Source organism: Homarus americanus, unplaced genomic scaffold (genome assembly GCF_018991925.1).
Source record: "Homarus americanus isolate GMGI-L3 unplaced genomic scaffold, GMGI_Hamer_2.0 scaffold33468, whole genome shotgun sequence".
In the NCBI taxonomy this organism is placed as follows: Eukaryota; Metazoa; Arthropoda; class Malacostraca; order Decapoda; family Nephropidae; genus Homarus; species Homarus americanus.
Genome location: NW_024714177.1, coordinates 4,943,399 through 5,005,575, shown reverse-complemented (window position 1 = coordinate 5,005,575; position 62,177 = coordinate 4,943,399). Strand labels below are relative to the sequence as shown.

The 62,177-nt window shown below is 40.0% G+C and overlaps 4 protein-coding genes across 5 annotated transcripts in view; 3 read left to right on the top strand and 1 right to left on the bottom strand.

The window, feature by feature from the left end:
• Window positions 1-18,353: 18,353 nt before the first annotated feature.
• LOC121877382 (MATH and LRR domain-containing protein PFE0570w-like) lies at window positions 18,354-33,919 on the bottom strand. Of its 2 annotated transcripts, XM_042383133.1 has the most exons (3): window positions 33,802-33,919; window positions 23,867-25,474; window positions 18,354-21,116 (listed from the first exon to the last, which is right to left on the bottom strand). In XM_042383133.1, exons 2-3 carry the CDS (start codon window positions 25,433-25,435, stop codon window positions 21,060-21,062), a joined length of 1,626 nt encoding a protein of 541 aa, XP_042239067.1. In that variant the 5' UTR covers window positions 25,436-25,474; window positions 33,802-33,919; the 3' UTR covers window positions 18,354-21,059. The 2 variants fall into 2 exon arrangements, with proteins under 2 accessions (XP_042239067.1, XP_042239060.1); XM_042383126.1 differs by lacking the exon at window positions 33,802-33,919 and having other exon boundaries at window positions 23,867-27,749.
• Window positions 33,920-38,990: 5,071 nt separating this feature from the next.
• On the top strand, window positions 38,991-43,748 carry LOC121876051. The gene is made up of 6 exons (XM_042380935.1): window positions 38,991-39,116; window positions 40,957-41,310; window positions 41,806-41,898; window positions 42,050-42,202; window positions 42,985-43,098; window positions 43,737-43,748. The coding sequence occupies exons 1-6, from the start codon at window positions 39,069-39,071 to the stop codon at window positions 43,746-43,748; spliced, it is 774 nt and encodes a 257-aa protein (XP_042236869.1). The 5' UTR covers window positions 38,991-39,068.
• A 791-nt stretch (window positions 43,749-44,539) lies between these two features.
• LOC121876044 lies at window positions 44,540-53,708 on the top strand. The gene is made up of 7 exons (XM_042380925.1): window positions 44,540-44,557; window positions 44,692-44,826; window positions 45,398-45,596; window positions 45,922-46,079; window positions 46,450-46,620; window positions 47,300-47,453; window positions 52,047-53,708. The coding sequence occupies exons 1-7, from the start codon at window positions 44,540-44,542 to the stop codon at window positions 52,385-52,387; spliced, it is 1,176 nt and encodes a 391-aa protein (XP_042236859.1). The 3' UTR covers window positions 52,388-53,708.
• A 5,245-nt stretch (window positions 53,709-58,953) lies between these two features.
• The window catches only part of LOC121877375 (protein FRA10AC1 homolog), a 16,794-nt gene continuing 13,570 nt past the window's right edge, over window positions 58,954-62,177 (top strand). The window contains exon 1 of the mRNA XM_042383114.1: window positions 58,954-59,031. Within this exon, the coding sequence (XP_042239048.1) occupies window positions 59,020-59,031 (12 nt within the window). The 5' untranslated portion in view covers window positions 58,954-59,019. The remainder of the gene's footprint in view (window positions 59,032-62,177) is intronic.

The window sequence follows — 62,177 nt, the reverse complement described above, 5'->3', positions numbered from 1 at the left end:
TTTTTTTAGTTTTTTTGATTTTTTCATTTTAGTTTTGATTTTTCATTTTTTTTTTTAGTTTTTCGGGTAGTTGAATTGTTGGGTTTGAGGAGGCTGTAGGTAGTGATTTTTAAAAGTGGTTGTGAGTGAGGTTAGGTTGGTTCACTTTTCCTTTGGAGGATTGTTAGGTTAAGGTTAGGTTAAGGTTAGGTTAGGTTAGGTTAAGTTGGGTTAGGTTAGGTTAGGTTAGGTTAGGTTAAGGTTAGGTTAGGTTAGGTTAAGTTAGGTTAGGTTAGGTTAAATTTTTGTCATTTGGTTTAACTTTTTTATCATTTTTTTAGTTTTGATTTTTCATTTTAGTTTTTATTTTTTCATTTTAGTTTTTGATTTTTTCATTTTTAGTTTTCAGGTTAGTTGGATTGTTGGGTTTGGGAGGGCTTGTAGGTAGTGATTTTAAAAGTGGTTGTGAGTGAGGTTGGGTTGGTTCACTTTTCCTTTGGAGGATTGTTGGGTTAAGTTAGGATTAGGTTAGGTTAGGTTAGGTTAAGGTTAAGGTTAGGTTAGGTTAAGGTTAGATAGGTTAGGTTAGGTTAGTTGATTAAATTTTGTCATTTGGTTTAACTTTTTTATCATTTTTAGTTTTTGATTTTTCATTTTAGTTTTTGATTTTTCTTTTGGTTTTCGGGTAGTTGGTTGTTGGGTTTGGGAGGCTTGTAGGTGATGATTTTTAAAAGTGGTTGTGAGTGAGGTTGGGTTGGTTCACTTTTCCTTTGGGAGGATTGTTGGGTTAAGGATTAGGTTGGGATTAGATGAGTTAGGTTAGGTTAAGTTAGGTTAGGTTAAGGTTAGGTTAAGTTAGGTTAGGATTAGGTTAAGTTAGGTTAGATTATAATTTTGTCATTTGGTTTACTTTTTATCATTTTTTAGTTTTTATTTTCATTTTTAGTTTTTATTTTTCATTTTAGTTTTCGGATGTAGTTGGATTGTTGGGTTTGGAGGAAGCTTGTAGGTAGTGATTTTTAAAAGTGGTTAGGTGAGGTTGGGTTGGTTCACTTTTCCTTTGGGAGGTGTTAGGTTAGGTTAGGTTAGGTTAGATTAGGTTAGGTTAAGTTAAGTTAGGTTAGTTAGGTTAAGTTAGGTTGAGTTAAATTTTTTTTGTCATTGGTTTAACTTTTTATCATTTTTTTAGTTTTATTTTTTTCATTTTAGTTTTGATTTTTTTCATTTTTAGTTTTTATTTTTTTCGTTTTTTTAGTTTTGTTTTCATTTTGGTTTTTGATTTCATTTTTTGTTTTATTTTTCATTTTTTTTTTTTGATTTTTTCTTTTTAGTTTTCAGGTTAGTTGGATTGTTGGGTTTGGGAGGCTTGTAGGTAGTGATTTTTAAAAGTGGTTGTGAGTGAGGTTGGGTTGGTTCACTTTTCCCTTTGGGAGGATTGTTGAGTTAGGTTAGGTTGGGATTGGGTTGGGTTAGTTTTTTTAGTTTTTCGGGTAGTTGAACTTGTTGGGTTTGGGAGTGAGGCTTCTAGGTAGTGATTTTAAAAGCATGTATGAGGTTGGGCTGGTTCACTTTTCCTGGGGAGGATTGTTGGCTAGGTTGCTAGATTGTGTTGTGTTAGGTTAGGTTAGTTAGGTTAGGTTGTGGGTTGTAAGGTTAGTTAGGTTAGGTTAGAACTTTTTTTTTGCGAATTATTTAACTTTTTTTTATCATTTTTTTTAGTTTTTTATTTTTTTTCATTTTTTTTTTAGTTTTTTGATTTTTTTTTTCATTTTTTTTTTAGTTTTTACTTTTTTTTCATTTTTTTTTTTAGCTTTTTGATTTTTTTTTTCATTTTTTTTGGTTTTTTATTTTTTTTTTTCATTTTTTTTAGTTTTTTTATTTTTTTTTTCATTTTTTTTTGTTTTTTGATTTTTTTTTTTCATTTTTTTTTTTAGTTTTCGGGTAGTTGAACTGTTGGTAGAGGATAGTTTCAGGTAGTGATTTTAAAAGTGGGTTGTAGAGTGAGGTTGTAGTTGGTTCAATTTTTCCCTGGGGAGATCATTGTTGCTGTTAGTTAGGTTTTTGTAATAGTTTGGGGTTAGGTTGTGTTGTGTTTGTAGTTAGGTTGTGTTGTGTTGTAAGTAGAAGAAATAGGCTAGGCTAGTTAGGTTGAGAATTTTTTTTTTTTTTTTTTGTCATTTATTTAATCCTTTTATTTTTTTTTTAGTTTTTGATTTTTTTCATTTTTTTTTTTAGTTTTTTGATTTTTTTCATTTTTTTTTTTTAGTTTTTACTTTTTTTTTCATTTTTTATTTTTCGGGTAGTTAAATTTGTTGGTATTTAGATGGCTTGTAGGTAGTGATTTTGTTGTGAGTGAGGTTGGTTGGTTCACTTCTTCCTTGTAGATAGATTGTTGTTAGGTTAGGTTGTGTTAGGTTGTGTTGTGTTGTAGTTGTGTTGTGTTGTGTTGTGTTTATACAGTTGTGTTGTGTTGTGTTGTGTTTGTAACTTTTTTTTTTTTTTGTCATTCTTGGTTTTAACTTTTTTTCATCATTTTTTTTTTTTTAGTTTTTGATTTTTTTTCATTTTTTTTTTAGTTTTTGATTTTTTTTCATTTTTTTTTTTTATTTTTTGATCTTTTTTTTTTCTTGTTTTTTTGGGCTTTTTCATTTTTTTTCTTTTTTTTTTTTTTCTTTTTATTTTTTTTTTTCATTTTTTTAGTTTCAAGAAGTTGAACTGTTGGCTCTGGGGAGTGATAGCTTGCGCAGATTTCAAAGTGGCTGTGGAGTGAGGTTGGGTTGGTCTACCTTTTCCTTGGGAGTACTATATGGGCTAAAGAAGAAATAGGCGAAGGTTAGGGTTAGCAAGCAGGCTAGGCCAGTTGCTAGGGCTAGGCCAGGCTAGGTTGCCAGGTTAGAATTTTTTTTTTTTTGTTTTAGATCAGAGACTCCCGCACACCCATGCCGCCGCGCACACCCACACTAGTAGTAGTAGTAGTAGTACCAAACCGTAACATAAAAAACATAATAACAACATTTTTATCTTCCTCGCCTTCCTCTTACGCAACACCATAACATCTTGAGCCCTTGTTAAACTCGCCATATACTGAGGGACAGTTTCTTTCACGACCAGAGAGGCGCCAAGGTAAGGTGGGGCGGAGCGGGTGGCTCTAGGCGGGTGGGTTTGGGTGGCTTTATGGGTAGGTGGCTCTGGGTGGGCGGGTGGATTCCATTAACATCCCCCCCCCCCACCCCCAGACCTGATCCACACACCGAGAGAATCTGAGTGACTGTGGGCGGACGGGTTTGGGTGGGTGTCTGTGAACGGGTGAGAGTGGGTGGGTAGCTCAGGAGGGTGGGTGGCTCTGATTGGTTGTCTGTGAGCGGGTGGGAGTGGGGCGAGTGGCTCTGGGTGGCTGATTGTAGACGGGTGGGATTGGGGCGGGTGGCTCTGAGTGGTTGTCTGTGAGGGAGTGGGAGTGGGGCGGGTGGCTCAGTGTGGGCGTGTGGCTCTTGAGTGGTTGTCTGTGAGCGAGTAGGAGTGGGGCGGGTGGCTCTGTATGGGTGGGTGGTTTCCATTAATTTGCCCCGACACCTGATCCCCGCTCAGAGAGAATCTGGGAACTAGAAACACGACCCCTATGTCAATTTACACAAGCTGAACTCATTTTACAGTTTAAGTGTTGTCCGTCTAGCCCTCAAAGCTCTATATATATAGACCCTTACTTTATTTTACTCTATATTCTGAAACCTTACTTTACTTAAAGATCTATAGTTAGAAATCTTAATTTACTTAAAGTTCTCTACATAAACTCTTATATTACTTAAAGCTCCACACTTAAAATTCTTATTTTACTTAAAGCTCAATACTTAGAACCTTAACTTTATTAAAAGTTAACTCTCAAATTCTCTACTTAGAACCTTTATTCAAAACTCTATACTTAGAACCATTAATTTACTCAAACTCTTACTTTACTTGAAACTCTGTATACTTAAAATAGTTAGTTTCTTAAGGTTCTATACGTGGAACACTTACTTACTTAGACCTATCACTTAAATCTCTGTACTTAGAACCCTTATTTTACTGAAGGCTATCACTTAATTCTCTGTACTTAGAACCCTTATTTTACTGAAGGCTATCACTTAATTCTCTGTACTTAGAACCCTTATTTTACTTAAGGCTATCACTTAAAACTCTGTACTTAGAACCCTTATTTTACTGAAGGCTATCACTTAATTCTCTGTACTTAGAACCCTTATTTTACTTAAGGCTATCACTTAAAACTCTGTACTTAGAACCCTTATTTTACTGAAGGCTATCACTTAATTCTCTGTACTTAGAACCCTTATTTTACTTAAGGCTATCACTTAAAACTCTGTACTTAAAGCTATTACTAAAAGTTCTAAACATAAAACCTTTATTTTGCTTCAACCTTTGTACTGTGAGAGCCGACGGAGAGTGGCAGTAGACCCCCTTACGCTGACGTCATACACGCCATAGCAACTGTTGCTACCCGTCATCTTGGGTCAAGACAGTGTCGTTGTTTGTGGGCGAGGATTGTTGTCAAGTCTTGCAATAAAAGTATGGGAAGGGTAAAAAGGGTCTTGTTAGGCAGGTATTATGAGACCCTAACAGAGTCGAGGATTTAAGAAAAGATATACAGTAAGGAGAAGTTAAGGCATTTGGACTCCCGTAACGAGTAGCATCCAAAAATGCCCGTCAATCTGGTAGATCCACTTTGGCATGTACTTGATATTTTCACCAAGTTCTTACACTAGGGAGCAGCTAATGAATTACAGAAGTCTTGAATGTTGTGAGAAGTTTGCCAGTGGATGGGTAGGGGAGGTCCTGGTGAAAGAGTTCGTTGAAACACGGTTCATGGTCACAAAGGTTGATTCAATAATTGTGAATCATTACAGCAATTACACCTTACATGACCGTGACCTTCTAAGACTGGGGGACAATCTTCAGATGATCCAAAACTCTAGCAAGTAACCAGAGAGAGCCCACACTAACAAACAACTCAGAAAATCAGCCGACCAAAACTCGAGGCAACATGACGACTAACAATGCTACTAAGGAGGCTAATAATGACGAAACCCTCATACCAACCCTATTCTAACAACGTTAATAATGTGCGGGGCAACACCGTGTTACACATCCCTCAACACAAAAATCAGCTAGGTGTCCAGATTCCAATTAGCAAAGATTGTGTGTATTAATCTGGCCGTGATGGATATTTTCACCCGACAGTGCAGATAAGTGCACGTGTTATTTACACCCGAAACCTAACCTAACCCATATTGTTTAGAGTAAACTGGGTAGACTGCTGGTAATTATCAACCTATATATGTCAAAGTCCAGCGGTCAAATATCCACAAATATAAAATCAGTGACCAATAACGCGCCAAGTACATTCATGGTCGGATGCAAATAACGCATGCGGTTTATCTAAAGCTACTATTAATCTTACTTCCTAACCAGTGCTAAACAAGTATATCCAGCAAAGATACAATGACAGCGTAAAGTTTATACCATTTATGGATTTTAATTTACTGTATATCTTGCATCAGTCAATTAGGTACTTCATACACCTTCAAGTTCTGCACCAGGAATATTCACCATGCAAACCTTTAAGACTCAAGGCCAGAGCGCACGTTATTTTCTCTCCACGTAGATGGACAAGGGAGAACATCCACGTACAATAGTTTCAATGCAATTTCGGTGATATTTGAGGGTCGTCTTTGTAATTTTATTTTACTGAGCCCTTTTGGTTGTGTTCTTGAGATACGGGGAAAAAATAAAAACTGTTCAAATAACGAACCTTTGGAAACCTGTCTTCATATCAAAGCTTAATTGGGTCGGTTAGATACACCAGCAAGTGTCCATTTAGGGGGAAATTTGGTGCACGAACATTTGAGAATTATCTTTGTGTTATGGTTTACGTGGACCAATTAGATATCGTGTTTATAGTTGCAGTTAGTGGAAACTTTAAAGGGTTAACGTTATATAACACCTCTTTGTACTGCAACTTATCTGAACCGACGTGATACGTTCCTGAATCACCAGTTAAAGAGAAAAATTCGAACCTTTGTCTTTCAGAACCTAAATGGTTATAGATGAACCTCCACCAGCACAACGGCCCCCTCCTCCACCCCCCACACACACACGTGAGTCGTCAGCTCTCGTAATCAGCTAGGAAGCTCTACACGTCTCGCTGTTGCACAAGTTTACTTGGATAGGAATGGAAGCAACTTGCAACATGTAAGCCGAAATCGCCTTGATTCTCTGCAACACATGTACAGGGGAATCATTACGAACACTTTACACTCACAAGCGTCTGCAACATAACCAGAAGATACGCTGATCCCTTTAACATTCTTTGCAACAAGTTATAAGACCAGCCCTTGCAACACGACATGCCCTAATTTCCTATAGCTTTGCAAAATGCTACCTGCACACTCCAGAACACATCCTGACCCATTGCAACTTTCACACCAACTCATCACTGGCAACATTAATTCTATACCTTCATTTGCAACACATTAACAGAACAATGATCCGCCATCGGCAGTATATGAACACTGATTCCGCCCAAGCATCACAGCAACACACACTGATATCTACCATTGTGTTCAGCGTTTGTATCGGTTGACATCTGTTTAGGCTTTAAGTGTAATAATATCTGGCAATATCTGGGGTTCAAAAGTGTAACATGATACTTTTGAGAATCTTGTGTGTGTGTGTGTGTGTGTGTGTGTGTGTGTGTGTGTGTGTGTGTGTGTGTGTGTGTGTGTGTGTGTGTGTGTGTGTGTGTGTGTGTGTGTTGGGAGGAAACACATCTCTCAAACATCTAAATATACTTACAGGAACAGTTCATCACAAAGGTTTACCACATGGTACTAGAAGGATTAAATTATTGTACTCAAGAATTTAACTCATCATACTCAAGGGGTTAAGGCACTTAACCCATCTTAACTAATCTAACCAACTAAACTTAATCCATCGAAGCTAATCTATCCTTTTAAACTTAACCCATCTCAGCTAATCTTGCACTTTATGTCAATATACCACCATAAGAGGAAAACATGAACAATTTGTAAAGCGAATCATATTCAGAGTAAACTGACAATTAAATGATTTACATTATCTCAGGCACTTTAATAGTTCAGGTTAGTTTGTCCTCAAGAAAACCGTTTTCCTTTATGGCCTCTGATAAGTTTTAGGTTTCACCTGTGATCGAAAGACAGCCTCGTTTGATCGACCCATCAGTTCTTACACTACTATAGGCCCCAAAACGGCGAAGGCAGCAAGCCTCAAGAAGAAATTTTAATATTAAGCGTCTGGAGGATCCGGCGGTAGCACATGCTTTCAGAGAACAACTCGAACAGGCCTGATAAACAACCCGACAACAAACAACCCAAATCCCAGTGTCGAATGGGATATACTCGACACTGTCATGACAAAAACCTACAAAGAGACCCTTGGCCAGATCAAAAGAATACACCAGGATTGGTTTCATGAAAATGACCCGGAAATCAATGTACTCGTCGATAATAAACGTGCTGCTTTAACTGACTGGCAGACCAACCCTCAGTCTCGGACCAAAGCTGATACTTTCAGCAAGAAGAAAGCGGCGGCCCAGCGCGAACTTCGCAATCAAAAAAACGACTGATTTAAAACTAAAGCAAGTGAAACACAAAAACTTGCAGATCAGCACAGGATGCGTGAATTTTTCAATTCCACTAAAATATTTTATGGTACAGCCCCCTCCGCTCATCCGACGGTAACTCCCTAATTAAAGACAAAGAAGGCATCCTTCAGCGCTGGAAAGAGCACTACCATTCACTGCTCAACCGAAACACGAAAGTGGATGTCCTGACTACCCAGCAGGTCCCTCAGGATCCTGAGCTGGCCCACCTCAGCTATCCTACATCCTTGGATGAGGTAGCTACTGCCATCAAACAGATGAAAAATTAAAAAGCCTCAGGGCCTGATGGAATCCCAGCCTAGATGTATAAAGCAGGAGGACCTCTGCTTAGCAGCCGTCTCCACTCTCTCCTGGAGAATATATGGGAAAAGGAGGAAATCCCCAAGCTCTTAAAGATGCCTCCATCGTCAATATTTATAAGAACAGGGGAGACTGGTCAGCCTGTGGCAATCAATGCGGGATCTCGCTGCTGTCCATAGCTGGCAAGATTATCGCCCGAGTCCTCCTAGACAGATTTCTTCCTGAGGCGGAAAACTTCCTCCCAGAATCTCAATGTGGCTTTAGACCACCACGTGGCACCACTGACATGGTCTTTGCTGCCCGCCAGATACAGGAAAAGTGCAGAGAACAGTGTCATGACCTGTACATGGCCTTCATCGACCTAACCAATGCCTTCGACTTGGTCAACAGGGAAGCCCACTAAAATTCATCGCCATTGTGGGGCAACTCCACGATGGCATGACGGCAGTGTCCTGCACAATGGCACTCAGTCTGAGTTCTTCCCCATCCAAACAGGGGTTAAACAAGGGTGTGTACTGGCACCAACTCTCTTTTCCATTTTCTTGGCTGCCTTCCTTACTTGTGCCAGTGCCAATTTAGCCGGCGGGGTGGACATTGAGTACCGGTATAAAGGGTCTTTTCAACATAAGACGACTTCAGACAGGAACAAAGGTGTCGGCAGCTTCCATTACTGAACTTCAGTATGCAGACGACCTCACCCTTGTCGCTCACACCGAACGCGACCTACACGAGATCCTGAACACCTACGCAGATGCGTATGCACACTTCGGCCTTGAGGTGAATGTACATAAGACTCAGATTCTATTTCATCCTACCCTTGGTTCAGCCACACCTCCACCATCCATCCAGCTTAACGGTACTACCCTCTCTAATGTTACCCACTTTTGGTATCTCTGCTCCCACCTGTCCACCAATGCAGACATCGATGAAGAGACTGAACATCGGATCAGATGTGCATCTCAAGCCTTTGGCAGACTCCGTACCCGTGTTTTCAGCTGTAGGGAGCTGAAATTATCTACAAAGTTGGGTCATATACAGGAGGCACCTCAAGACACTTGAAAACTGTCACCTACATAGTCTACGTTCCATCCTCCGAGTTCGCTGGGTAGACAAGAGAACAAATGCCAGTATTCTCGCTGACACCAACTGTAGGAGCATCGAGGCTACCATGATCCGTGAACAACTACGCTGGACTGGCCATGTTACCCGCATGGACGACAGTAGACTGCCAAAACAGCTACTTTACAGTCACCTAACGAATAGTAAACGTAATGCTGGCGGGTAACTGAAAAGGTATAAGGATAGTCTTAAGGCAAACCTGAAAAAAGTGCCAAATCGACCCCCCTCACCTGGGAAACGATTACTCCACACCGTAACGCTTGGAGGAGCACCACACAAGAAGGTGTCAGTACTTTTGAGTTAACCCGACTGCGTACCGAGGCAGACAAGCGCCTACGCCGGAAAGGCGCGGCCGCCGCCCCTCCCGCACTGTGTAGATGTAGCCCTTCACACGTACAACATCTGTGAACGACCGTGCCGGTCCCGTATCGGCCTCTTTAGTCACCTCAAAACTCATCAACGTCGGTGACATCCTTAATAACTCATATCATTGTATCATACTCGATTCCGAGTGACAGCAAAGTAGTAGTAGTGTTAGAACCACGAACATGACAGCTGAGCCACATTACTTGCAGTCAACGAGTTCACCGTTTTTTTTCTCCCCCTTCCTCACTCATGGTTGCATTTTTTTCACCACCTATTGATCCCCCCCCTTCCCTAACCACACGATTATTCCCATTAAAAGAAATAACTAATAAAACTTTTGCCATATCCTGTTAACGTTCTCAAAATACTTGACCCCAGTCATCCAGTCTCAAGTGATTCATGCTCCACCACTCCTTGGCGTCATAATATTATTACTGCACTTCAACAGCTAAGGTCTTTAAACACGTAACATAGTTAGTTTACACTAGTCTATCAACAATTAAAAATTAGGAACGATTAGGACACTTCCGCTCTTAGAACCTAATTTTAGTACGGCATGTAAGAAACCTAGTGATACCTAGTATTGTATAGCAATAATCAGTTCAAATGTATGACTCATGTTGTTTGATGGACTGAAACAATAATAATAATAATAATAATAATAATAATAATAATAATAATAATAATAATAATAATAATAATAATAATAATAATAATAATAATAATAATAAAGATCAATAGTAAGAAACAATATATGTCAAAGTGAGATAAACAATTGAGACCCTGCAATTGTGTGTAAATGAGGCAGAAACTCAGATCACCAACCTGGGACTTAGTTACAATTGTTGTGATGCCATATGGCAGCAGGGCCTACCATTAGACGACACATTATGCTTCCAATATCTTCCCAGGCGGTAGTACCTCCCTGTTTGATAGCTGCTGTACTATTCCAAGCGTATAGTCATTGGAGTGTGTGTACTAGTATATGTGTGAGATGGTGTAGCCTATGTGTGTTAATTTCAGGTACATTTCAGGTATTGGTGCCTTCTGTATTGAGACAATAAACACCAACAAAATCAAACAGTATATTACTGACCGACGGTGCATACAGTAAAGCTGCCTACTACCTACTACCTGTACCTGCAAACCTGTTGGTACTCTTAAGTTATTTTATCACCAGTTAGGTCTACGCGTTTTCGGCTCTTAACACAAACCAAGTTTATTGTTTTATTACTTTCTACTTCCATGGGTAAAAATAAGTAATAATACTATACCTTTTAGAATCAAAGGAAATACGAAAATTAAAGAGGGGGGTTTCTTGCTGAACGTAAACCAGACTGTAGGAGAAATTACATTAATACGTCCAAATTTCAGCCATCATAAGAGGAAGAATTAACACGATATTTTACTACTACTACTACTACTACTACTACTAATAATAATAATAATAATAATAATAATAATAATTATTATTATTATTATTTGTTGTTGTAATAGTTGTATTTACTATTTTATATTATCGTTACTTGCCTCGCTATGCTGTTGTACTAGTGAAATCACAAAAAAAAACAGACCCCGACAGCAGAAGCAACTACAGTATATGTAATACAAGTTATCAACAAAAATATGACGTTTCTCCTTCCTCAACCGTTTGAAAGTAGTTTGTTATAAGGCAGAACATGGTAAAGGCGGAACAGACGGCTAACACCATAAGTTGTTCGATTTCGTTAAATTTTTCCATAGATTTTCTTTGGATGAGAGTAAGTATTAAAAATACGACAATGCGCAGAACCTGACGTAACTAGCCTAACGTAACCTCGTAACTAAAGACCCCGGAATATTAAACAGAAAGAACTTACTCTGATATCTGGTACCAATGAAAGCAATTTTCTTGAAGGTGCATGGTGTAATTTTACGTTTTTTTGTAGACGTGAGAATGCACAGACCGAGCAGCTCGGTTATTGCTATTGCGATTGCGCTGAAACAAAGCAGGCTGCGGCCCACTTGCGGGACAACAGGCGCCGACACCGCGTACAAAGTACAAAATAGACCGTATATCTTTATACAAATTATTCCTTGGTAGAGACATCATTAATTTTGTGTCCTATGATAAGCTGTACGCCGTGTTTTATCCCGCAATTTCCTTCATCCTACAAACCCTGCCTACTACAGGTGATTTATGAATGTAAATAGAGAAAAAAATACTTATAATTAAAATAAAAAGTTGTATCGTTTTATTACTATTTTCCCCTTCACCACTGAACGGCTCGTTACCCGCTTGGACGGTCGGTCACGACTCTTGGTTTTTTTTTCCTTTTTCTTTTTTTTTCTTTTTTTTTGCGGGGATTAGCCCACCCGGGCACAGGTCACTGAACCACATCGGGGCCTGGGGGGCGAAAAAATATTATAATTGTCGTTACTATTATTATTATTATCATTGTTATTATAATAATAATAATAATAATAATAATAATAATAATAATAATAATAATAATAATAATAATAATAATGATGATAATAAAGAACCATAAATAAATAAAAAAAATAAAAAAAGATCACGAGTGAGAAACTTTATACATGTACAGTATACTGTATGTTGTGTTGTCAAAGAGTAAAATAAACAATTGAGGCAGAAAGTCCGATCAGCAACATAGGACTTGGTCGCAGTTTTTGTGATGCTATATGACAGCAAGGTCTATTCTACCATTAGACAACACAGGCTAATTTTATTTGCTAGTGTACCTATCGTCTTTTCTTTATCCATTTATATTTTACGTCTTAAACATAAAAACACAGTTGTACATTCCATATATTGAGTTAATGGTTAGCAATTTACTGACAGAAGCGCTTTCAGGCAGTAAGGGAATATTACATGATGCGGGAAAATTACTCGGTGGTGAGTGAGATAATGGTGCACTGAATCACTCTGGAATGTCATAAACTTGACGTGGATTATGCTATAACTCAATGGTCCCAACATGAGCCTTATTTTTACATTGGTTCTTCAGAAGAAAGTGTACAAATAGTAATGTATTTAATCTCTTAGTACATTTTGATAGCACAGTATATGCTTTTCAACATTTTTCGAGTTGTCATTTATTACAGCAGTCATTTATTAAAAAAAAAAAACTCGAATTGTTTTTCTGAAAACCACCACCTGCATGTCTACTTGCGTCATTTTTAGGCAATATTCCTCAATTTTGGAAGGTGTCACAACACGACTACCGCCCACTCGCTTTCTTCAACGTCACAATAACACCTTCACTTATGTCACTAAATTTGGGGAGAAAAACGAATCTATTTCCGTCCTATGGAGATAAAGATCTCGTTGTTGTCAAGATACTGTGAGAAGATTCATTATTTTTACAAATTCGGTGAGTACACCACGCACTTAAATTCTGGTGCCATCTCAATAATTACAGCTAGAATTACTAACTCTCAAATCAATAACGACTTAAATCTGTTATAAATCCTTTCTATTACAGCTCATTGGCGGTGATAACTGTGACTTATTAACGCCTGTATTATTTATAGTAAACTGTCAGAGAAAAATGTATAATTAATCTAGTGACCAAACTTCTACTCTCTCTCTCTCTCTCTCTCTCTCTCTCTCTCTCTCTCTCTCTCTCTATATATATATATATATATATATATATATATATATATATATATATAGAGAGAGAGAGAGAGAGAGAGAGAGAGAGAGAGAGAGAGAGAGAGTAGAAGTTTGGTCACTAGATTAATTATACATTTTTTCTGACAGTTTATATAAAAAATATATATATATATATATATATATATATATATATATATATATATATATATATATATATATATAACACTGATCGGCTTGTTAGCCGCTTGGGCGGTCGGTCACATCTCTGTTAGGCACTGTTGGCAAGTCTGGTCCGAATGGGCTAACACTCGGTGCTGTCACAATACTCTCTGGCAGATTGTTCCAAGAGTTCACAATTCTCACTCCGAAAAAGTTTGTCCTCACTGTTTTCTGGGCTTGTGGCTTCTTTAACCTTGAGCTGTGACCCCTTGTGGGGCGGGCATCCGCCAATTCCAGGCAAGTACATTCGACCGAGTAGTGCCCTCTAAAATGTTTATAAGCCTCAATTAGCTCGCCCCTTGCCTGCCTGTAGTATAAGCTAGGCAGTTGCAGGCATTCTAATCTCTCTGGTTAACCGAGGTTCCGTCGAGCAGGAACCAGTCTGGTGGCCCTCCTTTGGCATTTTCAATCAATTGACAGTCTCTAGCATACTTCGGGGACCAGACGGGGTGACAGTACTCCAGGCGAGGAACCTCTTCACTCTTGAAGATCGTCACGTGACGAAGGACGGACCATCTTGATATCTGAACGTTGCTTGATTCACATTCTCACAATGGCCCGAGAACTTAAGTTCCTTGTCGACATACACACCTAGGTTCTTTTCACATTCAATCTCAATTAATGTAGTTTCTTCGTCCTGTTGGGACCTGTGATACGATTCTAAACCTAATACAGTACATACAGTACATTAATTGAAGTTGCACTTGTTATTACAACATACGATTCATGTTTTGAAACACACGATTAGCTCAACTGCAAAAGGTGCCAACTCCGCTACTATGAATCGGTAAACCTGTTGTGTTCATATTTACCTAATAGCCACCTTCCGGAAGGTCATGGCGAGGAAAAGGGGGCAGTGGCCTGTGGAAGATCCCTCCATTTTTTTTTATAATTTTGCCAAGGGCTATTTTGAAGCCCAGTACTGTTTGGGATTCCACAGTTTGGGTTGGCAGACCATTTCATAGTTCTACCACCCCTGTGTGAAGAAGTGTTTCCTTTTGTTCGTTCTGCATAACATGGCAAGCTTGTAGTTATGTCCCCTCATGTTGGTGGTGTGTAACATCACAAAGAAATGGCCTGGATTCACTTTTTCTATCCATTTTTAGGATTTTGAACGTTTCAACATCTGCCTTGTTGTGCCTTGTCTGAATGGTTGTTAGTTCTAAAGCCCTGTCTATTTGATTAATCGAGATGACATAGTCTTGGAATCATCGTAGTCGCTCTGTATTGTACCTTTTCTTGGGATGTTATGTCTTTCTGGGATTAGGGTTTCCATGACTGCACAAATAATCCAGACTGGGACGTACATGAGGTTTGTTTGAAAGAGCACTTTACTATCTTTGTATTCGAAGGTATGTTTTATAATTCCCAAATCTCAATTTGCTTTTCTCACTTGTTGCACTGCCTTCAATGAATGATTATCACAACACCTACATCTTCCTCCTTATCAAGAGTATCCAGAAACTTGTTATTAATTTAAATAATAATTGAGATTAGGGTCGCTGTATCATTTTTTTTAATCCTCTTCACCACGGATCGGCTCATTAGCCGCTTGGGCGATCAGTCACGTCTCTGATTACTTTTCCTTTTCATTCATTTTCTTCACCAAAAGATCGGCTCGCTAGCCGCCCGGGCGATAGGTCACGTCTGTCACGCACTGTTGGCAAATACTGGGCATGCACCGGCTCCTGAATGTACCTGAACCCGCTCCAGTGTTGGTCAAGTCTTGTCTTGAAAGAGCTCACACTCGGTGCCGTCACAACACACTCTGGTAGATTGTTCCAAGAGTTTACAACCCTCACTCTGAAAAAGTTTGCCCTCAGTTTTCTGGACTTGCGGCTTCTTCAACCTTGAGCTGTGACCTCTTGTGGGGCGAGCGTCCGCCAGCTCCAAGTAAGGACACTCAACTGAGTAGTGAGTAGTGCCCCCTGAGATGCTTATACACCTCAACTAGGTCCCCCCTTGCCCGTCTGTAGTATAAGCTGGGCAAGTTCAGGCGCTCCAATCTCTCAGGGTAGCTAAGGTGCCGAAGTGCAGGCACCAGTCTGGTGGCCCTACTTTGAACATTTTCAACCAACTGACAATCCCTAGCATATCTCGGGGACCAGATGGGGTGACAGTACTCCAGATGGGGAAGCACTTCACTCCTGAAGATCGTTACGAGGGACGGACCGTCTAGATATCTGAACGACCTTCTTATAAGGCCCAATAATTTATTTGCCTGATTTAGGAACTTCCATTTCATAATGCTAGAGCATTTGCTAGAATCGAAACCATTTGAACAGCTCATGCAGATCTTTGTGCATTATTGCAACCTCGTCTTGACTTGCTACCTACCCAAATATCTTCGTATCGTCTGCAAACATAACAATGTGACTCAGTATGTTTTCATCTACTGTATGTCATTTATGTTGATCACAAACTGGGTGGGTCCAAAGATAGACTTGTGGTACTCCATTGAGAACCTTTTCCATTCAGAATGTACTCCATTTATTACCACTGTCTGTTGCCTGTGATGCCATGTGCCTGAATCTTTAGAGGCTAGTTGTGCATGTGGGACTTTGTCGCATGCCTTGGAGAAACCCATGTACACAGTACATACATCCATTGGCAAGCCTTGGTCCACATAGTCTATTACTGTTTCAAGGAATGCGAGAAGTTTGTCATGCAGGCTTTCCTTTCCGTGAAAACGTGTTGCAATGCATGTGATGGCATCCCACAGAATTTTCTGAAGGAGCTTGCATATATGGGATGTTTTCTACTGAACTTTTTCTACCCTTCTTGCATACAGTACTAAGATGACACTGGCTGATCTCCAGTTCCTAGGCACTTTATCTTGATCCAAGGACTTCCTGAACAACTCTTAGTGGAGTGCAAATCTGCTTTGCCACCTTGGTCTGTGCTCCACAACTCCAGGGGCTTTGAATTCTTTCCAGGTAACTATTTTCCTTTTGATGATATCTTCTGTAATTGCTATGTTGGAAAGGTCACTTTTTATTGATTACAACAAAGTGGTTTTTTGTTTTGTTTTTAATTATTTCCACATATGGAACACCAGCCGAGTCGATAATGTAAATGCCCGCCACGCAATCATTATCACTATTCTCAGTGGATAACTGAAGTGGAACTGAAACTGTAAAAACCATCTGGAATAAGTTAGTAACTGATTTAAGAGGAAAGTCGCATGATAAGCCAACAGGAAGTGAGTAGATGTGGTGCCAACAACATATGGAAGAAGACATACAAGGTGTGTTGACAAGACGAACAGTCAACAACAACATTTCTGCACCTTTATGGTGTCATACAATATGACACACCGGACCAAAAATTCTGAACAACACTCAGTTACGTGGGTGAATTCTGTTAATTTCTCTGTATTAGCTATACTGTATGTGATATAAAAAATACATCATACTGGTTATACAATGCATCACACAACCAGAAATACCAACCTTACCAAATTAACATGGTCTCAGTCAGTGATAGTTGAAAAGGCCATCAGACCTAGAGGTGCAAAACTTTTTTTTTTTTTTTGCTGACTGTTCATGGTGCGGTACTGAATTCAAAAGAAAAACGTGCAATGTGAATAGAAAATCAGTACAAGGTGGTACTGACATCAGGAGAAAGTAAAAGTCGACGATGAGGCGGATCATCTGAAGGATCAACCTACCACCGCTGCTATACAGCAGCCCATAGTATCCATTACAATGGTGTCAGAGGAACTCAATGCAATAGTGCCAGAAGCAGTCATGTGTCAGCAACTGCTTACCTTATACAGACGGCTAGGGGTGGCCTAATTAAGGTGTATAAACATCTCAAAGGGCAGTACTCAGTCGAGTGTCCATACCTGGAGCTGGCAAACACCCACTCCACAAGGAGTCACAGCTCAAGGTTGAATTGTGAACTCTTGGAACAACCTGCCAGAGAGTGTTGTGACAGCACCGAGTGTGAGCTCTTTCAAAACCATACTTGACCAACATTTTAGCAGGTTCAGATACATTCAGGAGCCGGTGCATGCCCAGTACTTGCAACAATGTGTAACAGAGACGTGACCGACCGCCCAAGCGGCTAATGAGCCGATCAGTGGCAAAGAGGATAAAGGTAAAAGTAATGCCTGGCAAGTTTATGAGATTAAAGTAATTATACTTATACGCTATACAAATAGGGATATAAAAATGAGTCACTGGCATATCCATATTTCCCCACATAAGGGGGAATTAGGGTACCAACATAGCACACGATCGTGAATCTTTGTTTAGAATATTTTGTAAGTTGTCATATTGTATGACACTACATGTATACAGTAAATGTAAAGCTGCCTTTTGTGCTGTATGTACACTCCATAAAAAAGTATCTATTAGGAGGGTTTTAATGAATTTGGAACTGAACAATCCTCTTGTCTCGCTAGGGTTGGTAGGCATGATTGTGAGACATTTCCTACCTATTATGGTAGGCCTAATTTAATTATTTCATTCAAGATATAAAATTAGTTCGTTGCATTATGATTTGTGAATAACATTATGCCTCACGAGCCTTTATCAAAAATCATTCGTGGTGTCATTTTGTTTCACACAAGAATTATATATATATATATATATATATATAGGTTGTACCTCTCTAGTCCAGCATTCTGTGGTCCGGAACGATTTTAGTTTGTCCAATATATATATATATATATATATATATATATATATATATATATATATATATATATATATATATATATATATATATATATATATATATATATATATATATATATATATATATATATATATATATATATATATATATATATATATATATATATATATATATATATATATATATATATATATATATATATATATATATATATATATATATATATATATATATATATATATATATATATATATATATATATATATATATATATATATATATATATATATATATATATATATATATATATATATATATATATATATATATATATATATATATATATGAAAAAGATGACAATGATCATCCAATAACCACTTGAATTATACACTGAATCTTAAGGAGATACAATATCAAGTCAACAATGCAATCCTTTATTTGCTACTTATTACACAAAGTCTTAAAAAGATGAGCAAAATAAAATCTTTACAGATACAGCACATCATAACAGATCATTCTAAACGTGAATCCTTACTGTACTTGCTGCTAGTTGATACACTCAATTAGATTCTCACTTTTACCACAATCACACACATTCAATAATAATAATGATGATATTATAGCATATTAAGTAGTTTCTACGTGACACTGGGTTTCATGACATATCTTAAGGTGCTATTGAACAGGAACAAAATTACCAAATATTTTACACCAACTAAAATAAATGAAAGTAAATGAAGAAGAATCTACACAGCATGGTGTTAGCAAGAAAGAAAGGGGAAACTAATTAGGTTTTCAAAATATGTTCTACTGCATTTATACTGAACTTAAAAACAATATAAAATGAAACATTTAATATGTACAGTGTATTCTGAATATTGTATTTAAAATGTATAACATTCAAAAGAAAATATTTTTAAGCTTCATTTTTTCACACTATACTGTACATAGTTAAGGAAGGTAACCTATCTACCTATATATTATCTCAATAAAACATACAGCTTGTTGCACCTCTCCACATAGACTAATGTTGGACAACCAATTAACAAAAATATATACTGCATGTAAGTTTGTATCACTGTCACCTAAAAAGGAATTTGTTATAATCTTTCAAACACTACAGCACAGTAATATATAGTAAGAAGTGTGGATAAAATATGCAACAAAAAAATGTCCCAAGATTTATCACATATATAATTTTTTTAAATCACCATACCTTAAAAGTTACATGTACAGTATTATGCCCATAGTATTATGCTCAAGCACATAATACCTACCAACATATCCAGAGAAAATTTGAGCTTTGATCTCAAATGCAACAGGCAACTATTTATTAATAAGATAGGTATAATGTGTTTAGCATTTAGTTATCTGGCATGTGAAAACCAAATTTGGAATAAAGAGCAAGCACCATATAACTGTGCGTTAAACCTCATGAACATGAGATTTTTTTGGACCGGTATTAGCAAGAGAAAAACTTTACAAACATGGAAAGAAAAGAAAGAATACCAGTATACGGTGAAAGCAATGCCCCTGAGAATCACATACAAGACAGTGAATCAAGAAAAATAATAATAATAATAATAATAATAATAATAAAAGGTCAGTCTAATCACCTTTTCTTTTTTTAGATACAGTAATTTAAATTGTATTCATACAAAGATGTAAAATGCCTATTATATTATTTGGAAATGATCCTTACACCATCTAGTATTATAAATGAGAAAAAAGATAAAAAGATCTAGAAGCCAACCTAGTAAAACTAGACATATAAACACTATACTAAAAAAACAGTACTAGCCTAAATCCTTATAATGAAACATTCCCTTCTGTAGTGCCATAGTCTCATATCTCAATAACTAGTGCCAAGATATTGAATCACATACATTTCCATGATATAGTCATCTCAAATTTATACTAAAACAGCAACAGCCAGAACTGTAAATCATAAAAAATTTGTTTTGCTAATTAAAAAATACTGTAACACATGATGATAGAATATAAAAATCTAATATAAATTTATCCAGATAATAAAATGCTACTTAATATAATAACTTTTTCAAGAATGACTTCATCTTACAGTACTTTGCTGTAGTGATAGTAATAAAGATTGTGCCCTTAAAACGAATGCTAAAGTTATTGACTAGACCACATTGTTCCAGCACTAAATAAAAATCTAATAACATAACTTATACAAGAAATCCTCCATTAACTCAGTTAAATTTCGCGCCATTTTCGAGATTCCCGTGAGGTGCGGCAAACAGACGCCACCCTTTCCCACCTCAAGACACCCGCTGCCCCGAGAAGCATCAGTCCACACGTGCCTACTGTACTGTGATCGCTACTGTGACTGCGAGAGGGCGGGCGGACGCCAGGACAGCAGAGAGAGGCTGGCAGTGCAGGTGTTGCCGACCTCAGCGAAATATAAAAAAATTTATTGACTTGTAAATAATTTTTTTTTTATTGTAACTGTATTTACGTTTTTCCATCATTATACTACAATATGATTAGTTTCAAATAATGATGTTGGTAAATGCCGGTACAGTGCATCAGTGATCAGTGTGACCACTGGGCCGTTAGTGGAGAGTATGGTGTGGTTAAGTGCATGACCTACCTGAGCTGTTTGGTGGCCACAGGTACAGTGATTCCTAAAAGAGTATTCGTGGTTTTGGCTTTTCGCAGGGGTTTCAGGAATGTAATTCCAGCGAAAAACACGGGATTGCTGGACATGTGTGTGTGTGTGTGTGTGTGTGTGTGTGTGTGTGTGTGTGTGTGTGTGTGTGTGTGTATATATATATATATATATTATATTACAAAGAAAGTACAAAGACGGATATTTCTTCCATTCCCCTTAAAATACAAAAGAACTTTTAAACCAAATACACATATCAATATAATATACAGTACTGTACATACTATAATCTTATATCCAACACTTCATTTTACATAACTGTATATTCCTCCTATTTAATATATAATCAAGAAAAAATGGACCAAAGTTCAATAGAAAATTAAAATTACATAAAAGGAAAAGGAAAACATAAAAAAGATATTCACTCGATATATCTCACTTCCATCATGGCACTAATATGGATCGCGCTCGGCAGAATCACATTAATGAGTTTTTCACAGTGAGTGTTGTTTTGAACGGGTCCGCAACTTATATCGCGGAGAACTGACAATCTGAAAAAGAAAATCATAATGTTTATTTTAAAATTTACTCCCTTTTTAAATACACATAACATTAAATGAATTTTTTATGAAAATGTCATCTATCAAAAAGATCAACTACTGTATTGAAGGAAGAAGAACCACTAAGATATGCGCAGCCACGAAGAAATTCTCAAAAGGCACAACTATGCCTTGTACCGCTATTGTACAGTGGTAATGCATATAACTTTTACCCTTCCGTCCTTGGTTCAATCCCCGACCCAGGACAGATGTCAGAAGGGAATTATCCAATGTGACCCTACCAACCTACAGTATGCAGGTTTTCTCCAGGTACTCTTATCATCAGTAGTTATAAATCCTGATTTTATATTGACAATTCCTTTTTAATTAATTACAAGTTATAATTCATATGGTGTTGAAGTAAACAATAAAAAACAATTATTCTGGAGTCAGGCTAGGTAGAAATTAGCCTACTGGAGACAGTAACTAGGGAAGTCATTAGCCCATGGGAGATTGCAATTTCACATATAGGTCATGGGTGATTTACCTTTTTTAGTCATTTTCAGGAAAAAAAAATGTCTGTCTTAAATACCGTAAATTACTGCATAACCCTTAATAAAAAATAATGTAACTAAAGCACCTAAGTAATTTACAGAGGTAAGCCACTAAACGAGGTAAAGTGCTGTATTGTTGCATTCTTAAAACTACAGTGGTCTCTCGGTTAACAAACACAATTCGTTCCAGAAGGTCGTTCGTTAACCAAAAATTTTGTTAACCGAAACCATTGTTTCAATGGGATTTTGGGTAATTGATTCCAGCTCATCGAAAATTACATACAAAGTAAAAATAAATGCAATAAAGTACACTTACTTTGAGGTGTGCATGTAGAAGGCTCCTGGTTGATGATGATGGGAATTAGAAGTGGGGGTGGAAGAGAAGGGAGAAGAGAAGGAAGTGGGGGTGGAAGAGAAATCACACCATGCTTCATGCCGTCATTTCACCCATAAAATTTTAAGTTCACTAGGTGTAATTCAATATTATTTTCTTTAAATCAACACTGCACTGCACTATATATTGTCAATATGTAAAATAAATTTCAGAGTGACCAATAATTGTACTGTAAAAATGTAAAAATAGTTTATGTTCAAGAGTGTCACAAGCAAGATGTTACCTCTACTGACCAGAGATACAAACTGACGCCTGTTTGGCGAATTGAGAGGCTGTTTGGCGCACCAAAAACTAGTTTCCTGTACTGCAATTATTATTTTAAATAATTGGTAAAATGACTAAAAAATTTAATTTAAAACTTGGGAAAATTATTGAATAGTACAACCTTCTTTATATATACTCAAATTTTAACGAATTTAAGCCCTAGAACCGATTACTGTATTGGTGGACTAATATTCCAGCTGGTGAGCAAGCGAAAACATGTTGACACGATTTCGTAAAAATTTCAAACCGAATATTTGTTCATTAACCGAATTTAATATTCTTATGGAAGGTAATTCGTGAACCGAAATTTCGTTAACCGAGGCGTTCGTTAACCGAGGGATCACTGTACAGTGTTTTACAATGAAATATGGAATTCAGCATTACTAAACACAATTTAGAGGTTGAACTGATAGTGAATGTTTATCTTAGCCCTCTTGCTACCAGGCCAAGTTGGAAAATTTCCAAACATTTCCCAATTTATGATGAATTTTTTGTCATCCAAGTACAGTACAGTACTGTACTGTACACTTGAGTACTGTATCAGGAATCTGAAATGATTGGGACAAAGTGCCTGAAAAAGTAGATATTTTTAGGAATTTGATACGTATATTGTACGTACTCCAGGAACCCATATACTGTACTGTACTGTACAGGGTATACAGTGACCCCTCGGGTAACGAACTCAATCCGTTCCAGAAGGTCGTTCGTTAACCGAAACCATTAACCGAAACCATTGTTTCAATGGGTTTTTGGGTAATTGGTTCCAGCTCACCGAAAATTTCCAAAATTCAACAAAAATGGTAGAAAAGTTCACTTACTTTGAGGTGTGTATGTAGAAGGCTCCTGGATGATGATGATGATGGGAATTAGAATGGGGGTGGAGGAGAAGGAAGAAGAAAAGGCATTGGGGTGGAAGAGAAGTCACCCCATGGCACCATTTCATCCATAAAATTTTAGTTTTCTTGGTGTATTTCAAGATTATTTTCTTTAAATCAACACTGCACTGCATTATATATTGTCAATATGTAAAATATATTTCAAAATGACCAATAATTTGCTTGGAAACACAGAAAAAAAGCATTTAGTTGAAGAGAGTCTCAAGCAAGATGTTACCTCCACTGAAAACAGAGAGAGACTAACACCTGTCTGGTGTGTTAACAGGCTGGATGGCACGCCAGAAACTAGTTTCTTTACCTAATACTACAGCTGGTGGACCGCCAAATGCAAGCGAAAACATGTTGAAGTCGGCTCGTAAAAAACTCGTTAATCGAGGGATTGCTCGTTAACTGAGGGACCACTGTATACAGATTTCTGGTAATTTAGTGTAAAACATAATTTAAAGTTTTACCTTACTCTCTAATCCAGGGACATATAATATACTGAAGACAGCCTTTGATCACTGAAAATACCAAACACTGAACATCTTTACACAAGTTTTATCTAATAATCATACTATATGCTTGAGTTCCAAAATACAAATACAAAAAACTATACAACTACAGTACAGTATAATAGCAACATCTGAAAACATGACTTAGCCTTTAACTTGCCTTTATAAAGTCGGGCTCAGTTATGGAAGGGTCTTTAACCTGAATGTTGGGTTTCGGGGTACTTGTGTTAAATGACTTGTTGTAAGACCTCAATGACAAACGTCGCTCATTCGGACGTTCATCTTGCTGGCAGCGAAACTTTTGTTGTACAGGAATGACGGAACTTTTTTGGGTTGATCTTCTATTAAAACACTTTCCTTTGTTTCCTGTAGGCATTGTGAAGTAACGTTTTTGATGATCATTATATTTTCCACAAGGATTGGAGTAATGTTTTTTTTTTTTTTTTCCCTTCTTGACAGTTCTAGTGTTTTGAAGGACACTGTCCGGTGGCATAACACAACAGCCATGACCTTTTGAGCCCAGAGTTTCAACCTCTCCTTGAAGTGGCTTCTCCGAGTTAACACTAATGTACTGTGAAGGACTAATTTTTTCTTGGCAGAATGCACTACACTGCTCACATGATGGAGTTAAACAGATATGAGGATAATCAAACTGCCATTTATTTATCAGACTGGAAGTCTCACCATAATCTAACCTGTCCTGGTTACTGACTTGCTCTTTCTTAATATTTTCCTCATTCTTTATGCTCAAGGTGATGTCAGTTTCTGGCATATTTTTATCAAAGAAGGTCTTTGGTTCTAATAGATGAATTTTTAAATCTTTCCCCTTTTTATCAAAAGGCCTTATGTCTGCTTTTTTTCTCTCTCTCGTAGAATGTGGAGCAACATTCACATATGGAAGAAAAAAAATTTCATCTGCTTGTTCTAATTTATGCATTTGTCCAGATGTTTTCAATGATTTTAGATTGTCCAACAATGATTTCAACATGGGTATATGAAGCTCCATACTATGAATATATACTTCTAAGTTTTGAATTTCTATGTCCAGCCTGGATTTAGCATAACACCACATTCTACTCCTTCCTTTAGACTCTTCTGTTTCAATACCATTATTTTCTATCTCCTCTCTCATTTTATCTGGAGACATTTTGGTATTTTCACTGACTTGAGACATAAGGGCAGTGGTGACAATATACGGAGACTCTACGACTTTATTGTTATTTATTTCAGATTTGAAGCTATCTAGGTTATTCTTTTGTGACATGGTGTTTCTTGTATTAGTTAAGGGAATGGTTTCCTTAATGCTCTCTGACAAATTAGATTTCTCAGACTGAGAGTAATAATCATCATCATCATCATCATCATCATCATCATCATCATCATCATCTTCTTCACCATCATCCAGAAATATTGAATCTTCATTCAAAATTGACCTATCTTCATCAATAGAGTAGCTAGAGGTACCACAACTGGAATCATCCATAGGCCAACTAGGGAAGCAATGCCCTTTAGACATATATATAGAACTGTCACTGTCCTCAAAGTCACTATTGTCTCTCCTTGATAAATTATCTGAATTCTCAGATGAAGAACTGCTGTTTAAGTTAGGCCATCTAGGAGGACTCGTAATGTACTCAGATAAAGCCGGTTTATATATATTCTTAGTATTTAAAGACCCAGTAGAACTGAATCTGTCTTCAGACTTCAAACCCATCAAATTTTCAGCCATGGTGTGTTCTGGTACAGTGACACTTCTCTCTCCAGAAATCTGTAATAAGTGATGGGGATGAACATACAAAAAAAATCTCTTTGACAATACTATAACAGGTTCTTTTACAAGAAATTTCAAAACTTGTTTGAAAACACAAAAGTACTTATACTGTAGTATCAAGTTATAATCAAAGTTTTTCAACAAATCATACATATTCATTACTACTTCACATGTTCCCAACTAATGTACTGCAACATACATGTATAAAGCATGTTAGCAAATTAATTCTTTGAGCCTTAAGAACCTGTCTTTTGACAGTCATCAGAATTTAAAGTTCTGCATATGAGATGTTCAGAGCCAGAATGACAAACCAACTCCTGGATTTTATTGGTTTTGTTTGAACGTGTTTCTCTACCACATCAGCTGATAAGGGAGAGGATCTTCATCTTAGCATTAGAGCCAGATTCCTTCAGAAAAGGAAGTGTTTCCATATCTTACAAACTGTAATGCAAATGAGCCATGGAGCCTGACTGAGGAATCTACAGGTGAACATAGCCAACCAGCCGTAGGTAATAGCACAGCACCAGCCACACGTGTATCAATATTTCCTTTGTCGGTGCGTATTTACATCATAATGTCATACATTAATGATAATGATTATTTATATTTTATTACAGGTTATGGAATGTGGTGGCTGATAAAATTTTTATTTCTTTATAACTTAAACCCAACCAATTTAAAGGGTCCTATACTGTACAGCATACTGGTACCTTAAAAATAAGCCAAATTTCCTACCTTATGAGACCTAAAACGGATCTAGTGCAAAACATGATTTTGGTTGCTTTGCCACTCTGGTTCTGAGCGCCTCATACCATCTACTGTAAATATAGTATCGTATACATTCACTGCAGATCTCATCAAATCTGCATTGATTCAAGATTTATGCCCAAGACAACTAAATGTTTATAGATGCCCTAACGGACCCATATCCTAACTCTGAACAGTATGTATTTTGTTTAATATGGGTCTATGAAATATAAAAGTGTTTGAACTTGAGTATAGAAACATATTCCTCAAACTCAATCATAATTAACAAACAAATAGCCGTTCTACTTAAATTGGAAAAAACAAACCCAGTCCCCAACGCATTTGATTGGTGGATGCTTAAGGGACACCAACAGCATGTGGATCAGCAATTCTGCTCAGCTCCGCAATCCTTCATTATTATGTCCTGCCTCTATCTCCCTTTCTCTCTCAAAAGGAACAATATTATACATAACACAATACAGTATTTTATAATGTTACATTATGATAATTAGTTATAACAAATAATACTTTCAAACCACACAATTTACTTAAAGCAAAACTCCTTAACCCAGCGAGTTTTAGGGAATGTTGCCTGGTCCGAGCTGATCCTAATAGTGATATCTCCATTAGCCACAACAACTGGTGCCGAGCACTTCTGGGAATGAGAGATTTCCGGGTAACGAGACGACTCTCTCAAAGCCGGAAAAAATCCCTCATCCCCGGAATTTTCTGGGTAACTGAAAAATGTTCTCAGAAGTTCTCAAAATTGCTCATTACGTCATCTCTCGAACCCAGAAGAATATCCCCCTTCCCCGGAATTTTCTGGGCACCAACAATTTTTTCTCCGAATTTTTCTGGAAAATGCACCGAATTTTCACCTCTCAAAACCTGGAGAAAAAAAATTTAAATAAATAAATAAAAAAAAATTGCCCAGAATTTTCCGGGTACCCCTGTATTGGGAAAACTTGTTTTGAATTTTCTGGAAAATGTGCCCCTCAAAAAATCGTTCCCAAAGCCCTAATATTCCACAAAATTACAGCTTTGGAAACGATTTTCCGATAAAATTTCAATTCCAGCTATCAGAGAGTTCCGGTTTGAAGGATTCGGCTAGTGGAGATATTCTGTTACCCGGAACAATTGGTGCAGAGCTGTTCCGGGAATGAGAGATTTCCGGGTAACAAGATGACTCTCAAACCTGAAAAAATCCCACATCCCCAGAATTTTTCTGGGTACAGTAGTACTGGGAAAATTTTATCAGAATTTTCCGGAAATTGCGCATTACGTACTCCATCCTTGGAATCTGCTCCCCCCTTCCAAAAAAAATGGAGACGGTTTCGATTTTTTTCCCGAATTCACATTACAGTATTTCATCCTTAGGATGTTGGTGGCACAGCAGTAACGCATGTAACTCTCACCACTATGTCAAGGGTTCTTTGCCTTGGCCCGGACACATGGGGACACAGCTCAAGGTTGAAGAAACCACATGTCCAGAAAACTGTAAGGGCAAACTTTTTCGGAGCGAGAATTGTGAGCTCTTGGAACAATCTGTCAGCGTGTGTTGTGACAGCACTGAGTGTGAGATTTTTCAAGACCAGACTTGACCAACACTGAAGCAGGTTCAGATACATTCAGGAGCCAGTGCATACCCAGTACTTGCCAACAGTGCATAACACTGAGATTTTTCAAGACCAGACTTGACCAACACTGGAGTAGGTTCAGATACATTCAGGAGCCAGTGCATACCCAGTACTTGCCAACAGTGTGTAACAGAGACGTGACCGACCTCCCAAGCAACTAACGAGCCAATCATTGGTAAAGAGGATAAAAGTATATAAAAAAAAAAAGTAAAAGTAATATCAAATTACTCAGCTCAGTAAAATAAAATATTTGCCTTGCTACTGTCATTACTCTGGAATCACTTATGAACTGGAAAGTAGGCCTTCACTCCTGCATGTTATGCACACTTTAGGGATCAAAAACAAGCTAGCACTGAACAATGATTCTAGAAGGAATGGACCAACGTTAGATAATACAGAAATTCATTGGTCTGTTTCTTAAAAAAATCGACATAATTCAGGGAATGTCTACATGTGCTATGCATGCAAAGGCAGTGGCCTACTTGTTGTTTCAGAAATAAATTCACCATACATGTAATAGGAAAAGACCACAGCCTCATGTAGCTTTGGCATACTTTGACATAAAGCAAATTCCAGTACTGTACCAGAGAACTGTCTAATTTTAATAGGAACAGAAAGCTTGCCAAAACTGTACAGTAAAGCATCAGTCAACTGAAAAATTTGGGACCATGAGGCTTCTGTAAAATGGATAATTATGAAAAGTGGATACTATCTGAACATGTGTCCAAGGAAACATTAACCCTAGTACTATACAGTACAGTACTTCTTGTATCTGTTTTGTTATACTGGACTGTATTATCATTATTTTTGCAAATACAAGCATTCACCAATTTACAAAAGGGTTCCATTCATGGAAACCATTTATAAAGTGCTTTTCGTAAATCGAAGCATAATTTAAATAGATGCCCAAAATAAAAGCTGGGATATGTTCCAACAAAAAGATACATCACCGTTTTGAAAGAGTCGTCTCGTTACCCGTAAATCTCTCATTCCCGGAAGTGCTCTGCACCAATTGTTCCGGCTAATGGAGATATCACTATGTCGTAGTAATATAAAGTATACAGTACATAATAATGAAAAATTACATAAAATCTTAGAAATAATCATGCAAAATATGAAACGCTGTACTGTACATAGGGATATGATACCTGAACATACAAAAAGAAAATGCTACAGAGGGAAACTTGAAAAAAAAAATCTTAACTGCCATTTATTTAAAAGGATAGCACTGATGTTGTGTTCCCTGTGTTTGTACTCATCAAAAATTTACTGTATTTTTTCACACTGATTATTGATGGAAAATCCAACATACTGAGTGAAAATAAATAAATAAAAACTGCAAAATTTTAGCTTATTTTCATTATTACTTAGGATGGAAGTACTGTATATTAGCATTACCATTATTATTCTACATTGGTTTAAAACGGTTAGGTTTTGTAAGGTTTGGCGAGGTAGGTTTGGATAGAAAGGAAGGAATGTCAGTCAGTCATTCATTGACTGGGAAGCATTCTATCACTTAGCATTCAGGGCCAATGCAGCATTTGTCAACAGTCACATGCAAACAAGGTATTGTTGTGAAGACACTGCCAACAGTGTGTATCAGAGATGTGACCGGCCGCCCAAGTGACTAAGAGGATAAAAGGAAAGGGAAAAAGGTAGCAGCAGCATCTTTATTTACAGGAAAACAGAGGGGGGAATCTGAATACAAGGATTTCTATTCCTTCACCTGATTTGCTTTGGTCTTTGAGACATGAAATTAATTTTCTTCTATTAAAATTTTCATTACTTAGCTGGATAATCCTAACTCTTGTCCTTATATTTTACTGTATACTGTACTTGATAATTATACCTGAGCCTTTGTCAGTATCAACAAAGTATTTTACAGCAAAATCCAAAAAATTTTGGTCTAATAATAAAATCTCAAGCATCTTTGTTAACACTGGGTGAGACTGGGAACTTTCTGAAATACTACCAGATACTGTACAGTGCTGCTATATTACACAATACAGTATTATTTCATTCACAAATTGAACCACACTAACCTGACTATTCTAACCTAAATCATATGAGTGTTTTTTTTTACAGGGAAGGGCCCACCTGGGCACAGGTCATCGAACTACAACGGGGTCTTGAGGGGCAAAAAAAAAATAAGAGTAAAAAGAAATTAAAAATTGAAAAGAAGAGAGATTATACTGTACATTAATCGACACCACGAACAAGCCGGAAAACCAGCTTATCGAAGTTTGAAAATTCCAAAGATAGATCTTTTTGCCTCCCTAAAAAAATCACAAGTTGCCACTTTATGCTACAGTGAAGGAAACATCGAGTTTGTTGGCCTCTTGAATACTGACTATTTTTACGTTTTTACATTAAAATTATTGGTCAATCTGAAATTTAGTTAACATATTGATAATATATAGCGCAGTGCAGTGTTGATTTAAATAAAATAATCTTTAATTACAGCTAGTGAACTTAAAATTTTATTGGTGAAATTACTGCATCAAGCATGGGTCCAACATTCTACATACACATCTCAAAGTAAGTGTACTGTACTGTACTGCATTTTGTTTATACTTTGTTTGTACTTTTCTGTGAGTTGGAACAAATTACCCAATATCCCATTGAAATAATAGGTTCGGTTAACGAACGACTCTGTGGAAGGAATTGTGTTCGTTAACTGAGGGGCCACTGTATATTAGTGTGTGTGTGTGTGTTGTTTAATTGTAGTTCCTCATGCACCAAGAGATTAACATTGACATTATTCTGGTGGGTGTGCCTCATAAGTAAGAAAAATTCTTTAATTGTAGGAAAAATCAACGTATTCACGGACTGCTTCACTCATCTTCTGTTAAATGCCAAGAAACATTAACATTTTACTTTAAAAATTATGATGGATTTGTTTCATTAATCGGAAAAAGGCTGTACCTGTAAATGCAAACTGAAAACATAATAAAGTGGATGCGATGATAAACTGTTTCACTGTCTATGCTAATACAAAATTAACATTACTTTTGCAGGGGTGGATCCAGGGGATCTGGACTCCCCCCCCCCTCCTTTCATCAGAAAATAACGATACCTTGGTTATATTCCAAAAAAATTTCAGGGGGGGCTAACAGAACCCCCCAGCTGAGTGGGCTTGCCATGTTTCCCCACCCACAACTTTTTGGACCAGAATCAATTCTGTTAACATCTACATCATCATCACCGTCTTCAGCTTCGTCCCAATAATGCCTCTGTCACTCCTACAAATGCCCATCTCTACATACAAGCCAGCCGCATGCTTCAATGTAAGAGTTAAACTTTAAATTTTACCTTTCCTTACTGTATTTTAGTCATTCAATGACTTCTTTTCTCTTAAATTAGGGATTCGAGATGCATAAAAGAGTACATTATGTGTTCTGACTTACGTACATTTCCGACTTATGAACATACTCAGGAACGGAACCCGTTCATAGCACGGGGACCCCCTGTACTCAGTATCATCCAAACATCTGAAAATTTGGTGCAATTCCATAAAGTCCTTCTGGTGCTAACCGGCTCCACCACCATTACCTACTTAAATTTACTACTTTTACTTTTATCCTCTTCACCACTGATCGGCTCGTTAGCCGCTTGGGCGATCGGTTGCATCTTTGATTACTTTCCCTTTTCTTTTATCCTCTTCACCAAAAGATCAGCTCGTTAGCCGCTTGGGCGATCGGTCACGTCTCTGTTACGCACTGTTGGCAAGTACTGGGCATGCACCGGCTCCTGAATGTACCTGAACTCGCTCCAGTATTGGTCAAGTCTTGTCTTGAAAGAATTCACAAGTATTTTTGTGGTAATGTATGAGAACACCACTACTGTACCACCAAAGGAGTGTTTGATTTTGTTAATTTTTCACACGTGTTCTCATCATTATAATAAGTATTTTAAATTAGGCAACATTTACTAGATCCTAATAGAACCTGACCTAACCAACCAAAGAATCTTACCTAACCTTACATAGCTTCCAAGCAGAGGACCTCCGCCCCCCCAGACCCCCTACCATATTAAACAGAAAGTACTGTAATTACGTTTATACCTGGTATGCCTGTACCAATAGAAGTAACTTTGTTGAAGCATCATGGTGTAACTTTACATATTTTGTGGACACGAGAGTACACTCGGACTGAGCAGGTCGGTTGTATACAAACTGAGCAGACAACAACACGCACTGACTCAGCAGATTTTTAAAGAATTTACGGTAAATAATTAATTTTTTCACATACAAAGCACATAGAAACATCATTTTAGTGTTGTATGATCAGTTTTTCAGTGTTCTCCCCCACAATTTCCCTCATCCTTCATGCCCTGCCCACTACAGGTGATTTATGACCGTAGATAGAGACAAAGGTATTACAGTAATATTGTTTTGGTCATCCAGCTAGGTTAGCTTCGGTTACGTTGAAATTATGTTTTTCTGTTGTTTGTTTATGTGTTCTGAACGATTATGACTTTCATTTCAAATAGGTGGATAACCGAACGATAATTTTACCAAGAAAAAAAAAAAATATAAAAAGTACTGGTCAATTTATAGTTTTGACCTGAGTTGAACAAAGTATTTTTTCCAATGATTTAGACAATTTTAAGACAATTTTCTTCTATGATGTTTTCCTTGCAAATGTCTTAAAAATACTGTACTGCAGGATCTAGGGGGGCCAAGCTCCACCATTAAGAGGTTAGGTTAAGTAATTTTAGGTCATTTGTGAGGTAAATGTCATAGAAGAAAAGTGGGTAAAATTTTAGTTTTGTACAACCATAGAATGAGAAGCAGCTGTATTGTACTTTCGGAGATGGCATGGCCCAAAGGTTAGGTTAGGTTAGGTTAGGTTAGGTTAAGTTTGGTTAGGTTAGATGAGTCGCTTTCGTGTTCTCCTCCACCCAATACCCCGATTTCCCAGGTTTTTCCCAATTATCGTTGGGGGGGGGATATAAATTTCCGCCAAAAATGCATGTCATTTTCGTTTAATGCACACAAAAATACATTGGAAAAACATATTGGTGAACCCCTAGGGATTTGTCAGAAAGTAAAAATTTACCTAAAATACTTACGATAATGATAAAAACATGTGAAAAAAATTAACGAAATCGAACAACTCCTTCTGATGGTAGAGGTGTTCTCATAAATTGTCATGTTTGTTTCTGAACCAGATGAAAAGATAATGTAACTCACAAATGACTGACAAAATTCCTTCACAATTACCACATTAAAACAATTATCACGGCGTCATTGTAAACTGGGTCCGACTAATTACCCAAATGTAGCCGCAATGAAGTCAAATAATGGTCCTACAAGAATAAATCGGACTGCCAATCACTTCTCGACTGGTTTTTGGCGTCACAAAATCACAAAAAATTGGTTAACTTAATTTAATCTGAGTTAATAGATCGAGTGCATGTACCTGACCTGACCTGACCTAACCTCGACTAGTATTTGGTGTCACGAAGTCACAAAAAATTTTACCTAACCTAACCTAACACAACACAACATCATTTGACTTCATTGCGACTAGATTTGGGTACATTTGGGTAATTACTCACTCCGTCGGTAAATGCACGCGATGAATTAACTCGGATTAAAGTAAGTTTTCCAATTTTTTTATACTTTGACACCAAATACTAGTCGAGAAGTGATTAGCATTCCGATTTATTCATGTAGGACCATTATTTGACTTCATTGCGGCTACATTTGGGTAATTAGTCGGACCGTTGTAAACTTACTCGGCAAAACTAAATCACGGACCACTATATTACCAGCGTCCACCTCTTTAACAGCTCAACTCAGAGGTTTCCTTAAGCTGAATCTACGATAATCGTCTGAATAAAATTCTACTTAAAACTGCGACAATCGATGGAAGAGGTTAATATAACCAGTCCTTGTCATAATCAATATCTTATATAATAGGTGCGTATATTTACCCGAGTAATGGTTTATCAGCTGCCGCCCGTCACCTGTGTAAGTGAGTGACCCGACGACTCTCACTTGGCTTCACCTGACGAGGTTGATGGCCACGGGTAGTCTGACCTGACGAGAGAACCGCCGCCTCGGGTCAGAAAATATCTAGAATATCCACTTAATTAGTTGATCATCAACAATGAGATCGTTAAATATCTAAAATTACAAATTTAGATTGTATTTTTTTTAATGTTTATTGTGGTTAAATCTACTTTTATTAATATCATTAATGATAAATAAGAAAGATATTAATTAACTTCGAATTAAGCGATACATAATCCAGTAGGGAAAACCAAAAATCTTCAACAAATAACTTCTATTAATTAGCAAAGACTAATAGTCTTTGATTAATTAGTAAAATTATTAGTGGTTGATATTATTTTATTGTCAGTTATAGTGTGGGGTATGGGGAAGTTTGGTTCATACTCAGGATGGGATGGAGAAAGGAAACTCACAATGTGCTCTCATGCATACATGTTGTATTAGATGTACAATGCAGCTTGGTGCTGGGAAGGCAGCATGGTTACAAGCGTGATGTAGAGAGAGCTGGTTGGTGAGGGTGCTCAGAGGAGGACAGCTTGTGGGTCGCCATGCTCGCCGGCGGGAGCGAGGGCCGTCAGGCAGGAGGAGGAGGAGGAGGTGTTGCTGGCTGGTTGGTGTAGGTAGAAAAAGAGCGATCACCACGAGGTCAGGTCTTAAGTAGCGGGGGTTGGCGTGGCTTAGTAGTTGACCCCAGCTCCGTGGGCGGCGCTGGTTGACCTAGACCACGAGGCATACACTGGGGAATTCGTGGGGTCGGCTACTCAGCGACAAACAGCGTTTGCAGGGGAGAAATCCACTGCAATAGCACACTATAAAATTTACATGTACCGTACCTGTTATTATTTTTATAAATATTACTTTCGTTTTAAATAACTGCCAATTTCCTCTATAATTTAAATTATTGTTATTTCGTAGCATTCACCCAGTATGTATATTAAAATGTGGTGTTTAGTTAAAACTGGTGAGTAGCTTCCCAAGAGTTGCTTACACAATCACTCAGTAGAACAGTGGTCCCCAACCGTTTGTAGGCTCTGGCCCTCTGGGCCACTTTTATCATTGTAAATATAGTGGAGAGCGCCAAAGCTTTGGATCTACATTTAAGAAAAAAATTAATATACACTGTACAGTTATTTGCAGTTTTACACGTCTAACTATTGTCAGTTACATACATTTTACTTTTTTACTTTTACTTTTATCCTCTTCGCCACTGATCGGCTCGCTCGCCGCCCGGGCGATCGGTCACGTCTCTGTCACGCACTGGTGGCAAATACTGGGCATGCACCGGCTCCTGAATGTACCTGAACCCGCTCCTGTGTTGGTCAAGTCTTGTCTTGAAAGAGCTCACACCCGGTGCCGTCACAACACTTTCTGGTAGATTGTTCCAAGAGTTCACAACCCTCACTCCGAAAAAGTTTGCCCTCACAATTTTCTGGATTGGCGGCTTCTTCAATCTTGAGCTGTGACCCCTTGTGAGGCGAGCGTCCGCCAGCTCCAAGTAAGGACACTCAACTGAGTAGTGCCCCCTGAGATGCTTATACACCTCAACTAGGAACCCCCTTGCCCGTCTGTAATACAAGCTAGGCAAGTTCAGGCCTCTCCAATCTCTCAGGGTAGCTGAGGTGCCGAAGTGTAGGCACCAGTTTGGTGGCCCTCCTTTTAACATTTTCAACCAACTGACAGTCCCTAGCATATCTCGGGGACCAGATGGGGAAGCACTTCACTCCTGAAGATCGTTACGAGGGACGAACCGTCTAGATATCTGAACGACCTTCTTATAAGACCCAATAATTTATTTGCCTGATTTACCTTCTTCTCGCAATGGCCCGAGAACTTCAGCTCATTGTCAACATACACACCTAGGTCCTTCTCACATTCAGTCTCAACTTGTGCAGTTTCTTCATCCCTTTGGGACATATGCTACGCCTCCTTACCGTTGGTACGCCCCAGGTGCATCTTCTTACACTTCGTGGCATTGAATCTCAGCAGCCATTCCTTCGACCATTCCTGGAGCCCACAGAGGTCCTTCTGCAGCTCTTCACAGTCCGCTTGGTTCTTAATTTCCAGAAATAACTTGGCGTCATCGGCAAACATTTGTATGGAGGAGTGTACAACGTCAGGCATGTCATTTATGAAACAAACAAACAACAGCGGGCCCAATACACTGCCCTGTGGTACCCCACTTGTGACAGGTACAGATGACGATTTCGTGCCATTAATCACCACACACTGCTTGCGGTCATGTAGGGCCAAAGCTGGTGCCTGCACTTCGGCATCTCAGCTACCCTGCGAGATTGGAGCGCCTGAACTTGCCTAGCTTATACTACAGACGGGCAAGGGGGGACCTAGTTGAGGTTTATAAGCATCTCAGGGGGCACTACTCAGTTGAGTGTCCTTACTTGGAGCTGGCGGACGCTCGCCCCACAAGGGGTCACAGCTCAAGATTGAAGAAGCCGCAAGTCCGGAAAACCGTGAGGGCAAACTTTTTCGGAGTGAGGGTTGTAAACTCTTGGAACAATCTACCAGAAAGTGTTGTGACGGCACCGAGTGTGAGCTCTTTCAAGAGAAGACTTGACCAACACTGGAGCGGGTTCAGGTACATTCAGGAGCCGGTGCATGCCCAGTATTTGCCAACAGTGCGTGACAGAGACGTGACCGATCGCCCGGGCGGCTAGCGAGCCGACCTTTTGGTGAAGAATATAAAGGAAAAGAGTCGTGACCGATCGCCCAAGCGGCTAACGCCGATCAGTGGCGAAGAGGATAAAAGTAAAAGAATGTCTTCTATCCACGCTAGGACATTTCCCCCAGGATGCACCTGGGGCGTACCAACGGTAAGGAGGCGTATCCTATGTCCTAACGGGATGAAGATGCTGCACAAGTTGAGACTGTATGTGAGAAGGACCTAGGTGTGTATGTTGACAATGAGCTGAAGTTCTCGGGCCATTGCGAGAAGAAGGTAAATCAGGCAAATAAATTATTGGGTCTTATAAGAAGGTCGTTCAGATATCTAGACGGTTCGTCCCTCGTAACGATCTTCAGGAGTGAAGTGCTTCCCCATCTGGAGTACAGTCACCCCGTCTGGTACCCGAGATATGCTAGGGACTGTCAGTTGGTTGAAAATATTCAAAGGAAGGCCACCAGACTGGTGCCTGCACTTCGGCACCTCAGCTACCCTGAAAGATTGGAGCGCCTGAACTTGCCTAGCTTATACTACAAACGGGCAAGGGGTGACCTAATTGAGGTGTATAAGCATCTCAAGGGGCACTACTCAGTCGAGTGTCCTTACTTGGAGCTGGCGGACGCTCGCCCCACAAGTGGCCACAGCTCAAGATTGAAGAAGCCGCAAGTCCAGAAAACTGTGAGGGCAAACTTTTTCGGAGTGACAGTTGTGAACTCTTGGAACAATCTACCAGAAAGTGTTGTGACGGCACCGAGTGTGAGCTCTTTCAAGACAAGACTTGACCAATACTGGAGCGGGTTCAGGTACATTCAGGAGCCGGTGCATGGCCAGTACTTGCCAACAGTGCGTGACAGAGACGTGACCGATCGCCCGGGTAGCTAGCGAGCCGATCTTTTGGTGAAGAGGATAAAACAAAAGGAAAAGTAACAGAGACGTGACCGATCGCCCAAGCGGCTAACGAGCTGATCAGTGGTGAAGAGGATAAAAGTAAAAGTAAAAGTGCCAAACAGAGACGTGATCGACCTCCCAAACGGCTAACAGATGGATCAGTCTATCCTTATGAACGTTTCATTTTCTTTCATCGCAACAGAGAAAATGAACGTAAATAAACAGTGTATGGTTGAGTTAAGAGGGACTTAAATGACTGTATGAATTTAAAGGTGTTACCATAATTGTAAAGAAAATGGATCTTATTTAAAATTTGGACTGTGTTAAATTTTGTTGAAAAATTTGTCACTAGTACAGTTTTTTATGCCGATTCTAAGTATGCAACTCATTTTTAGCGGAAATAAATGTAATTGTCATGTAGTTAATTCTAGATCTTGGCAAATTATACCAACCCAGGCTGACGGCCACGGCGTCATGCACTCAGGCGCGCCCCATTTAGAAATTATAACTTGTCTTAAAATATGCAAATGACGATAGTTATTTATAGTAGACGACTGAACGGATTTCGCACAAAAGTTAGTCTGACAATAAACAAAAGAAGAGTAAAACGCACCATCTGTCTCTAAGAGCGAATTGTAACAAGAATAAAGATTCTCATATGAAGTAAATAGTCAGCAAAACTTCGTTGTTCGCCAAAGGGTCCAAAGCATTGGAATAACCGGAGTTATCCTGCGATTTTTAGTACTTTTACTTTTATCCTCTTCACCACAGATCGGCGCGTTAGCCGCTTGGGCGATCGGTCACGTCTCTGTTACTTTTCTTTTTATTTTATCCTCTTAGGGTCACACTGGATAACACTCTTCTTACATCTGATCCGGACCGGGGATTGAACCCGGGACATAATAGTTGAGGCATTCGTGTTACTCCCTGTGTTACTTATACCCTACAGATTGAAACTGGGAGAACAACGACAGCACATACACTAAGTGTGGTCAACTCTACCACTTGCCCAAGAATCATGCCATGAACTCACACAGTGTGGCTGTAAAAAAACTTTGCACAGTGCAAAGTTTCATACGTTCTTCAATGTAGCGGTATTTTCACACAATCTCCAATATTTCCTTAAATCAACCGTCATGATGCTAAATAAACGACACCAACATCACCTTTTGTTGGAATAACTATTAAACTGAAAATTTCACCCTCACTCTGTCACCAAGACTAAAAGAAAACTTTGAAATCTCATATGTATATTGACAATAAGATTATAACATATTATATAAGTTAGCCTGAACAGGTTAAGTTAAGATTAGGCTTCAGCAGTACAACAGTAACAATTTGGTGATTATTGATATACGGACAGAACTTAGAGCTTTCTTGTCTTGCTAAAAAAATCATTTGTGTCATCGATGCCACTATATCTCGAACAAGGAAGATCTTAAACTACCCAAAGATACTCTAGTCTTTGGAACTACCCATTCCTGTTGTTTCTCTTGGTAGTTCAGGGACGCGAGAAGCGACCGGTTGTCAGTCTGGCGAGAGTCACTGGAGTGAAAGCACAGAAGTTCCATCTTGTGTTCCGGTGAGGAGAGGCTCGAGTGGCAGGTAGTCCTCCTAAACACCATGATCTTCACGTGTGGTTGGCTGTGCCTGGGGCTTCGCATATATTTTGTAAGTTAATACCAAGTTCAATATTTCATTACATTATTGGTAGGCATATGGAACTATAATTATTATATAATTGTGAAAATTCTTCTTGAAGGAATGTATTGGATTCGTAGTATAAACTGTGATAATCGTGATCAAGGGATGGCCGCGTTGTATTAGGTAAAGGGTAGGGGAAGATCGCCAATTTATTTTTGTATTTTTGGGGTGCTTGTAGCTCCTAGTTTATAAACGTGAAGCAACAGGAATTTAAAAAAAATGTCTTCCACTCGATTTTCGTGAGTTATTATGTAGTCATTAAATATGGTATTCATCGATCTCTTGGTCTGGTGGAATGAAAATCCTTTCACGCACAGTTTTGTGCTAAAAAATTATCGAATACTACAAATATTTTGAATGACCGTAAGCATTCATGTACACGTATTGCATTAGTGATTAGATATCGATGTATTTCTGCAACAAGGTAGTAGAATTGCTGTAAACCTAGACATGAATTGCCATTTCATAAATATTGTGTATAGGAGAAAACCATTGGAGTAAAAAGTTGACTAAAACGTGAATATATGGAAGGCTTACATTTGTAGGTCTTACAATATATTAAGGTGTTAAATAATTTTTCGGTACGGTACATGTTGCCTCCCACTGCATCTCAAAAATATTATTTTTGCAATTAATAGTCGGACAATTCTGACACGTTTGACGTGTCCCTCGCAAATGACTTAAATATGCCGGGGGTCCAGGAGGCTGTTAGGTCACTTAGGTTATTTGCGAGGGTAACGTATAAGTGTCGTAGAATTGCCTATACTTTTGATTGCATAGATAAAGTCGATTCGGTGGGTGGAAACTCTTACAGACTACACATACCTTTTGTGTTAATAGCTCTTAGGATAAGGTTTTGGTTGAGGCAAAAAAAAAAAAAAAAAAAATCCTAAAGTTATGAAGACGATGACAATGCAGTATTGGTGGTCTTGGGTTATAAGGTACAAATAAGAACAAGGCCGTGGCCTCTATCTCTTCGACATTGACAAGTTAACAAAACCAGCATCATTTTAGGAGGAACGAACCAGGCACAAACAAGACTTGTGTAGTGCTCAGTGGTTTGTTTTGGCTAAAATGTTTGTGATTTTAGTTAATTTGGCACGCCGAAAGCATGGAGGTTACGGCCTACTTATCATAAGAATTAATGGTATTTTTTTATTAGTAGTTCTAACCCCAGAGCCTATCAGTAGAGACGAGTAACATGTCTTGGCCAGACTTTGCATTGGTCACTAACCGACACACGGCTCATGACCCAACAACCCTTGACAATACACAGCCGCTCAATTTGGGATAGTTAGAAGTTTGGGTAAAGTTATCGTTTCGGTCATCCACGTATTTGGAAGTTAAATTTGTTTTCCCGATGGTTTATGATGTCGTTTTGAACGGTTCTGGCCTTCATTTCTACCGCAAATCACTATTTTTTGAGCTCCCCCTTATCCAACTATAATGGGGTACCCCTAGTGGGAACCAGGAGTTTTGGGTGGGGGAAAATCACAAATAGTAGTAATTAGTGATGTAAATGAAGGTTAGAATCTTTCTGAACACCCACACAAAAAAATCGGAAAAATCATAATTTCAACCTAACCTAAGATTCGCTGGATGACCGAAACTATAATACCGAAGTTTGGAGTGATTGTAGAAAGTTCCAAATGAACCAGTTTTCCCTAAGTTCAAACCCAATTCAAACCCAGATGACATAACCTAACCCGAATTAATAAATGAAGTCCAACTTAAATTGTGGTGTTAACAGGTAATGTACGCAGTAATTTAAATGTTTGGGTTTTAAGTCGTGTTGCACCTGTCTCAGGTTTCTGTACAAGCGGCCCATCTCCCCACGGACACCGACAACAGAGACGGTGAAGAGATCCAGACCTATGTCGACGTTGAGGACATCTCTGGACAAACTCATAAAAATCCTCTTGGAGTATATCAGGAGCTACTGACCAATCAGATTAACAAAGTTGAAAATGAAGACTCGGGCTTCGTTCCCGAAGCAGATTCTGGAGGTATATTAAATGAAAATATTTTTTTGTCAAAGAGAAACTATCAGAAAGATCAGTCAAGTGATTCATCAGGGTTGGTGTTTAACCCAGCATTTAGAGGTCCAAGTGTGCCAACGAGTAGCTCGAACGACAGAGATTTTCAAAGCACAGATAATCGGGTAAGGTGGAGCGCTCATTCTTATTGTGCTTATATGGCTAACGCTGGACTTGTCTAATGGAGAACATTATTGGATGATTTAAAGTCTTGCCGAATTTCAGTTGGTAGTGTACGGTATAAAACCTGTCTATTTTTCTTGTTGGATGCTTTCACATTACTGTATATTTAAATATTCCTTACATTAGCCTTCCTTTTTTTCACATTTCGGTAAATTTTTACTTTCGGACACTTTTCTTGTGACGTTGCCTTCGCAAATCGACTGACGGGGATCCCCCCCCCCCCTTCCCCACCGACCACCCGGCATATATATGTCGTTTGTGAGAGCAACGTCATAGAAGAAAAGTCTTAGAATTGTCTGAACTAATGATTACAAAGATAAAATTCTTAAGATTCCCGTGTTGTCCGAAAGTAAAATGCCCATATTTCTTGCATGTTTCCAATAACTCCGGCCATTTTGGCACGTGACCCGATTTGGTCACGATCTTGGGACCTGCAGGTGTCGTCTTCAAGTCATAACCAAAGGTTAGGAGATTCTGGGGAATATCTGGTGACGTACGGCAACTTCCAGGACGACACCGCCAACAACCGGGTAAGATGTAGTCCTGTATATTATATTGTACGAAAGTTCAGTGGTTTGATAAAATAAATGTACTGTAGTTACTGTTTAAAACTGAAGATATACACAACAGATGATTTAGCCAGGATCAGTATTCCTATTAATTCCGTATTATATCGCCCAGCTCCGTGTGGCGACTGGGAGGGATTATCTTTATCAGCAGCAACAAGCCGGTGATCAAGCCAGTAAGCAGGAGCTGGTGTTGCTCTTCGCCAACAGTGGGAAAGGCAGCAGTGCTCTGGCTCCCGGCTGCTCCCTCTTGCACTATAGCGTGAAGGTGAGTCACGTGTGCTTGTGTGGACAGTTAATGGAAGATGGAAGCTGGTTTTGTCAGTTTATCAGAATTAAGCTGAAATTCCTTCGTGATACAGGTTGTCTGTATTTTATGCCAGGGTTATGTTATGATGTGGCGGTTGTAGGTGGAGTGGGGCAGTGATATGAAGCTCTATAATGCACAATTGATTTTGTCAACTTGTCCATTTGAAAACCGAGTTAGTTGACCATTTTTTTAAGCAAAACAAAGGATCTTGTACCGTTTTTATGTAGAATAAAACGTTAACCATATTATCCGGATCTGCTGTCTGAACACGATTTCAATACTTGTACGTCAGTATTCATTAGGTTGGTAAGGTTGACTTGCTCAAGTAGTGTAAGAAATTTTATTTTTTTCTAAATATCACAAGAAAATAAAAGCGGCTGTACTGAAGTTATTTCGCAATGTAAATGAAACCAACCTAACCAAAGTACTGTAAATTAATTAGTACAGGTCTTTCTCTGATCATTATTAGTGTTTTACCGAATGTCCACAGCTATACTGTGGTGATGTGGCGCGTAGGCAGAAATTACTACTGGGTTCGATGTTTTGATGGTGTATGTAGCTGGTGCTGAGGCCCCAGCGTGACCCTCTTAAACATAGGGTCCAGAGGCCTGTCTCTTGGCTGATGGTGCGGGTCTAGGTCTGCCTTGGGGCTGATGGTGGGGTCCAGGGGGCTTTTCCTATGGATGTTGGATCATAATATAGTATTTTTGTGTGTATGAAGCCTAATAATGTTTTTACAGTCGAGGTGTTCAGCCAACGTGATGGAATTAACGGTCAGCTCTCGGGTGCCGGTGACGGGGCAGTTGACGCTGGCCGAGGGTGACGGAGAGGTGGCTATGGACGGACCCTACATGGTGAGTACCTGTTATACTGCACAGGGACCTTAATTGCAACATTTGTTTAGGATTAAATGTTAGTGTGTGTGTGTGTGTGTGTGTGTGGGTGGAGAGGACCCTCGTTACCGAACTATTTTACAGGCCCGGATGCTTTCGTACCTGTAAATGGTCAAATGGTAATGCATGGAGTAGGTGGCCTCGTAACGTAGTGGTGACACGTGGATGGAATAAAAGATTACTCCGTTTAAAGACTTGACGTGTACTGTACATCCGATGTACTTAAGAATGATCGGTTCATACATGGTTGTGTGCCATCACTTTGTGGGGGCATACATTGTTGTGGTTCATAATTGGTTGGGTTCACTGTGGAGCATACATGGTTGTGGTTCCTTGTGGGTGCATAAATGGACGTGATTCCTTGTGGGGCATACATGGTCGTGGTTCCTTTTGTGGGGCATAGGGTGAATGTCCTTCATCCTCTTGTGTGTATAAACATGGCTCCTCTTAAACCAATTATCCTAATTTGGTCATACAAAAAGCAGGCGGTAAATAATACTGCGGTGGAAATAAGGAATTAATAGTATTTGAGTCTCCAGATGGATGTTAAACTGAGAACCAGAGAAGAAATAAAACTTAGTATTAATTGTATATTGCAGAGCTTAAGATAGTAATCATTCCTAAATTGTATATATTGTTGACCCAAGTCTATGAAAAAATACATAATAAATAAAATGTGAAAATGAAACCCTGACCTGGATGTATTTAGTAAAGTGCTGTAAATAATTCAAATAAAAGGTAACATTGCACACTGCCTTGTCGTCGTCACTTGGGAAAAAAATTAATTCTGGTTTGATAGGTAGACACGTTTTCACTAATTTCTTCTCATCTCTCCACTACAGTGAATAGCGTTTTCCCAGAATCGACTATAATGGTCACCTTTGATCAAGAGAGGTGACGATGGTGTCATTGCAAAGTTGAGGCGAGGGAGTTTTCCGCGGGTTTGATAACATGGGTATTCTCTAGGTGCACGGGAGACCTGCCAAGAATTTCCTTGTTATGCTTAGATATACGAAATAGTAATGTCTAAATTCAAATGTGGACATAGTGTATCGTCTGTATGTATCTGTACCTGTAAGCGAATGAATAAATCTTATTTGTATTTGGTTTCGTGTAATATATGAAGTGTGTGTTTTATATAGGTAATTTTAGGCGTAGGTAGAGGATGGGAGGTAAAATATTATGGATAAAGGACTGACTAACGTTAACTTGAACATGTATAGTAATATACTCACTCGCGGCTGTTATCTGACCTAGTCTACAATATTTATAACCACAATAGACGAGTGGGTGAGAAAGGGTGTGGTGAAGGGGGGAGAAAAGGAGTCGGTGTGAAGAGGGAAGAGTTGAAATAAAGGAAAGGTTAGGAATACTAAAAAAAAAGTGGGAAGTGGGAACAAGAATGGGCAAGGAAGAGACGGTGAGGAACAGGAGGGGTAGTGTGGGGGGAGATGGCGAGGAAAGAGTTGGGGAGACGGCGAGTGGGAACAAGATTATTGGGGGGCAGTGGAAATGGTTTAGATTTGACAAACATTGCATAATTAATCTCTGCAGGTGCTGTATGCCGTGTTGGACACACACTCTACGATCACAGACGCACGATGGAGGTTGGTTCCAGAGCTTCTCAAGAAGGACATCAACAAGGACTGTATCATCTGTGATGTTCTCAGTGTCCGCCTCGTGCTCAAGGTAACGTGTGCTAGGTGGCGTGTTTGTATGTTGGTTATTGGTGGAGAGTATTTAACGTGTAATGGGGATGGCGTAGGGTAAGATTGGGACCGTTTAAAATGCATCTAAACGCCAGGATACGGGTATGTCACTGGTGGGTTATGTCGTGGACGAGATGGTTAGGGTAAGTATAACGGGGACAATGGAAGGAGAGCCAAGTTGAGGCGTATAATTGTGAAGACTGGTAACTCGGAAGACGGACTTGTCAGTGCATGAAAAACAAGAGGAAAATGTGGATTACCTGAAGAGGCGCCCCAGCTTCGGGAGGATTCAACTCGCCCAACCTAACTCCCCACCCTCAGGCAGCTTTAGGGTGTTTTAATCTGGTGATATATACCTGGGATGCCTAATCTCCAGGTGATCCGAAAATATAGTAAATTTCCATGGATTATTGCAGATGCATGGTGTTATCGGCACATAACGTAACATTAGGCGAACATTGAACGGGCCGAAAAGGGCAGCTTATATGGTAGTTGGTGCCATTTGTCTATTATTTAAAAAAATATATTGTTGCATGATAATCCTTTTATAGGTTGGCGAATCTACGTGTGGGATGGAAGTATTTTGTCAACAGAAGGGAGGGACCAACAAGATACCTACCTGGGGTGTGCCTGGGGCCGAGCGAGCACACGGGAGTCTTGGCACCATACCTACAAATTCCGTCACATCTGGCCCAGTGTCCCCCCACGATCCCACCAGCACGGCCAAGACCACGATCTCCATCCTGCGTGGTAAGTAAAATTGGAGCCTTGAAGAAACTTTACATGCCAGTCTTATTAAAACGGACGTTTGTCACTTCAGTTTTGCTTCTCGAGTCTGTTCATGCGGTTTTAGGCTAATTTAATTTCTTTGGAATCATAACTTGTTTATGCAAATAGTTTTATAACTGTAGTAAATGTTGTCGAGTTTTATAAAAATAGTCAAATTAATGCAGATTATAATGTTCTTTGGTCATTTGTTCCAACATGAAAAATGTTCATGGTACTTATGATTAGAAAACCAGTTGTATATACTGTTCAGTAGAAAGTTCATACTGTGTACACTATTTTCATGAAGGTTTGGACATGAACGGCCTTCCTCTGACGGGAGAAGTGGGTCTAGGCACCAAGCTGGTACTGGTGGTAAGTGCATACTGCAAGGATGTGACCCTTGACCTCCACTTGATAAAATGCCAGGCAAAGGGCGAGGATGGAATTAGTATCGCAATTGTCAAGGTAATTAAGCTAATATTGTGTTGTCCTCTAAACGTCTGAGAATCTGTGCAAATCTTGTTTTTTTTATCCTTTTGTCATAAGTTTCCTTTTACTTCACTTGAGATTATTTACTTTTGCTGTTCACAAAAATCTGTTCAGTGATAGAGCACTTGTCTCGAGCAATTTCTTAGGTTTAATTCCCAGCTGTAGTGCAGGGTTGGGTGGCCTCTATATAAACTAAGCTCTTACACACTGTGAAATAACAATGGATGTGCTACCATGGTTCTTGACGGGAAAAGATTTGTACTCCCAAAATGTAATGATTCTGGTTTTCGTCTGCGGTTTAAGAGCAATATACGATCTGCTCACGACTTTTTTTGTGGGGTTGCAGGATGGATGCAGTGTGGCGCAAGTGATGGGGGAATTCCGTGAAGTGCTGGGGGTGGTACACGAGAGTAGTTTTGGTGCCACGCCGGTGCGTAGAGTGACGCAGTACGCCAGGTTAGATGCTTTCAACACCCGAACCACCCAGCAGAATATCAGCATAGTCTGTACTATAAAGGTAAAAACTGGTAAAAACTATCTAAAGAGACGTACACTTTTATCTAAGCATTTCTCCCCCTCTGACTTACACTGATATTGTACTTGTATCTTATGAAAGAAATAGTTTATCACATCTCAATTTAGATCGCCTAAAAAACTAATGATCAGACAAGAACTTCACTTACTCAATTGTCTGGTCTTGAAAGCAGGACTGGAGTGTTCTGGTGTACTGTACTGTATAACCTGGAAGCCTTTTTCTGCAGTAAGAAAGATGGGCGAGACCAAACACTCCACTCATTGACAATCATTATTGTACCATTACAATAAGAACCCAGATATGCTCATCACTGTTGCATCATTGTAGTGAATCCAAAATAATTTCCCGACTGCTATTGATGCTAAATGGAATAGACCAAAATCTCCCCCGGCATTTATCCGTCACTTAGTGTCGTAAAAGAGGTTTTCTAAGGTTATTAATTCTTGTTTTTATTCTTTTGCAAGACTTAGATTGGTCAGGAAAGTTCATTCCTTTAAATTGGCTGTATCAATGGCATAGTTATACTGTAGTGAGTCGTTCTGACAGGATGGTTACTAGACTACCTCCAAATAAGTAGTCTTCCCGATGTTCATTTGGTTCATTCCTGTTCTTCCCTGTAGGACTGATATTTTTTCATATTGCTGTCGTGTGTACTTCATAGATGTGCAGCGGAGAGTGTGTGGAGCAGCCATCGTGCGTCCAATCTGACATAAACTTGGGCAAAAGCAAAAGGCCCACAGTCTCGCTGTTTTCCCAGGTGGTCAGCCTCGGCAAGGCTTTCCAGGCAGCTGGGCTCTCGGCCACTCCATCAGAAGGTAGGTACCTGATAGCAGTGTTTGTGTTGTTTGATGTTGTTCACATGATACGTAGTTCGTCAACCTTCTGTGTAGTGTTTGGCAACAAGCTTTGAAGGTTGAATCTGATATGAAAAATAAAGCTTGAGGCTACAGTATGTACAGTAGACCCGAGCTGAAAGGTGGTCTAATTCTGCGGAGAATCTTAATCCTCTTTCCAACCAATTTTCACGACACAAGTCATTCTTGGTTCCCGGTAGGATGTTCTATTCCTTGTAGGTAAAATATTTACCAATAAAATACGTGTAAAACACATAATTAAACACAATTGTTCCCGGTATTTACTACCCTTTAATTTAAACCCTACATAACGATATATAGATAACCTTCCTTAAAATATAAAATTTAATTACAGTAAACCATATGTATTTACAGTATACACAATGTTCATTTATCAAGTGGCTGTTGGTCATTCGGATAAATAAAACTACCTATGTAATGTATCCGATAATTTTTTTTATTTTTTGGGGGGGAGCGGCGGCGGCGGCGGCGGCGGCGGCGGCGGCGAGGTATTCCTCTGCCTGGCTTGTGGGTGGTTGCGCTGCCATTTTTGTTTTGAGGCATCTGAGGTGGGGGTGATTCGCTGTCCCTTGCTTCTGTACTGGTGCACTTGCCTCCACTATTTTCCCCTTGCATACAACCCATCCACACCTATCCCTATTTTCAGGTTCCTCCTTTTGCCTCAAGCACTTAGTTTTTTGCCGTTCTCTCTGCATTACCGTGCGATCTAGGTTTATTAATATGCCTTAAAATACTTCGTCCCATGCCAAGGTTTTTGCCTGCCAAATAACTTCCTATTTCATTCCTCATTCTCCAATGTGATCCTGAGTAGGCTGGGCTCCTCACATCATGGGGGGAGCGGACAGGTTCAGTCTCATCACAAATCATCCAAAATTCCATCTAGTGCGTTTTCCAGTTTTCAGCCGCCTCCGACTTCTTCTCAGACTCCAAACACGATTATACTGTTCCTTCGCTCGTCATTCCCGGTGTCCCTTCTCTCCCATATCAGGAGGCCTACCAGTGGTCATATTTTCAACTCTTCTGCAGTCCCCCTAGCTGTTGCAAGACCTGTTCAGATTTTAACAAGTGTCATCTTCTGTGACCGCTGCAACCTGAACAGAGCTCTTCTTAACTACTACTTTTATCCTATCGGCTACTTCCAGTGCCGGATTTAGACCTGTGGAGGCCCATGGGCAGCCTCTTTGTGGAGGCCCCCCTCGTTATAACTACCCAAAAGGGTGGGGTGGCGAGTGAAGCGAGCCTTAATATCAGGGAGTTCCGGGGGGCGCTGTAAGCCCCCCGGGAAAATTTTGAAATTTGAAAACTTCTTTGGAGAATTTTGAAGCCACATGCAGTTATATTGAGGAAATTAGAACATTGAGAAATTTTTAATTAACTGTATATTTATTGATAGTGTTCAAATTCCCAATACACACTCAAAAGTGAGACATGACTGGAGTCATTCATGTGGTTTCAAGTCGACCTGCCCTGTTATAGCTACTACCGCACATGTGGAGGCCCCAGATTGTGGAGGTCCCTGGGCAGCTGCCCACTTTGCCCACTCCTGAATCCGGCCCTGGCTACTTCAGTTTTGTTGAGGATCTCTTTCCCAACTTGCTCTAGTTTGACAACCAACAAGGATCGCATCTATTTTAGTCTTTGGGTATATCTTTCCCTTATGAGCTGCAATAGCTTAGTTTACTTTAGTTCTACAGCCAGGGCAATACATGCAAAATTCAAACTCTCATAGGTTGTTGGTGCGATCCTCCCCGTCAGTGGTTGCCTAATGGACATTCCATAACTGTGGTGGAAATAGGGGAGGAATCCTTCTAATGCGTAGTGGAGGAAACACTCCATCAGGAAGAGCTGGTGGCCGGGGAGCGTCATCCTAGCCGTCCGCCTGCAGTCTGAGGGATCTAAGGATGTTTATAGATCCCTCCAATGGCCATTGTAACAAGTATCTCGATGCCCGCGCGTCCGATGCCCAACCGGCTGAGCAGCTTTATAGTGGCTGGTCGTATGCCACCTCGTGCGCTGAAGGCGACACCAAGGAAGTTCATCGCTGCTACCGGAGGCAGCGAGCTGCTGTTATCGATGAACCTCCTGATGTCGACCTCGTGCGCACGGTGCTTATCGATCTTGTGCTGCTCAGCCAATCGAAGAGTGTTTGCATCACTCTCGAAGGGCACACAGACGTCGAGCACCGAGTACTGGCCATTTTTCTGCAGGATCAGATCAGGCTTCACGAACGTATGACCACTTTGTACCCGCGGCTCTTAAGAGTAAGTGGCAGCCTTCTCCCTGTAGCCACTGTTTAAGCTTGAGGATGCGGTCGTGTCACCCTGTGGTTTTGGGCAGCAGGGCACCTCTGTAAGAGATGTAGTATATCCTCCTGCCCTTCCCCACATTGGCGACAAGTCAGTCTTCCCAAGTCCTCATTAGGCACCCGGCCAATGGCTCTAGAGACTCGGCAATTGATCGTCTGAGACTCAAGTCGCAATAAGTCGATGGCTTTCCTGCCTGGGCTTAGATCGTCTCGCAAGATGGTATTCCTGGTCTGGTCGCGAAGGATCCTGTCTAGTGCCCTAAGAAGGTTCATAGAGCAGGATCCCTTCGCGTACCTATACTGAAGCCTCGGGATTACATGAGATTTCAGTATTTTGATCCTCTGCAAGGGTTTCAGCGAAGAACCTCCTATTTTCTCCAAGATGTTAAGGAGTTTTTGTTTTTCACCATCGACCCTACTCCCCGGTCAAGTCCTGAGGGCCCCACATGGAGCCCTAAGTACCTCATGTACTCGTCAGGTTCAATTCTTGGCAGGTATTCGGCCAGACCCGTGGTCGAGTTCAGCATTGTGAAGCATTCCTCGGTCACGACCCTGAGCTTCACACCATACCTATCCCTTGCGGCCCGCTCAAGACCTAGTGTGGCACACTTCGCGGGCTGCGCGGCCAGTCCCCTCGCACCAAGGAACTGGTCGAGCTGATCCAGGCTCCTCTGCATCCCGAGCTTGGACTCGCACTCTATTACCAGGTCATCCGCGAATCCTGTCACCGCCACCGACGTTATGTCGTCGAGGCGGTATCCAACGGCAGGACCCAGGGACTCCAGGTACTCATCCACCACGGCACAGAAGAGGAAGGGCGACAATGGACATCCCTGCTTCACTCCTCTGGGGATGGGGTCTGACTCCCCGCCGGGAATGCAAATGCTTGTCCCTACATGACTGTAAAGATCCTTCACGATATCCAGAAAGTGGTTAGGCGTATCCAAGCGCCGAAGTGCCCTGTGGAGAGAGGTGTGCGACAGTGTCAAACGCTTTGGCTACGTCGACAAAGGTGATAATGTTACGCTTCTCTCTCCGGGCGTGCTTTATCAGTCCCTCCACGAGTGTTAAGTTCTCACCGCACCCGTCGACGGACCTAAAGGCCTTCTGGCTTATACTTGTCAGCACTCCCCACCACCCAGAATACGAGGATTTTACAGTACGCCCTAAGGATGTGGGACCCGATCGTAATTGGACGCCAATTAGAGGGGATCCCAAGCAATGATTTCTTGGAAAGCATGGACGTTCGGCTGTCTTTCGTCCATTGAGGAACCCGTGCCAAATACAGCCATACATTAAATATTCCGAGAACCCTCGGCCCTACCCTTCGTAGCGCTCGGGTGTCGAGCTCTGGGTTCTCCGGACCTACTGCGGTCACTGGTCCACGAAGTGTGCCCACCACCCCTTTACCGGCTATGGGGTCAAGAATTGTTAGCATCCTGTCATTCGTGCGCACCTCAACATGTTCATCATCCGGTGGCGATTCAGCAGCAAACCTCGGTCGGAATTCCGCTACGAATTCATCGATCGAGGGCATCTCGCCCTCGAATTCAACATCATTGATGATCTTATTTGCGATCCTCGGCCAAGTGCCTAAACCCTGATATCTACTGTAGCCATCGACTCGGCGAGTTTATCCCGAAGAGCTTGGACTTCGTTGCTAGCTTAGATTCTGACTGACGGTCAGAACACAGGTTCACAAGACGCTCTTCGAGGGTCTTCTGTGCTCTGTGGCATCGTTTACGGGGTCGTTCCTCAATCTGGTCCTGGAGCATTACTGGAAACTAGTGCCTCATCTTGTCGCATGGCCTCGATCACAGTCCAGATGCTTGGGTGGTGGTGACCAATGAGTGTAAGGAATGAGTTATTCCACCCCTCACATATGTTGTTGGTGCGCTCGAAGACATTCTATACTGCAGGAGGAAAGAGGGGAGCACGGTGATGCAGGCGAATAGGTGGCCGAGGGTCATCAGAGTTTGCAGGTGATGATTGAACACCTGATAATTAACCAAGAAAAATGGTAAGTCATTTTATTACTGCTATTTTCTTCACTATGGTGATTGAATGGAAAAAGTTGTTAAAGCTCTGCAAAACCTGTGCTTTGTGTTGAGCTTTGGAAGCTCAAGAATAGCATCAGATGTATTCCTTGTATCTTGGTTGAAACGCGTAGATTTGTAAAAAAAATTAGTGGCCTTACTCTAACAAGGACTTGTTATAATCTATTGCAGATAAATTGTCCAAGAACGAGCAAGGAGTGCAGTCTCTAGGAGCTGGGAACGCAGTCGACGACCTTATTGGGGACTGCATATCTTACCATACACTTTACATCCTGATCTGCCTCCTCACAGGAATCCACCTGGCCATTCTGGGTTGGTGTATTTACTGCGTACGTCGCACCACCACCCGGACGGTGGTACAGAGCTGCATGGAAGATTACGAGTCTCCGAAGAGAGCGCTGTATACAGAGTACAGCTCTCCCAGAAAACGAACACCGAAGTCCTCCCCTGAATATTCCTCGTTTTCTATAAGTACTGAAGCGTACAATAGCCCTAATTATAAAAGGATGTAATGAATATAAATATAATTTCTTCCTTTAAACAGAGTACCGCTTCCTGCTTTAGTGTTTTGCTTTCATGTACAGTGATTTTTATTCTCATTTCTTTTAGGTTTCCAAATAGTTTTATCTTGATCTCCGTTTTTATGTATAATATTCTATTGAACTCGATTTTATATTTAATTGTAGCATATCTAAATCATGAACGTCTATATCTAACTTACCTAGGCGAGGTTTTCCACAGCCTTGTTCATACTGTAGTTCCATCTACTTCTTATCGGAGTATCTGTAACGCGTTTGTTATACTTAAGTTTGTTCACGTGAGCTCACTTGACATGGGATTAGCAACTAAAAGATTCAAGATACGTTATTTGGTTGGATTGATCTATTTCATGTTAAATGTTTTTTCTCAGTCTAGTTGATTGATCTAATCACGCATTTTGTCACTTTAGTTCTTACTGAATTAAGTTATTATCGATGCATTCTTTAGTATAACTATCTTAATACTGTACTTCGTTTAATTTGGTTGAAGAGCTGGAGTTCCTCTTGTACGTATCATAGCGGAAGCCTCCCATTACTGGTCTGCTTAATTAAGTGAAGCCCCCACTGAAGTTCAATCAAACTAGCTGAAGTTCTTACACTGATTGTTGATTTGCGGGTAATAATTACTGTGGAATGTGTATCCTAGTTACTGCCGGAAACCGAATTTGGATCCAGTTTCTTGGGGGTTTCATAAGATGTCTTTTCCTCGTAAATGCGGTTTGCCTTTAGCAGTCAAGTTTCCAACTCTTTTTCTCTCCATTCCCCTTCGAGGAACCTTAAAAATCCTAATGTTCATTTTTGTACATTAGTTGGTCACCAGTAAGATGCTCTTGTAAATGTTTCGTTACGAGGAATATTCATTGTACAAACCGGTGATAATATGAACCTAGATTTGTAACTAATCTTAGGCCTAGATAAATTACGTAAGATCTCAAATGCATAATGTAAAAAAAGTTGAATGTCTTTTATAACGGTTTAATGTTTTATTAAACTTCACTTTTCATTTTAGTGTTTGTACCATTATTTAAGGTTGTTAGGGGACACTTGTTCTTTTAAAATTATTGCAACAAAGTAGAATTTCGTAATTGTCTGATGCATTATTTGGTTTGTAAATATTTAGTGTTAAGTTTGAGTGTTGAGTGCGGCAGCAGCTGAATGGCTGCTACACTGTTGTTGAAACTAATTTTGTAGTCCACTGTGTGGATGAGGAATAGACTTCCAACACTTGTAAATGGCAATCAAAGCTTTTTTGTTAATATTTAAAATGTTGATTTTATACTAAATTTGTACTTATATTGAATGTAATGTCGTTTTATACATCCTTCAACATTTAGAGGTATTGTACCAACGAAAAGTATGAAAGGCGTGTAAGAACACCATGTTATTTCGAGAAATCGAGAACCAAGCTGCTGAGATTAAATGTCACGAAGTGTAAGAGGATGCACCTGGGGTGTACCAACGGGATGAAGAAACTGTACTATTTGAGACAACGTGAGAAGGACCTAGGTGTGTGTGTGTGTGTTGACAATGAGCTGAAGTTCTCAGGCCATTGCGAGAAGGTAAATCAGGCAAATAAATTATTGGGTCTTATAAGAAGGTCGTTCAGATATCTAGACGGTCCGTCCCTCGTAACGATCTTCAAAGAGTGGGGTGCTTTCCCGTCTGGTCCCCGAGATATGCTAGGGACTGTCAGTTGGTTGAAAATGTTCAAAGGAGGGTCACCAGACTGGTGCCTGCAATTCGGCACCTCAACGACCCTGAGATTGGAGCGCCTGAACTTGCCTGGCTTATATTACAGACGGGCAAGGGGTGACCTAATGGAGGTGTATAAGCATCTCCAGGGTTACTACTCAGTTGAGTGTCCTTACTTGGAGCTGGCGGACGCTCGCCCCACAAGGGGTCACAGCTCAAGATTGAAGAAGCTGCAGGTCCAGAAAACTGTGAGGGCAAACTTTTTCGGAGTGAGAGATGTGAACTCTTGGAACAATCTACCAGAAAGTGTTGACGGCACCGAGTGTGAGTTCTTTCAAGACCAGACTTGACCACCACTGAAGCAGGTTCAGGTACACTCGGGAGCCAGTACTTGCCAACAGTGCATACCAGAGCCAGTAGACCCACCAGTACTTGTCAACAGTGCGTGACAGAAACGTGACCGATCGCCCAAGCGGCTGATCAGTGGAGCTTAAAATTATAACAATAGCACAAAAAATAACCTTCGGTCTTTGTCGTTAGAAAAGTAGCACCTTCAATTAACACTTCCAATACTTCGTAGAAACCTAACAACCCAAGCATATACTTTTGCCATCCTCTTCACCACTGATCGGCTCGTTAGCCGCTAGGGCGATCGGTCACGACCGTTGGCAAGTACTGGGCATACACCGGCTCCTGAATGTATCTGAACCTGCTCCAGTGCTTGTCAAGTCTGGTCTTGAAAGGGCTCACACTCGGCGCCGTCACACTACACTGGCAGATTGTACGGAGAGTTCACAATTCTCGCTCCGAAAAAGTTACCCCTCCGTTTTCTGGGCTTGCGGCGGCTTCAACCTTGGGCCGTGACCCCTTGTTGGGCGAGCGAGCGTCCGCCAGTTCCAGGAAAGTGCCTTTTGAGATGTTTATACACCTCAATTAGGACCTCCCCTTGCCCGTCTGTAGTATAAGCTAAGTGTAATGAGTGACTAAGGGGCAAGTTGTGAGTTTACTTTAAAGGAGCTTGCACCCTCTGTACTGAATAAGAGGAGGAGAGTTGGTTTACGTAATGGATACTGCCACCACTAACGAGTGAAAACTCCAATAGAAGATATCGGAAGAATTTATAGTTGTAAAGTGAGGAAAGTTTGGTAGCGTGGCCGATTAATTATTTGGCTGTTAATATACAGGGTGAACATAGTCTTTCCCTGATTGTGAGAAATCATAACTCGAAGACCATTCTAGATAGAAACATGAATGTTGTAGCATTGTGTAGACGAATTCATAGATTTCTTTTTCATGCATATTTTAAGCTGCAAAAAACTGTGTTTGTACGTAGCATATGTTTTGTGTAATAAATGTTTGTAATCAGGGAAAGACTTTATGCTCACCCTGTATACTCTTGGGGGAAATTTTCCAAAACACTAATTCTAAGTAACTCGCCCTACGGATTGCTCTGACAGTAACTCGAGTATGACCCGAAGGAGGCCCAGCGGTTGGGGAATATGTGTGCAGGTGCTGCTGAAGAGAGATCCAGGCGGGTGCTGGACTCTGTCTCCTGTGGGAGACTGCTTGCTGGGGACTCGGTGGGAATTCCCCTCCCAACCTCCACTTGTGACAAGTGTGACTCCGTCTGCTTTTTAGTTCCGTCTCTCCTTATCTGCCTCTGGGAAGGAGCTGTCGGCCCCTTATATTGGCGGTGTCAGGCTGGCAGATATCACTAATTAGCACTAATCTGGGTGTGTCGAGACAGGTGTGTTTGATCAGATACATGGTGCTGGCTGGGGGGTAGCTTATCGAGTTAACATGGTAATGACGGTTCGACTAATCACGCGGCGGTGAGAAATCTTAGTCACCGTGACCTTTGCTGGGTTGGTTCTTAATCTCACGTAAATTACAAAGGGTGGGTCAACTTACGTGGGTATACACCTGCGCATCTACTTAACGTTATATGTGGTGGTGTTCTCTGGGCTGTTAGATATGGTCTGATGAACAATCATTACACCTCCCACCAAGACCAAAACTTCCATACCAGAGAACTGATAACACACACACACACACACAGACAGTGATCATGGTGGTAATATGTGCAGTATCTAGAATATCCCCCGAGGCGATAATGCAAACTCACATTTTTCAAACAATAACAGCCACCTATCGGTTGCGCTTCCCTCATAGTTACTGAATGTTTGTTTTTCTACTAGCTTGGTTTTAACGGACAAAACTCACTATATAGGCAATTTCAAGCGCTCTAATCTCTCAGGGTAGCTGACGGGGTGACAGTACTCCAGATGGGGAAGCACTGCACTCCTGAAGATCGTTACGAGGGACGGAACGTCTAGATATCTGAACGACCTTCTTATAAGACCCGATAATTTATTTGCCTGGTTTACCTTTTTCTCGCAATGACTACTTCTTTGACCATTCTTGGAGCTCAGATCCTTCTGCAGTTCTTCACAGTCCGCTCGTTAATGTGGTTTATCCAGGTTAATTTCCGGTCAAAATGAACACCGAGAAATTTTACTGAAGTCTGGAATTTAATAGGACAAAAAACAGACAGACAGACAGAGAGCCAGATACACAGACAGAACAGACAGGCAGAGACCGACATTGTGAGAAAGACAGAGAAGCTGAGACAAATAGACAGACCGAGACAAACACAGATAGACAGAGACTGACAGTCAGGTAGACAAACAAAGAGAGACACACAGACAGACAGAGACCAACAGACAGATAAACAAAGACAGACAGACAGACAGAAAGTGACAGACATACTTCTGGATGTATGTCTCCGTTTGTATGCTTGTCCCTGTCTGTCTGCTGTGCCTATATGATGATTCTACTTATCTCTCTCTCTCTCTCTCTCTCTCTCTGTCTGTCTGTCTGTCTTTCTCGCAATGTCGGTCTCTGTCTATCTGTTTGTCTCTTTATGTCTCCGATTGCCTGTTTCTGTCTGGTTGTCATTCTGTCTGTCTATTTGTTTGTCTCTGTCAATCTCTGCCATTTTCTATCTGTCTCTGCTTGTTTGTCTGTCTGTCTGTCTTGTCTATCTCTATCTTTCTTGTCTGTCTCTCTCTCTATCTGTCAGTCTAATTGTCTATGTCTGTCTTTCTGTCTCTCTGACTGTCTCTGTTTGTCCGGCAATCTCTCTATCTGTCTCCATCTGTCTATCACTGTCTCTGTGTATGTGTCTGTCATTCTGTCTATTTGTCTGTCTGTCTGTCTGTCTTTTTCACTGTCTGTTTGTCTGTCTATCCTCTGCCTGTCTGTATGTCTCCGTCTATCTGCTTGTGTCTGTCTATCTGTCTGTCTGTCCGTGTTTCTCACTTTTTTTGGTCTGTCTGACTGTTTGTCTCTGCATCTTTCTGTGTGTGTGTCTGCTCTCTGTCTCTCTCTCTCTATGTGTCTGTCGGTCTGTTTGTCTGTCCGTCTATCTCAGCATATCTGTCTGTCTGTCAGGCTCTGTCTATTTGTGTCTGTCTGTCAGCATTTCTCATTCTGTTAGTCTGCCTTTTCACTACCCTACACTACCCTACACACTACACTACCCGACACCACACCACACTACCCTACCCTACCCTACCCTACACTACACTACACTACACCACACCACAACACACTACACTACCCTACACCACAACACACTACACTACCCGACACCACACCACACTACCTTACCCTACACTACCCTACACCACACCACCTGCTACACTACCCTACACCACACCACACTACCTTACCCTACACACCCATCCTGGGAGGTGGAGAATGGTACCATCCGTCAGGCGCCAACGGAAGGTATCAGGACCCACTGACTGGGAAGGGTGGAATCCCCAACCACATCCGGAAGAAGAAGACGACGACCACCACCACCACCACCACCCTCCATCCCTACCACCACCACCACCACCACCACCCTCCTATCACCCCTACCACCACCACCTGACAAAACCCAGGCAATTTTGGTGGCTCGAAATCACCGAAAAATAATAAAAAATTTCACCAAACGTTTTGAAATAATCATTGGCGAGTCTATGTTAGAAATAATAATAAACCTACCTAAGACACTTCGGGTTCGGTGTCAGAAAGCGACATAGGAGTTGCTGTGTTCGTGTCCACAAATTAGGTTTCCACACGGCGTCTCGTACTTGTGGTCCTAACGATTCCGAAACAGTATATAGATTATTAGTTTTTATTATTATTATTATTATTATTATTATTATTATTTTTATTATTGTATCCTGTTTACCTTTATTGTCTTTATTTTCTTAAAATTTATTCCCTTTTTATCATATTTCTTTCTTTGTCTCATTTCCTTCTTTCTTTACCTGCCTCCCTTCTCTCTCTCTCTCCCTTCCCTTTATACGTTTGTCTTTTATCCCTTCATTTCTCCTTCTCTCCCCCTTCTACCTCTGCCTTCCTCTTCCTCCTTACTTCCTCTAGCTCTCCCTCATCTTTATTTCCCTTCTTGTGCCTTCCTTCCCTTATTCTCTCCCTCCCTCCATTCTTTCTTACCTCGTTCCCTCCCTCCCTTCTTACATCCTTCTCCCATTCCTTCCTTCCTTTTATGGATTTATTCGTAGATATAAAGGAGTTAAAAAAGAATTAAGGGTAAAATTTATTAGGGGATTTTTTTGGGGGGGGGGGGGTTGGGTGACGACACACACTCATTATCTTCAGAGTTAACCTTCCATTTTTTGGGGGAACAAAGTTAAGGTGGATATCATACTCAAACTAATCATAATTGTCCTTTAGTTTAACATTTTGATATTTGAATAAAAAAAAATATGGGCAAAGGGATAGTGAGTCAACTTAACTAGGCTAAAGCGTCCACAATATTGACGTCTGACACCTGGTGGTCATCCTTTGAACTGAGGTGTAAACAACCATTGAGCAGTAGAGGAAGTGTATCAATAACCATGGCATTAAGAGTAAGAAAACACCGGTATTATTTTATTATTGGTCAGTTTATAGTATCACACCGGTGTTCACTGGTTATTACACTTTGGACAAAGAACTATAACCGGTAATACCTTGTTCTAAAAAAAAGATATTGCCTTACTCTTTTCTGGTGTAACTCTGCAATTGGCACAAAATAATCCTTCTCACAATGTGGGCACAGCTCTTCCAACTCAGATCTCTACTCCCGACCCACCCACTCACTGTTCATTGGCTAAAACAAAAAATTCTTGCCCAATAAAAATACTCCTATCGCTATAACCAATATGAGACTCCCACTTCACCACCGGCACAGTCGCTGTAGAAGCTTAAGACGCAAATACAGAGGTCTGGAGCGACGCGAGAGCGGGTGTCGTGTCAGACCTCCTCCGCCAGGTGTAGACAAGACATGGCAACACTTGTGAAAGTAATAAACTTGAAAAATTAATATCTCGGTTGTCCTTAATTTCCGGTGGAAATATCATAGAAGAAAAATGTCTTGAAATTGTCTAAACATTATGAAATATAATTTAATAACAGCGAAAGAAAGACCGGTGTAAAATTATAAATTCACCTTAATATTAGTTTTAGTGTAGGTATTATTATTGTTTCGATCATGCAGCGAATTTAGGGTTGGGTTGAAATTATGTTTTTCCAATGGTTTTGATGTGTTTTGAATGATTCTGACCTTCAGAAAATAGGTACAGTCAGCCAAGGTTCCATCAACCACATCCTGACTCTCGTACTCGCACTCTTACCTGGCTCTCAGTTATTATGTGGGTTTTTAGTTCCTCAATATTTTTTATTTCCTTTTGAATCATATTGCAACTGGCATTATTGTTATTGCATAATTTAAATTTAAGGTTTGTAATATATTTCTTTCTGTCGAGGATTAAAATATAGACAGGTGTATTATTTATAGTATATTGTTTAACAACGGGTCCATCCACCCTCCTTATCAATTACAGCTTGCAGCCTCCACTGCATAGAAGATATGTTGTTTGGAACAAGCTCAGGTTTGTTTCTAAAAACCTCCCACTGTCTTGTCACATGGTCGAACAGCTGATTCGGCGTCCTCTCGAACTCGGGCAACCAGGAATTGACGATACTTGCCCAGATATTTTCAATGGGATTCATGTCGCATCCCTTGCTCGGCAATTCCAAGAACCTGAGTTGTCGCTGCCCGTCATACCACTGATGCACTGCTCTGGCTGTGTGGATGGGGCATCTATCATGAATAAAAGTAATTGGCCCAGCATGGAATGGGAAATTGCATTCCCGAATTGAAGGGAGGAACTGATTCTGCAGGATGCTAGGTATTTATTTGCCGTGAACCTCCCATTAATTTGGAAAACATCTCCCATACCATGCAGGGATATGTAGCCCCACACATTCAGCGTCATGCCCACTTCTAGCCAGCTCATATACTGTATGTGGGCCCTGTCGTATCTGCAGGAAGGGAAAATACGATACAAAAATAAATATATTGGCCTAATTAAGCTATTACATCTTATATTAAGTTTGTAGTAGAATACTTGAAAAGAAATTTTAATGTTATGCAATAATCTTAAAGACTTTTATTTGGAAATGTATAATGAGTTGTATGATGTTTTACGGCTATATCGACAAATACGGTCTAAATCTTATTTTAATCATTATGGATTTGTTAATATATTAAGTTTACTTACCTCATGCGATTTGGCTGCCACAATTGATTTTTACTGTGGTTAGTACTGACAAAAGTCTTCTCATCCGTCAAGACTACTCGCGACTGAAACTCCAGGTCCTCCCTCACATATTGCTGGGCAAACTGGAGGTGGCCAGTGCGGTGTTCGTCGGTTAGCCGTTCCTTTATGGCAGGGACTCTGTGTTATATGCCCGCCTGATGCAAATGTGACCTGACAGTCTATGTACAGACGTCTAAGTGTAACGCCTCTCTGATGACGACAGCGTTGGAGAACGGGTTGTTTTGCATTCCTGCTAATATGGCGGCATCCTTATCCCTAGTAGTCAGTCGGGGGCGTGGTCTTCTTTCTGAAAATGGACGCAATATTGTTTTTGGATCTCCTGTGTCATAACCTGGTATGCCATTAATGCTATGGCATACACTCATAACCTTTAACAATAAATCATAATATTTACAATATAATATTTGCATTATCATACGATTTATATAAAAATAAATATCTTAGATATTGTTTATATCCCGGTTCAATCTTAAATTTTCATACATACCCAAATCAGTTAAATCTGTTTTGGCATATCTCCTGATCCACCCTTTCACAGTTGAAGTCGAAACAGCAAGTCGGTCTGCGATGGCATGCATCATAAGGCCTTCTTCTCGGAGGGCGATTATTTGGCCGCGAATAGTTAAGCGCTGTTGCTTTGGGTTCATGGTGACATAAGTAATGCCTACTGTTGGTCCCGTATTCACAACAACTCTTCGGTCAAGCTCTTATTGGCTGATTAGACCATGCCAAGTGATATGGGATTGGTGGGCGTAAAACCTGAAGCTGACGTCATAAATAAGATAGATATCTATTGAAAATGTTGTTACCTAAAGATGAGTACACAGTCTTTTGCCAAACATTTGTCGATTTTTAGTTCGACAAAGGGGAACCAGATATTAAACTCCATATACCAGCTGCCACTTGAATACTTCATTTTCCCAATAGCACACATTTCACATATAATTCGTGTTATAATTGCCATAATTACGAATGTAATTTATTCATGTACACACACACACTAACTGATAACTAGAATATACGAAGAAACACTGTCGTGACTGACAAGTGAGTCTATTACACAGTGTCTGCCCTCTTAACATATGTCAAATTATATTATGTAATGCTCATATTTTAAATACAATTAATTCCTTCATGAAACACTCAAGATTAAATGTGGAACATATATTCTTGAAATTTGATGTGAGAATTTCGTGACACCCCTGGTTGTAGTTGCGTTGTCAATTCATTAATATAATTTCTTCATTATTTAAGCAAATATACAAATATTTGGAAACTTGTTATGATCTAAAATAACGATGAATAGTTGATTATTATAAAAAATGCTCCTTTTGGATTGTTTAATATTTATCCTGACAGTGATACAGCCGAAAATAAATCAGCCAATCACA

Excerpts from the sequence above, each read along its gene's own strand:
- LOC121876051 (XM_042380935.1), top strand. The coding sequence starts at position 39,069 with ATGATCTTCACGTGTGGTTGGCTGTGCCTGGGGCTTCGCATATATTTT. Across the intron at positions 39,117-40,956 it reads TGGGGCTTCGCATATATTTT|GTTTCTGTACAAGCGGCCCA; the intron begins GTAAGTTAATAC and ends CACCTGTCTCAG. Across the intron at positions 41,899-42,049 it reads ACGACACCGCCAACAACCGG|CTCCGTGTGGCGACTGGGAG; the intron begins GTAAGATGTAGT and ends TATATCGCCCAG.
- LOC121876044 (XM_042380925.1), top strand. Across the intron at positions 44,827-45,397 it reads GTGTCCGCCTCGTGCTCAAG|GTTGGCGAATCTACGTGTGG; the intron begins GTAACGTGTGCT and ends ATCCTTTTATAG. Across the intron at positions 45,597-45,921 it reads CACGATCTCCATCCTGCGTG|GTTTGGACATGAACGGCCTT; the intron begins GTAAGTAAAATT and ends ATTTTCATGAAG.
- LOC121877382 (XM_042383126.1), bottom strand. The coding sequence starts at position 25,636 with ATGAATATGTATGATTTGTTGAAAAACTTTGATTATAACTTGATACTA. Across the intron at positions 21,117-23,866 it reads CTGAGCCCGACTTTATAAAG|ATTGTCAGTTCTCCGCGATA; the intron begins GCAAGTTAAAGG and ends TTTCTTTTTCAG.